This window comes from Dipodomys merriami, unplaced genomic scaffold (assembly GCF_024711535.1).
Source record: "Dipodomys merriami isolate MVZ:Mamm:240054 unplaced genomic scaffold, mDipMer1.0.p SCAF_742, whole genome shotgun sequence".
NCBI lineage: Eukaryota > Metazoa > Chordata > Mammalia > Rodentia > Heteromyidae > Dipodomys > Dipodomys merriami.
Window position 1 is genome coordinate 1 of NW_027206338.1, and position 72089 is coordinate 72089.

General features: G+C 41.3%; 1 long non-coding RNA gene across 2 annotated transcripts; it reads right to left on the minus strand.

Moving 5' to 3' along the window:
- Positions 1–1468: 1468 nt before the first annotated feature.
- Positions 1469–27401, minus strand: LOC138818362 (uncharacterized). Of its 2 annotated transcripts, none has more exons than XR_011369079.1 (4): positions 27155–27401; positions 5046–5162; positions 3502–3552; positions 1469–1557 (listed from the first exon to the last, which is right to left on the minus strand). It is a non-coding gene; the product is annotated as an uncharacterized lncRNA (long non-coding RNA). The 2 variants fall into 2 exon arrangements; XR_011369080.1 differs by lacking the exon at positions 27155–27401 and adding an exon at positions 16781–16939.
- Between the last annotated feature and the right edge of the window lie 44688 nt (positions 27402–72089).

Sequence of the window (72089 nt, forward strand, 5' to 3'; positions counted from 1 at the left end):
ATGCTTAGAAGAAACTGAAGAATACTCCACTTCTATCTTCTCCCTTAAGACTCTCTTTAGATTCCATATCGAGAACAGTGAAGTTATTCTTTGCAGAATTATTTCAATAGATTATTTTTCTCATGGTCTTGCATTTGCTCAACAAGATGTATGAAGAAGAATAGAGTTAAATCACACATTCCTTGGATTACAGTGTCTGTTACAAAGTCAATACTTTTATGTCCTACTTCTCAGTTCCCCTCTTAGCTCTTGAGTGATTTCCAATTAATCATAGCTTCTTGGGTTCAGGTCTGGTAAAGCTGAAGGACTATAAGGCCTCCCGCACTGCTATATCTTCATGATTTCTCTTTCAAAACTCTTTTATTTGGATGTGGAATTTATTTTCATGTCTTCAATTTGTTCTGCAATACACTGAACCAAATAGACTCTAAAATCACTTTAGGTAGCAACAACATTAAGACAATCTATATCAAAAAGTTTTGGCCTCCCACCACTGCAGAAGCCAATATGCTTAGCTAGGGCTTCTAAGAACGCGTTTGCTTACCTTTTCAATTTTCCCAATTCTTTTCTGATCTCAAAAGTTTTTGGCTTATGTAATTAGATAGGTCTTCACTATCTCATGTTAATAAGGATATTATATTTTTGAGCTACTTAGAAATGAGAAATAATTGGTTTGAAGTATCCAATCAGATTTTTTTCTGTGTTCCACTGCTTCACGAGGAAAGACATTGTGGAAAGTATTACAAACAGAAAAGTGTAAACCCAATACCTTCTATCATTGTGGAGGACATTCTCTCCCTAAATAATTTGAACCAAATTATCTTTTTCAGGAAATTACTGTTTGGTAATTGAAGTCAATTCACAAATTTTAATTTCTTATTTTTTAAAAAAAAATTTGAGTTTAGGGCTGGGAAGGTGGCTCAGTGGTAGAGCATTTGCCTTGCATGCTCGAGGCCCTGGGTTAGATTCCTCAGCACCACATAAGAAAAAAGCCGGAAGTGGCGCTGTGGCTCAAGTGGTAGAGTGCTAGCCTTGAGCTGAAGAGCTGAGGGACAGCGCCCAGGCCCAGAGTTCAGGCCCCACGACCGACAAAAAAAAAAAAAAAAAATTTGAGTTTAAATACCACTACAACCTTGTTTTTACACAGTAAGAGTATTTTTCCTGGTTAAGGACAATTCTCAAGGGAACCTACATGATTTACAGCAAGGTTTGTGAGGTTTGTGAAGAGCCATCTTCACTCACATTGCTCCTTCTCAGCTAAGTCTCTATGGATTTCTTTACATGAAACACTATTTTTCCAGGTAATTTAAAATTTTCTTAATAGGCTTAGTTGTGAAAAAGTTTGAACAATTAAAATTTACCTGTCATAAATTTTTAAACTTTTTTGAAATTCCTTTATCAGAATCGCGAATTCACCAATCCTAATTCCAAATTTACCATAAAAACAGTTAATATGTTTTTTCCTGATATGCTGTCCATGAATCTATCATTTTCCAGTGGCTTCGTTATGCATGTATATGATCATATGAGCGGATGTTGAGCAAAATGAACTCCAAGCTATGGAAACAGAGTTATTTATTAGCAGTTGTGGTTTCTAATGTACAATGTGATTTCTATTTTCTTTGGGATTTTCCTCTATGGTTTATCCCTTGCTGTATTTGATTTTGGTACCCTGTCAATTGTGCATACATTTACCTTAATTAGGGAAGGGAACAGGAACAACAAAATGGCGAGACAGAGGACAAAGGGCAAACCAATGCAATAGCAATACTCACAAGACAATAAGTTGGAAATGTACATTACAACTTGTGAGGCGTATTGGGGTGAAGTAAAACTGAGAGAAAAATGAGAGAGGGGGTAACAAGTTTGAAAAGTTGTGTATTCACTAGCTTACAATTGCTGTAACCCCACTGAACATCACTTTGACATTAAAATTAAATTTAAAAAATAAGCTGCATGAAATAAAATTTCACTGTATTGGTATAGTAAATATTATTATTTATGTAGTAACTTTTTAAAAATCAGTACTATTTGACATCTAATTTGAATTAATTACCCATTTTTAATCACAGGGCCATCCACTTCAATGTTGTCCAACTAGACAATATTTTCACAATATACTTGCCAATATTTTGAAAAAAAATAAATTTAGTACTTTCTCATACTAAAACAGAAAACACGTTAATTTTACAGAAACCCAGAAGTTTTAAAAGTAAATAAGTTGTTAAGAGGACAGAATATATGTGGTCTTCAACATTCCTCTGACTAATAACTACTCATTTTGAAATAATGAACATTCCATACCTGAGAGATTCAAAAGAGTATTTTTTTGCATGTTATGAAATCCTGCTATAGGTACATTTTCCAATGGGGTGTTACAGATAGAGAAATCAACAGAAAAATTGCCACATTCTGGTATAGTATAAAACTTTGAAACATCAGTTATAATTAATTCTTCAAGAGTAAGCAATTGTTTATCAGAATTAAGCTATTACTTCTATGACCATCAATCCCAAGGTTTATGCAATAAAGTCATCCTAGACCAACGGTTTCCAACTTGTAGGGTGCACCTCGAAATTCCCTTAATTCACGTCATGAATAGCTTATCTCCATTGTGAAAAAATACTACACCTCTGCTAATGTGATGCCCTACGTGTTCTGGAAAAAGCACCACAAAAAACTGGGTTGCATCATTTTTCCTCCACTGGTATTCTTGCAAATATTATTTATATTTATACTTTTATAACTATCATAGATAAACAGGATTCTAATATCAGAAGATTACATTTCAAAGCCCACCTAGGCAGGAAGGTTCCCTAGATTCTTATCTCCAATAAACTTCTCAGCAAAAGCCAGACACAAGTGGTAGTGATGTTGAAGTGGTAGGGCACAAGCCTTGAGCATAAACAGCCTCAGAGACCGTGTCCAGGCCCAGATTTCAACTCCTAGGACAAACCAATAAAACAAAAACAAAAACAAACCCCAAACCTAGCATTTTTCTCATTGTATACAGAGACATGTAATTAAGGAAATTGCTTCCTGTATTACATACAGGTAGAAGAAAGAAATCACATAATTATTCTCTTCATACAATGTGATACCAAAGCCTCAAAAAATTGCTCTTTTTCTAAATTTATAAATTAATATCATCCATTGTTGGCAACTCTGTCTACATTATTCACATCATTTTATAAATAAACTGTTTGAAATATCTATTAACAGAGTTCTAAATATAGATCCCTTGAAAGTATATTCTAGGCAAATAGAATGCAGGAAACATTTGTAAATTTGTCAATTAAACCCTCTACTTAAAAAGAATTTTGTAGTATCCTATAGGATATGAAATTACAAACAAAACCAAAATATATATTTTAAATCTAAACTTTAATTTAGCAAGATCTATAAAGTCCTACATTAGACGAAGTTTGCTATATCGCTAGGCTTAAGCTTTTGTAATCCTTCATCCTTTCCTTGGAATCTAACAGAATGAAGATTACTTACTTTTTCAAATTTTGGATGGAAATCATGAGCCATTTTGCATCTAGGAGTGTTCTGTAATGAAGAGAGCATTTAAAAGCACAACTGAGGATTATATATGAGTTGCATTTCAATAGGAAACGACTTCTCAACACATAATGACAAAATTAGCCCAAACTACCAATTGCATATTTCTTTCTTGTTTCGTTTCTTTTATTGAGACAAAATTATACTGCCTGGTCCAGCGAAGGTATCACTGTGTAATTCCAGTTTCTAATGTCCTGTCAGTCTGAGTGCTAGAATTCTAGGCTTGTATCACATTGACCCGCCATAGTTTCTTGGTTTATTTAATCTAGATACAGACTAGCAATTCTGAACTTCTCCAGTCATATCATCCACTAGACTGCTCAGACTGTTCATGTACTATTTTAAAAGGTGTTCTAACATTTCACAGAGGATATGATCATTTTCAGATACACCTGTGGGGTCTCTGACTCATTCCTCCATGGATCCGATCCCTTTCATAATGATTACTTGACTCTCTTACTGTCTCCGGTCCCTATCTATGTAATTTTCTTAAACTTTTTTGAAGAAAATTCACTTGAGAACTTTCTAACATTAAAAATTATCACTTGATTCTAGTCTTACTGAGGACATATTATCTATTGTTTCCTAACTTTTCTACATATTCTGAGAATTGCTTCATTTTTATATTTGTGTGTGCACATATAAGTGCCTCTGTGTTTATGTGTATGTTTGTACGTATGTATGCAAAAGCCTCAAGCTCTTATTCAGCCATCTTGCTCATGACTGGTATTCCATCACTTGAGCCATTCTTCTAATACAGCTTTTGGCTCATTAATTATAAATAGTATCTCAAAGACTGTTCTGCCCAGGCTGGATACTAACCTGAGCTGAATAGCAGAGGGACAGAGCCCAGGACCAGAGTTAAAGTGCCAAGACAACTACCAACAAAAAATATATAAGTAAAGGAAAGAAAACAAATGTGATCTTATCCACCAGTTCATGGCTCGTATAATCCCTGCTCTCTCAAGATGGACTTTTTTTCCAGTTAAGTCCATGCTCTTATATCTGACTTGCATTGTAAACAGAATTATTCTTCCATTCTACTTTCTACAAATTTGCGTGATTAACAAGCGTGATTTAGAAAGAGAGTGGCCTCATACTTCGTGTTCCACGTAGGAGTAATGATTTCCCTATATCACTTTCATAAATCTACATACTAGACTTGGCTTTATTGTTTCAATATTGTCTTATTTGTACAGTCTTCTATAGCGTAATGAACCCTTAAACTTAAACACAGAACTTCTCTTTTTCCTATTATTGCTATTGATTCCCCTACTGTTAACTCATGTACACTTGGGAAATAATGTGCAGCACATACACTCATTAAAAAAATGATCTGAGAACCTTCTCCCCATTTAAAATTCGCCTTAATTTACAGAGGACTTACAAAGTTTGAACTCAATATACTCATGGATAATGTATTTATAAGCAATATAAATGTTATTTTCTCTTTACTAAGTTGTCTCTGAAACACGTGTTACCTCAGGTCCAAAGGTGTCCTTGTGTTATTTCGGTGAAGCTAGAAAACATTCATTATACCTCAAGCATCACCATCGATTGTTCCTGGAAGTAACTGTTACTGGATGTGGAAACTGATCCTAGGAGGAGAATGGAATACAGAGGATTGACAAAGTTCAAGTTAACTTGTGATTTCCTTTTTACTGTATGAGAAAAGCACAAAGATGGCGACAAGGCAGTAGGGAAATACCAAAGCTCTCCCCAACCAAAAAGAGAGTTCGAGTTCCAATGCTTAATCTCCCTAAGAGACCGACAACAACAAAAAGACAAACACTCAGAGAAAAACAGGAGGTGGAAAATAATAAAAAGACAGAGAGGAAAAGAAGAATTTCAGAACAGAGAAAAGCGAAGACCCCTCCCCCAACATTCACTGGCCACAAGGCAGCTTGCCAAGCCATGGCCAGCCGGCCCGGAGGGGGCTGCTGGAGTCACAGAGACACAGGGGGCTGCCTGCAGATCACCCGTGCAGAAGCTTCCTGAGGTACCAGTTCACAGACCCTCTGATCACCACAAATAGAGAAACCTACCAGCTGGGAGTCTCCACGATGATCCCACCCCCACCCCTCACTCTCCATCCAAGCAAAGAAGCTCCATCCCACCAAAGCTGCCTGGCACCAGCAGTGCAACAAAGGGAGCTGTCTGCAGATAGCACAGAAGCCACCTGAGGTACTGGTGTCAGACCCGCTGATTGCGATGACCCAGTGGGGGCCACCGGGGTCCCAGAGACACAGAGGGTTGCCTGCAGATCACTCATGCAGAAGATGCCTGAGGTACCGATGTCAGACCCGCCGATTGGGACAACCTGGCAGGGGCTGCCAGGGTCCCAGAGACACAGGGAGCTGCATGCACATAACTCGAGCAGAAGCCGCCTGAGTGTGGACACTGTGGATCCGACAGCTTCGAAAGAAGCAGAGACAAAAGAGCCACCACCGCCCAGCCTAGCCCGCAACCACCCCAACTGAACTCAGATTGCAACAACGACTGACAACCTACACCACACTGAAACAACTAGCTCCAGGGTGAATACCCCAAAGGGGACAGTGTATCCCTCAAGGAGACCAGAGCTGAAGGGAATCCCCAGGCCCTGACCCAGACTCCCTACCCCAACACCCTGACCACAGGACCCAATAAAATTGGGAACTGTTCGACAGCTCCACTGGCCCTTGGAGCACATTCTGCTGGCCAGGCTAGAGCAAGATCACCACTGGAAGGGAGCTTAAACACCCAAGCCAGGAACAGCGCCCCTGGGTCAAGACAATCAACTGTAGAAGAAATGTAAACTGTGTACCCCAGGCTGCATAAACTAGGTGGTATACACAGCAGCACAGGCCTAACCAGCATGCACCAGGTGGGGGGCCAGAACCAGGCCTGGCAATCCGGTACCTGAACAACACAACCAATACCTCCCAACTGAGCATATGCCTCAGCAGAGGGATGAAAAACAGGGAACTGCACCCCTTGGGAAGCACACCTGTGACAACAAAAGACCTGGAGACTCAGCACAAGAGAAGCCAAAACCCCACCAAAACCCAACTCATATACTCTAGGCTGGGATTGGGCAACACAGGCCACCAGCACCTGATAGTAGGCAGGAGCTCAGGCTGGTAAGGTGGCTCAGCATTAGAGTGATAGTCTTGGGCGCATGAGACCCTGGATCCGATTCCTCAGCATCACATGAGCAGAAAAGGTCAGAAGTGGTGCTGTGGTACAAATGGTAGGGTGCCAGCCTTGAGATGAAGTGCTGAAGGACAGCAACCAAACCTATAGTTCAAGCCCACAACCGGCCCCCCACAAAACCAACCAACCAAACAAACAAAAACATCAGGAGCCCATAGCCGAATCCAGCATCTGGGAGAGTGCATCCAGAGCATCCGATCTTGCCAAGAGCACACGTAGGAACAAACAGAAGCAGTCTAGGGTGCACATCCCTTCCAAAGGTGGGAATTGCCAGCGATCTAAAGCAGAGAGCTGAGAATCCTATGTAGGTCAGACCCTATGGAGGTACCTATGGAGGTACGCCCCCAACAGATCCCAGACCAGGTACAGACTCTATCTACCAATGCAGAATCAGCAACCAAGCAAAGACAGACACACCAAAATAAAATTGCAGATTAGTCTCCAATAATCCTTGAACCCCATGAGAAAATCACGAGAAAAATTACAAGGTTTATCACTACCCAGGATAGCAAGCTATCCTCAATAGCCAGCAGCCACGCAGGGAGAGCCCCAGTGGGAGCAAAACAGGAATTTAAGAAAAAAACTACATCCAAGGTATGCTGGAGGCTATGACTCAAGAAATAAAGCGAGAAATAGACCAGTAATTGAAAGAGCACAAGGATGAGCTATCAAAAGACATACAAGATCTCAAACAGGAGTTGCATGCAAAAATAGAGGCTGCACAAACCTCAGTAAGAAGTGAGATAAATGCCAAATTATAGGTAGTACATACCTCATTAAGAGGTGAGATCAATAGTTTGAGAACCAACATCGAATCCATAAAGGAATCCATTTCCTCCATACAAACCACAATAGAAGCCACGATCAGCAGAGTGAATGAAATGGAATGTAGAGTGTCAGATACAGAAAACAGAATACACCAACTGGAACAAAAAGTGACAGATATGGAAAAATCACTCAAATTAAGCAAAAGGGAAATTCAAGAGAAAGAAAATAATGCCAAGAAATTTAACCTTCATATAATTGGAGTGGACGAAGGTGAGGAATTTCAGAGCAAGGGAATGCAACACCTATTCAACAAGATTATTGGTGAAAAATGTCCCCACCTCAAAAAAGAACATCTTACCTACATAACAGAAGCATATAGAACACCCAACAAGCAAGATCCCAGGAGAAACATTTCTAGACACATTATAGTAAAAATGATAGATCTGAATAATAAGGAAACAATCTTTCATGCAGCAAAAATGAAGAAGGAGCTATACAACAATGGGGAAAAAATTAGAATCATTGCAGATCTCTCCACACAAACACTGAATGCAAGAAAGGCCTGGGAAAGTACCATACGAGCCCTGAATGCCAATAACTGCCAACCCATACTGATATACCTGGCAAAGCTAGCATTCACATTCGCTGGAGAACTGAAAATTTTTAATAGCCAAGAAAAACTAAATGAATACATAAACATTAAGCCAGGATTACAAAGAATACTAAGAGTGGAGACACAACCTGAAGAAAGAAACCAGGAACTGGGACCTGCACCCAGACAGGCATTAATCAGTCTAACTGAGCAAGCACAGGAGGAAAGAAAAGAAGAAAAACTCAGGAAAACAGGGAATGACAGGTACAACAATGCATCTCTTTATACTTTCTCTTAATATTAATGGGCTTAATTCACCACTCAAAAGAAAAAGAACTGCAGACTGGATCAGAAAACATGACCCATCGATCTGTTGCCTTCAGGAGACCCACTTCTCAGCCAAACATACAAACAAATTCAGAGTAAAGGGTTGGAAAAGGATCTACCTATTAAATGCCCCCAGGAAGAAAGCAGGTGTAGCTATCCTGATATATGACAAAATAGACTTTTCCTTAAAATCAGTTCAGAAAGATAAGGACGGACACTCCATATTAATACCGAGAACAATCCAAGAGGAGGTATTACCATCATCAACTTATATGCCCCAAATATTGGTGCACACAGATATGTTAAACAAATACTCTCAAACTTACAGAATAAAATAGATCCCAATACGATACTAGGAGACTTTAACACACCAATCTCACCAAAGGACAGGTCTACCAACCAGAGGATTTGCAAAGAAGCTACTGAATTAATTGAGGCCGTACTTCAAGCAGAATTAACTGACATCTACCGAGTATTTCACCCTAAAACAACACAGTACACATTCTTCTCAGCAGCTCATGGAACTTTCTCCAAAATAGACCATATCATAGTTCATGCAAGGAACTTAAGCAAATACAACGGGATCAAAATAATACCCTGTATCCTATCAGACCACATTGAAATCAAGCTAGTTCTCAATAACAAAGCATACTGCAGAAATTTCTCTAATACATGGAAATTGAACAGTACACTCCTTAGCAATGCCTGGGTAATGGAAGAGATCAGAGAAGAAATAAAACATTTCCTACAACTCAATGAAAACACTTCACAAAGAAACTTGTGGGACAGAGCAAAAGCAGCCCTGAGAGGCAAATTTATTGCCCTCAGTGCCCACATCAAGAGAATGGAGACAGACCAAGTAAATAATCTCATGTTGCAATTAAAACAGCTAGAAATACAAGAAAAAATAGAACCTAAAGTTAATATACGGAGCCAGATAACCAAATTAAGAGCAGAGGTTAACCAATTACAAAATCAGAAAATTATAGCCAAAATTAACCAAACAAAAAGCTGGTTCTTTGAAAAATAAACAAAATTGATGGACCGTTGGCAAGATTAATTAAAACAAAAGAGAGCAAACCTATATTAACAGGATTAAGGATTCCACGGGAAAAATCACAATACGTAACCAAGATATCCAAACAATCCTAACAGACTACTTTCAAAAGTTATAATCCCTAAAGGAAGAAAACCTGGCAGAAATGGAAGCATTTTTAGAGAAATACAAGTTGCCCAAACTGAGCAAAGAAGAAATAAACCAGTTAAATAAGCCAATATCCTACAACAAATACAGGAAGCTATCAAAAGTCTTCCAACAAAAGAAGCCCAGGGCCAGATGGATTCACAGCAGAATTCTATAAGACCTTTAAAGAAGAACTAATACCCATACTCCTCAAGCTCTTCAGAGAAACAGAGAAGGAGGGAGCTGTCCCAAACTCATCCCCAAACCAGGCAAAGACCCAAACAAAAAGAGAATTACAGGCCAATTTCCTTGATGAACACAGATGCAAAGACCCTTAAGATTCTAGATAACAGAATCCAGAAACACATAAAAAAAACATACACTATGACCAGGTAGGCTTCATCCCAGACATGCATGGATGGTTTAACATATGTAAGTCAATAAATGTAATCCAACACATCAACAGAGCCAAGGTCAAGAATCACATGATTATCGCCACAGATGCAGAAAATGCCTTTCGTAAAATTCAACATTCATTCATGCTAAAAGCTCGGGAGAAAATAGGAATAGGAGAAACATTTCTTAAAACAATAAAAGCCATTTATGACGGACCAATACCCAATATTATACTTAATGTGGAAAAGCTACAACCAATTCTCCTAAAATCAGGAACAAGACAAGGATGCCCACTGTCTCCACTCCTATTCAATATAGTCCTGGAACCCTTAGCCAGGGCAATAAGGCAAGAAAAATACATTAAAGGGTTCAGCATAGGGAAAGAAGTTAAACTATCCCTTTTTGCAGACGACATGATACTATACCTTCAGGATCCCAAAAACTCCATCCCCAAAATCTTAGAAAACATGAATCACTTCTGCAAAGTAGCAGGATAAAAATCAAACCCACAAAAATCAGTTGCCTTCCTGTACACTGACAATGTACAAGAAGAGAGGGAAGTAAAGGGAGCAATCCCATTCACAATAACCGCCCAAAAAATAAAATATTTAGGAATTAATCTAACCAAAGATGTAAAAGAACTATTTAATGAAAACTATAAAAAGTTAAAGAACAAAATTGCAGAAGACACTAGGAAATAGAAAGACCTCCCATGCTCTTGGAAAGGCAGACAATATAGTGAAAATGGCAATACTGCTCAAATTAATATACAAATTCAATGCAATTCCTATTAAAATCCCAATGATGTACATCTCTGAAATACAGGAAACAGTCCAAAAATTCATATGGAACCACAAAATACCTAGAATAGCCAAAACAATTCTAGGGAATAAAGACAACAAGGGAGGGATGTCCATGCTTTACTTCAAACTCTACTATAGAGCCATAATAACAAAGACAGCATAGTACTGGCACAAAAACAGACCCGAAGATCAATAGAATAGAAGATCCAGAAATAAATCCACATGCCTATAGTCAGTTGACATTTGACAAAGGAACAAAAGACATACAATGGAAGAAACACAGCCTTTTGAACCATTGGAGCTGGGAAAACTGGGTGGCCACATGCAGAAAACTAAAAGTGGACCCCAGCCTATCACCATGCACCAACATCAACTCAAAATAGATTAAAGACCTTAACATTAATCCTGAATCTCTAAAACCACTGCAGGACACTGCAGAGACACTTGAACTAATAGGCACAGGAAGGACTTTCCTGAACAGAGTCCCAGGGACACAACAAATTGGAGAGAGACTCGACAAATGGGACTACCTTAAAATAAAAAGCTTCTGCACAGCTAAATCTATCGCAACCAAGCTAGAAAGACAACCAACTAATTGGGAAAAAATATTTACCAGCAACATATCAGTCAAGGGGCTAACATCCATTATATACAGGGAAACTAATCCCTCCCAAGCCTAACAAACCAATTACTAAATGGGCAAGGGAACTACAGAGAGACTTCTCAGATTAAGAAATAAAAATGGCAAAGAAGCACATGAGGAAATGTTCATCATCCCTGGTGCTGAAGGAAATGCAAATAAAGACAATGCTGAGATACCACCTTACCCCAGTCAGAATGTCTCACATCCACAAATCAGCCAACAACAAATGCTGGAGGGGATGTGGAGGAAGAGGAACCCTATACACTGCTGGTGGGAATGTACACTTATATAACCACTTTGGAAAGCAGTCTGGAAGGTCCTTAGAAAACTAAAATTGAACCTCCCTTACGACGCAGTCATACCACTTCTAGGCATCTACCCTGAACAACAGGAACCAATATACAAGGACACGTGCACCTCCATGTTCATTGCAGCACTGATCTCAATAGCTAGGATATGGAAACCAACCAGATGACCCATCACAGATGAATGGATCCAAAAATTGTGGTATCTATAAACAAAGCAATATTATGCAGCCATTAGAAAATGAAAAATAATGACATTTGGAGGGAAATGGATGGAGCTAGAAGGAATCATGTTGAGCGAGGTAAGCCAAGAGCATAGAGACAAACGGTATATGGTCTCCCTGATAAGTTGATGCGAAATTCAAAATGTTAGTTGGTACAACAAAATTAACAGGACTTAAGAAACAAAGAACTCCCACTCATCTGGTCGAACCACTACTAAAAATCCCGATGCTGCTGATCATATGTATGGTGTATAGTGTACACTGTTATATATTATAGACTGTGATAGACAATTCGCTCCAGGAAAGTTAAAATGAAATTGTGATTTTAAATGAGCATCAATAGTCCACTATATGGTGAAATTATGTAATCACTTAACCACAATTTAAAAAAAAAGAACTTCAGGGAACCTAGGGAGTGAAGGGATGGTAGGGGGAAAACAATGCAAAGGGTAACAATACTCAATATGAAGTGTACTCATTACCTTGCTCATCTAACTGTAACCTCTGTATAGTATCTTTACAATAAAAAATAAAAAAAGAAATGAATCCAAAGGCTTGAAGGAAACTCTTTCCCTGACTTTTTCTAGTGTGTTTGACTCATACATGACTTTTCTGTAAATTCTAGTTGAGAGTATTACAGAAAGTAATAATTTACCGGGAAGTTCCTGGAAGATGGTGGAGGAGAAGCGAGAAGCTGAAGGCTAAACAAGCTCTCAAATAGAAAGCAGATTTAGAGTTCCAGTGAACAGTCCTAAGCCAGAGAATCACACCAAGTTTGCCATCAGAGGACAAAGAGTTAGGCCAGAGAGGGAAAATCCAGGCAAAAAGACAGATCAGAGCACTTGCCAGGAGATGCCACTGCTGCAGAAGCTGTGGCAGCGGCAGCCGTACCCACCATACCTGAAACAGAGAGGCTGGGACGAAGGAGCCAGACGCGGTGGGCAAGCAGATTCTACTCAACACCAGCAAGAACTGACAAAGAGCAGACATCGTCATCCTGTAGTTCGCAGACCAGAGATGACCCAGGGACCAAGACACTGCATGAGTAGAGGCCTAATATCCTCACTCCTTCTCAGCAAGCAGAGGAGGGAAGGCCACCCCCCCCCCAGTACTGGAGATATCCATCTTGGATACTGACAAAGCTTGGTGGAGCTGCTAGCTTCAACTCAGGCATTGGAAGAAAACTAGAGACTTTTAGCAGGTCACAAGAACCTAAAGTGACCTGCCAGACTCAACTCCAACCAGAGAAAAGTCACCCAGCACAGGTGCCAGCCCAAGGAATGGCTTTCTTCACTGGATAATTGGAGCCAGAGGCTGCCCCTCCCTTTAGCAGCCTTGATAATCAATTGAAATATAGTAAACATAAACCCTGAGAGTGGCTACCGGCTGGGCTCTGTGAGTTTCTCACAAACTAACCCCTGGGAAAAGCTACTATTTGCTGAAAGGCCTCAACCCTACACAGAACCTAGCCTCATCACAGCATCTCCAAACTTGAGGAAAAAGCCATCTCCCTCTTTTGTGACACTCAAGCAGATCTCCCTCCCATTGAACAAGCCTGGGAAGAAGATCACAAAATCCTGGGTTAAGCAGAGCATTTTTCTGCCTGTTAAAAAAACTGACTTAAGAAACCAACCAAGCCACAGGAAATTCAAACACCACAAGCAGACCAAAGAATGCAAAAAGAGGTTGGCTACGGAAACAAGGGAGATACAGGATTTTCCCCACCCCTCCCAAAGAAAATAAAAAAAAAAATTTTCAATTTTTTTGCACCTTTTATAAAAATTTTTTTTTCCTCCTTCATAGCAGAGTTCACAACAACTCTTCTCCAACTCTTCAATGAAATTGAAAGAGAAAGTTCACTACCAAACACATTTTATGAAGACATCATAACATTCATCCCAAAACCAGACAGGGACTCAACAAAGAAAGAGTACTAAAGACCCATTTCTTTGATGAATATTGATGCAAAACTTCTCAACAAAATTTTGGCCAATCAAATTCAACAATTCATCCAAAAAATCATACACCACGATCAAACAAGATTCATTTCAGGGATGCAAAGCTGGTTCAATACACGCAAATCAATTAATATTATTCATTACAACAGGAGCAAGGATAAGAACCACATGGTTATCTCAATAGATGCAGAAAAAGCATTCGAGAAGATGCAACACCAATTATGATGAAGATTTTGGAAAAATGAGGAATCCATGGAACATTCCTCAATACAATACAGGCTGTATATGACAAACCTAGAGCCAGCATTATACTTCATGGTGAAAAACTGAAGCCATTTCCTCTTAACTCAGGAACAAGACAAGGATGTCCACTCTATCCACTTCTCTTCAATCTAGTATATTAGAATGCCTAGCTACAGCAATAAGAAAAGATGTAAACATAAAGGGGATCCAAATGGGGAAAGAAGAAGGAAAACTCTCCCTCTTTGCAGATGACATGATCATGTATTTAAAGAATCCCATAGACTCCACTCCCAAATTACTCAAGCTGATTCAAAACTTTGGCAAAGTAGCAAGGTATAAAATTCATGCCCCAAAATCAATGGCTTTTCTGTATGCCAACAATTAGAATGTGTGGCTGAAATTAGGAAAGCAACTCCATTTGTAATAGCTCCCCCCAAAAATGAAATACCTAGGAATTAACATAACCAAAGAAGTGAAGGACCACTATGATGAAAACTTTAAAATCTTGAAAAAGGAAATCAAAACAGAACTTAGAAAATGGCAAAACCTCCCATGCTCCTGGATGGAAAGATTAACATCATGAAAATGGCAATACTTCCCAAGGCTATTTACAAATTCAATGCCATACCTATCAAAATTCCAACGTCAAGGATATAGAAGAGGCAATCGAAAAATTCATATGGAAAAATAAAAGTCCCTGAATAGCAAAAACGCTCCTCAATGGTAAGAATGCTGCTGGAGGAATATCAATACCAAATTTCAAACTCTACTATAAAGCCATAGTAATCAAAACAGCTTGGTACTGGCACAAGAACAGACCTCAGGACCAATGGAATAGAACTGAAAACCCAGAAATGAACCTACAGACCTATAGCCATCTAATATTCGATAAGGGAGCTAAAACAATAGAATGGAACAAAGACAGCCTCTTCAATAAATGTTGCTGGCAAAATTAGTTAACTACTTGTAGAAAACTAAACCTAGATCCTTATAAAACACCTTGCAACAGAATCAAGTCCAAATGGATCAGAGACCTTGAAGTCAAAGCAGAATCTCTTAAAATATTACAGGATGGAATAGGAGAAACCCTAGGTCTCCTTGGCGCAGGCCGAAATTTTCTTAATAAAAACATGGAAAAACAAGAAATCAAAGAAAGGTTGGACAAATGGGATTGCATGAAGTTGCACAGCTTCTGCATGACAAAGGACATAGCTAGCAATATCAATAGAAAGCCCACGTATTCGGAGATCTTCACTACCCATAAAACGGACAAGGGTGTTATTCTAAAATATACTTGGAACCCAAAAAATTAAATCCCCCAACAACAAATCCTCAAAGAGGCAAATGCCCTATAAATAAGTGGGCCAAAGGTTTAAAGAGAAACTTCTCTGAAGAAGAAAGAAGGATGTCCAATAGACACATGAAGAAATGCTCAACCTCTCTAGCCATAAAAGAAATGCAAATCAAAACAACATTGAGATACCATCTCAACCCAGTTAGAATGGCAAAAATCAAGAACTGTAAAAACAGCAGATGCTCAGGGGATGTGGACAGAAGGGAACCTTACTTCATTTTTGGTGGGAGTGTAAACTTGTTCAACCATTTTGGAAAGCAATATGGATGTTTCTCAAAAGAATTCACATAGAGCTCCCCTATGACCCATCAATCCTACTTTTGGGCATTTACCCAAATATTTACAAACACGACCACACTAAAGCTACCACACAACTTTGTTTATTGCAGCATTATTTATCATAGCCAAGTTATGGAACCAACCCAGATGCCGCTCAGTAGATGAATGGATCAAGAAAATGTGGTATATATACAAAATGGAATTCTATGCCTCCATCAGAAAGAATGACATTGCCCCATTTGTTAGGAAATGAAAAGTCTTGGAAAAATTTATATTAGGTGAAGTAAGCCAAGCCCAAATTAACATAGATCTCATGGTTTCCCTTATTTGCAATATCAAGTATATGTATGAGTCAAGCAGAAAAGGTCAGATAATTGATGTTAGGAAAATGAACCCTTAGATATGTATTTAAATGTTTTTTTCCTTTAATGCATTCGTTTCTAAGGCATTTATAAGATTATTAACCGTTGATTTGTATGTCCTTGCCACACAGTATAACCCCAACTTTCACTATATTTGATGTCGGTATAGTTTGTGGAGGAGAAAGTGAAAAACAAGTTGTTTAAGGATACAGGTGGTCTCATTTTAACAATGAGAAGTACAAGCTGTCATATCGAAAACGAACTTTACTATTTTGTTTGCGTGGGGAGGATTGGATGAAGGGGGCGAGGGGAGGCTGGGAAGGGATGTGAAGGGTAAAGAAAAGAAGAGAGTGCAATGGTTGATAAGAAATGTACTCATTGTCTTGCCCATGTAATTGTAACCCCTCTGTACAGTATGTTCCCGGACCCCATTTTTTCTAAATCTTTTTAAAATTTTTATTATTACCTTTTTTCAAAAAAAAGTTTTCTAGTAAATTTTTTTCTGTTATAATTTTTATTTTAGCTGTATGTATGTGTGTGCGCGCGTTTTTCTTTCATTCTTTCTTTCTATTTTTTTAAATTACCTTTTGTTTTTGTTTAGCTCTACTGAACTTCTGATCTTTTTTCTTTCTTTCTTATCCTTTTCACATTTTCTTCTCCTTGGTTCTTCTTTATGTTACTTAATTGTTGTTCTGCACATCCTCAGACAAACCTGTAGTCGATTATTAGGCCTTATCACCCATTGTGTACACACTTAATCCACAAATTTATTACTCAATTCAAAACCTCTTAGACTTAAGTTCCTTAATAGCAATACTACTTCTTTATACCTATATAATATTTTAAGTAAGTTTATATTTAAATTTTTCACATCTCCTTTATTTCCCTCCCCTTCTCTCATATTCATGTTTTTCTCTTAATAGATTGTTTCTGTTTCTGCATAATATATTTAATTTTTACTGTTCTATTTTTTCTGTTCTCTTTTTTCCTTTCTCTTTCTTCTTTTTCTCTCTCTGTACTTTCATCCTATCCAGCCTATTTCCTGCTTTGAGATTAGGACTTAAGTTAACTCACCCTGTGCCTTCCCACATCACTCTATTCCTATTTTTTACCCACATCTCTCCCTAAACCTAATAATTTCTAGCTTACCAAATTGTTTTTGCGGTTTGTAGCCCATTAATATATAGTTGTTTGATGTTGAATAGATGTATCTGTTGAACTAGATTGTATCTGCAGACTATTGACTGTGCAAATAGGGACTTTGGTTGATGCTTGTCTTAAGTTAGTGTTCCAGCACAAAACTGGTGTTATTTTCATCCCAAATGGGCAGAATAGGCAGAAAACCACAAGAAAAATGGCAAGTCCGGGTATCTCCACTCCCACTCATGATAACCAGGGACAGAACAGATAATGAATAATCCAGAGGAGAGTTACCAAATAGCTCTACAAACACTGCTGGCAAACATAATTAATGAAAATATTGAAAACATACAAAGGACTCTGTATGAATGTGATAGGGAGAGACAGGAGGCAAACAAAAGGTAAATGGAGACAAACAAAAGGTCAATGCAAGAAAAGATTGAAAACACACAAAAGACTCTGTATAAGCGTGATAGGGAGAGAGAGGAGGCAATCCAAAGGTTTATACAGGAAAATCATGAGCATGAGGAAGCTACACAAAAACTGATACAAAATTTGCGTGAGCAGCTTGAGCATACTCAAAGAAAAAGGCAGGAATGGCGTGAACAGGATGAGAACACTCAAAGAAAACTACAGGAATGGCAAGAACGTGAGGAAACCAATCCAAGAGTAATACAGGAATTGAGAGGGCAGGATGAAAATACACAAAGATCATTGAAAGCGTTCATGGGATCCATTAACAAAGAGCTGAAGAAAGTCAGGAAGACCACAAAGGGAATGCTGAATGGAATACAACAGAATGAATGGGAGTCCTAGGAACCAATAACCAGTCAACTAAGTGATTTGAAAATAAACACAGAACACCAAACTAAGGAAGAAGTTCATACAAGATCTAAAAAAAAATTTCAACAAAGAATTTGAAGCCATCAAATCTGACCAATTAGAAGGAAAAGAAATACAAAACGAAGTAGAAATTCTTGACAGCAGTTTAGACCATGCAGAAGATCGAATCTCGGGATTGAAGACAGCCTAGATATTACAGAGAAAGAGCATACAACCATCCAAGACAAGTCCAAGAAATATGGTAGATCTATCCAACACTTGGAAGACACCATCAGAAGGCCTAATCTAAGGATAATGGGTGTAGAGGAGCACCTAGAAAGAGAAGTTAATGGTCTAGGAAATTTGTTTAACAGGATCCTAGCAGAGCACTTCCCAAACATGGAAAAAGATAGGGCTCTTCAGTTACAAGAAGCTTTTAGAACCCCAAATAGACAAGACCAGAATAGGACATCCCACTGTCACATTATAATCCACACAGGATCAACTCAGAACAAGGAAAAGATTCTTAAAGCTGTCAAGGAGAAATGATTAATCACCTATAAAGGGAAAGCAATTAGAATCATCTCAGATTTCTCAGCAGAGAAAATAAAAGCAAAAAGAGCCTGGAATGATGTATGCCATGCCCTAAAAACAAACAACTATCAACCAAGAATACTGTACCCAGCTAAAATCTCCTTCATAACTGAAGGCCAAATAAAAAACTTCCATAGCAAAGAAAAATTGAAAGAATAACTTTCCACCGAACCAGCCCTACAAAAAATTCTTAAAGATGTCCTACACATAGAAAACCAACAAGACCACAGTTAAGGCCAAGAAACTGCACCCAAAATGAGAATCCAAGAACCATAGAAAGAACCCAGTTTTCGCAGAACCCAAGAAGGTGGATAACATGGCAGGAACTTCCAAGTAACTCTCAGTCCTATCTCTCAACATTAACGGACTTCACTCTCCAATTAAGCGACATAGACTGTAAAATTGGATTTAAAAAATAAGATCCTTCTATCTGCTGCCTGCAGGAGTCATATCTTGCCATAAAAACAAACACATTTTTAATGTTAAAGGATGGAACAAAATCTACCAAGCAAACAGACCCCATAAACAGACAGAGTTGCAAACCTTAGAGCAGATAAAATAGACTTCAAATTAAAATTAGTGAGAAGAGATAAAGAAGGTGTCTACATACTAATTAAGGGATCTCTCCTTCAGGTGGATATTATAATTCTAAATATTTATTCGCCAAACAAAGCATCACACAAATTTATCCAAAGAAACATTACTTTCCCTAAAATCCCACAGAGATCCAAAGACATTAATTGTTGGGGATTTTAAAACACCACATTCCCCACTAGATGAATCAACTCGGTAAAAACTCAACAAAGAAACCACAGATCTAAACAGCTGCATAGATCAACTAGATTTAACAGACATCTACCGAAGCATCAGAATACACGGTTTTCTCAGCAACACATTAAACATTTTCTAAAATAGACCACATTTTAGGCCACAAAGAAAACTGGTCCAAACTCAGAAACATTGAAGTTATTCCTTGCATTCTCTCTGACCACAAGGGAATAAAATTAGAACTCAACACCAAAAGCCACCAAAGAAATTCCTGTAACAAATGGCTGCTCAACAACACTCGGCTGAATCACGAGTGGGTCATAGAAGAGATAAGGAAGGAAATTCAAATGTTCATGCTATTCAAAAAAAATGAGCACACAAATTACCAGCTCCTCTAGGACAGAGCAAAGGCAGAACTCAGAGGCAAGTTTATAGCTCTGAGTTCCTACATAAACAAATTGAAGAGATCTGAAACTAACAATTCAATGAGACATCTGTACGTCCTTGAAAAAGAGCAGCCAGATAAATGCCAATCCAACAGACAGAAAGAATTAATTAAAATTAAATCAAAATTAAATGAATTAGAATCCAAAAAAACTATAGAATAAATCAACAAAACAAAGAGTTGGTTCTTAGAAAAAATTAACAAAATTGAGAGACCCTTAGCAAATCTTATCAGAAAAAGAAGAGAACACACCCAAATAAATAAACTCAGAGATTAGAATGGAAACATCACCACAGAAACCACCAAGATTTAGAATACTATAAGGGAAAACTTCTCAAAATTTTATGCTAATAAGTTTGAGAACTTGGCAGAAATGGCTCTTTTCCTAGCAATTATTGACATGCCAAATCTAAATCAAGATGAATCAAACCATCCTAACAGGCCCATATCAAGCATTGAAATTGAAACAGCAATAAGAGACTTCCAAGCTAAGGACAGTCCAGGACCAGAGGGTTTTAGAGCAGAATTATACAAGGCCTTCAAAGCAGAGCTCACACTAATACTCCTCCAAACTTCAATGAAATTGAAAGAGAAAGTTCACTACTGAACACATTCTATGAAGCCATCATAACCCTCATCCCAAAACCAGGCAGGGACTCATCAAAGAAAGAGCACTAAAGACCCATTTCTTTGATGAACATTGATTCAAAACTTCTCAACAAAATTTTGGTCAATCGACTTCAAGAATTCATCCAAAAAATTATATAACTCCTTCAAGCAGGATTTATTTCAGGGATGCAAAAGTGGTTCAATATACGCAAATCAATTAATATTATTCATCACATCAACAGGAGGAAGGATAAGAACCACATGGTTATCTCAATAGATGCAGAAAAAGCATTCGAGAAGATCCAACACCCCTTTATAATGAAGATTTGGAAAAATTAGGAATCATGGAACATTCCTCAATACAATAAAGGCTGTATATGACAAACCTACAGCCAGCATTATACTTCATGGTGAAAAACTGAAGCCATTTCCTCTCAACTCAGGAACAAGACAAGGATGTCCACTCTCTCCACTTCTCTTCAATCTAGTATATTAGAATGCATAGCTACAGCAATAAGACAAGATAGAGACATAAAGGGAATCTAAATAGGGAAAGAAGAAATAAAACTCTCCCTCTTTGCAGATTGCATGATCTTGTATTTAAAGAATCCCATAGACTCCACTCCCAAATTACTCAAGCTGATTCAAAACTTTGGCAATGTAGCAAGGTAAAAAATTAACCCCCCAAAATCAATGGCTTTCCTGTATGCCAACAATGAGAAAAGTGTGGCCGAAATCAAGAAAGCAACTCCATTTGTAATAGCCCCACAAAAAATAAAATACCTATGAATTAACATAACCAAAGTAGTGTAGGACCGCTATGATGAAAACTTTAAAAACTTGAAAACAGAAATCAAACAGAACCTAGAAAATGGCATAAACTTTCATGCCCTTGGATTGGAAAGCTTAACATCATGAAAATGGCAAAACTTCCCAAGGCTCTCTACAAATTTAATGAGATACCTCTCAAAATTCCACCCTCATTCTTCAAGGATATAGAAGAGGCAATTCAAAAATTCATATGGAACAATAAAAGACCCCGAATAGCAAAAACGCCACTCAACGGTAAGAATGCTGCTGGAGGAATATCAATACCAAATTTCAAACTCTACTATAAAGCCATAGTAATCAAAACAGCTTGGTACTGGCATAAGAACAGACCTCAGCACTAATGGAATAGAACTGAAAACCCAGAAATGAACCTACAGACCTATAGCCATCTAATCTTTGATAAGGAGCTAAAACAATAGAATGGAAGAAAGACAGCCTCTTCAGTAAATGGTGCTGGCAATATTGGTTAACTACTTGTAGAAAACTAAAGCTAGAACCTTATATATCACCCTGCACCAGAATCAACTTCCAATGGATTAAAGACCTCGGAGTCAAAGCAGACACTCTGAAAACATTACATTATGGAATAGGAGAAAACCTAGGTCTCCTTGGTCCAGGCAGAAATTTTCTTAATAGAGACCAAGAATCACAAGAAACCAAAGAAAGGTTGGACAAATGGGATTGCATGAAGTTTCAGAGCTTCTGCATGGCAAAGGACATAGCTAGCAATATCAATAGAAAGCCCACGTATTGGGAGAAGATCTTCACTAGCCATAAAACGGCCAAGGATCTCTTATCTAAAATATACTTGCAACTCAAAAAATTAAGTCTGCCAACAACCAATCCTCAAAGAAACATCTGCCATATGATTAAGTAGGCGAAAGACTTAAAGAGAAACTTTTTTGAAGAAGAAAAAAAGATGGTCAGTAACCTCATGAAGAAATGCTCAACCTCCCTAGCCATAAAAGAAATGCAAATCAAAACAACATTGAGATACCACCTCACCCCTGTTAGAATGGCTATAATCAAGAACTCTAATAACAAGAGATGCTGGAGGGGATGTGGACAGATGGGAACCTTACTTTATTTTTTCTGGGAGTGAAAACTTGTTCAACCACTTTGGAAAGCAGTATGGAAGTTCCTTAATAAACTCCACATAAAGCTCCCCTATGACCCAACAATCCCACTTTTGGGCATTTACCCAAATATTTACAAACAAGACCACACTAAAGCCACCAGCACAACTTTGTTTATTGCAGCTTTATTTACTATAGCTAAGATATGGAACCAACCCAGTTGCCCTTAAATAGATGAAAGGATCAAGAACATGTTGAATATATACAAAATGGAATTCTATGCCTCTATCAGAAAGAATGACATTGCCCCATTTGGTAGGAAATGGAAAGTCTTGAAAACAATTATGTTAAGTGAAGTAAGCCAACCCCAAAGAAACCTAAGTCCCATGGTTTCCATTATTTGCAATATCTAGTATATGTATGAGTCAAGCAGAAAAGGTTAGATAATGTGAAGTTAGGAAAATGAAACATCAGATATGTATTTAAATGTTTTTTTTCTTTCATGCATTTGTTTCTAACGCATTTATAAGATTATTTCTTTGTTGCTTTGTATGTCCCTCCCCCACAGTATAAATCCTGCTTTCACTGTATTTGATGTCGGTATAATTTGTGGAGGTGAAAGGGAAAAAAGTCGTTTAAATAAGGATACAGGTGGACCCAATTCAACAATGAGAAATACAATTTGTCATGTCGAAAACGAACTTTACAACTTTGATTCGGGAGCGGGGAGGATTAGGTGGGGGTTGGGGGGAGACTGTGAAGTGATGGGAAGGGGAACAAAGGAGGAGGCTACAATGCTTGATAAGAAATGTAGTCATTATCTTGCCCAAGTAATTTTAACCCCTCTGTACAATATTTTCACCACAAAAAATAAATTAAAAAAAGAAATAATGTGCCATTTGAAGGCCAGCATAGAACAAAAGGAAATAACGTTGTTTTAAACATGTTCTACTCCAGGGACTGGCAAGGCGGCTCAGTGGTCGAGAGCTTGCCTTGCATGCACGAGGCCCGGGTTCGATTCCTCAGCACCACGTAAGCAAAAATAAGCCAGAAGTGGTGCTGTGGCTCAATTGTTAGAGGGCTAGCCTTGAGTTGAAGAGCTGAGGGACAGTGCCCAGGCCCAGAATTCAGGCCCATGACTGAAACCCCCCCCCCAAAAAAAAGTTCTACTGCAAAGAAACAAAGACATGGAGGTTTCAAAGTCTTATCGATGTATATTTCACCCCTGAGATGTTTATCTTCTTGCAGGAGTCATTTATCAATTCCTTTAATTAAGTTCTGAGTTCTCCAGAGCAAGAAGGATTTCAAAGAAGCATCCAGTGAGTATAATCGGGAAAAAGAGCCTCTTCTCAGATCAGTACTTCTTTAAGAGGGTTCCAAAGAAATATGGGGTTTTTTTATTTGCTTGTTTGCTAAGTGTGTGTTGGTTCTCTGGCTTGAACCCAGAGGCTGGACCCTGTCCGTGAACAGTTTTCTTTCCTGCCCACCAGCCCCCAAATCTAGTATTCTACTGCTTGAACCAAAACTCCACTTCTGGCTTTTTGCTGTGTAATTACAGATTAGAGTTTGACAGACTCTCTTGCCTGGGTTGGCTTTGAAGTAAGATAATAAGAAAGCCAAGTGACATCAACTGTATAGACTTCTCTTTCCAACGTGAAATATTAGATGAAGTTTATTTTAAAGCTAATATTTGACAATTTTTTTTCTTTTTTTATTGTGAGCATACCGTTCAGAGGAGTTACAATTACATTGGCAAGATAACAAGTACATCTCTAATCAAGCATTGTTTCCTCCTCTTTTTTTCCCCATCCCATCCCTTCCCATACTACCCCCTCCCCCCTCCTGGTCCTCCCTCCCCACCACCAAAGTTGTAAAGTTCTTTTTTCGACGTTAGAACTTGTACATCTCATTGTTTCAATGGGTCCACCTGTATCCCTAGTTAAACGATTTGTTTTTAGAGAATATGTCCAGCAAATAATCCATAACATTACTCAGCAAAATTAGGTGCACTGAATAATTTTGGAATTATTTGTATTGCTTGGGAAGATTATTGATCTTTTCGTTCCTTTTGCGGAAAGTTAAAAGTCATATTTCACCTTTTTTATTGGTTGTGGCGCTTGAACTCTGATCCTGGGCGCTGTCTCTCAGCTCTTTAGTTCAACTTGAGTGCACTACCACTTTAGTTACAGCACCACTTCTGGGTTTCTGGTGGTAAACTGAAGATTAGTATCTCATGGACTTTACTGATCAGGCTTATTTGAACCACAATCCTCTGGTTTCAACGTCCTGAGTGTCTAGGATTACAGGTGTAAACAAGAAGCACCTGGCAGATATTTGCATTTATGTGCACTGAATAAAACTATGTTGACAATGAATGGAAATTTTAACCAAATGATGACATTGCAGCTTTTCAGAAAAATTGACATAGCAATAAATATGTCCTCTATTTCCATTTTGTTACATTAATGACTCATGAGCTATGGGACCCTTACATTAGCATCCTCTGACATCTGTATAGGTCAATTTAGTATCAGATAATGTTCATAGAGAAATATAGAAAGTCTGTGATTTTTAGAAAGCAAAGGAGATCACCTATGAAACAACAGCATAGAAGGAGATACATTTTATCACACAGAGATTAAGAACTAGCCTAAGAGATTTAGAATGCTATAGACAATGAGGAAAAGCCTAGTTGACAACAAGTTCTTCAATAACCAAAAATGGTTCTCTAGAACAGTTTCTGGTATACCTTAGTTACTATCATTTATTCCTTACATCTGCAGTTATTCTTTATCTTCTGTCACAACACTTAATTACCCTCTGCCTTTTTGGTGCCATAACTGACCAAAAGGTTTCAAAATCACACTTAGACTACCCTTCTCTTTGTGATTAGCAGTGACGATACCAAATGCTGGAATCGTTGAATTTCCAGAATTAATCTTCACCTGACATCTAAGCACATTCGTGGCTTTAATAGCTATGACTTAATGAACAAAACTTTTTTTCAACACAGTTTCCTAATATAAGTACATGAATTAGGGACTATTGCCAAGTGTCAATATGGAAGGAGCAATTATATATTACAAGTATGGGTTCTTTATTTTGCATTTACTAACTAAATGTTTTTGTTTTTGTTTTTGTTTTTGTTTTGCCAGTCCAGGGGCTTAAACTCAGGGATAGGGAATTATTCCTGAGGTTTTTTCTTTTTTTTTTTTGCTCAAAGCTAGCACTCTACCACTTGAGGCACAGCACCACTTCCAGAATTTTTCTTTTTATGTGTTACTGAGGAATTGAACCCAGGGTTTCATGCATGATAGGCAATCACTGTACCATGAAGCCCCATTTCCAGAGCCCTAAATGACTTTCTTAAGATGGCATTACATTTTTATTCAGTAACTATGTATCATAATTTTGGCCAGGTGCTAGAAATGATGTGGAAAGCAACACAATACAATAAATCCAGTAAGGCTGGATGGATAATGAAGAACTGTCATGGTCTAGCCAGGGCACAGAGGGGCTTATCTCATGGAGCTGTTTCAACAGGCTGAGCAAGACAGCACCTGAACTACAGCCCACCTCCAGAATGAGAGGGCAACCTTGGGTTCTAGCCACATGTGGATGCCGAACCCCCTCCTCCAGCACCCATTCAACCATTTCTTGTGAAAGAGGGAGAGAAAAAAAGTCACAATTACAATTAAGAAGGTTGCTGGTGGCTTAGAACTCTAATCCTAACTACACAGGAAGCTGAGATACAAGAATCATGATTCATAGCCAGCCCCGGCAGGAACGTCTGTGAGACTCTTATATCCAAAAAAACACCAGAAAACCAGAAATGGTGCTGTGGGATTAAGTGGGAGAGTGCTAGCCTTTTGCTGAGGAGCTCAGGAACAGTGCCCAGACCCAGAGTTCAAGCCCCACGACTGACAAGAAGTGGACTTCCTACCACCAGAAGTCTACTGAATAACAACCATTGTCTTAGGGAGCATCGTAGCAAAGTTAGGCTGAGCTTCCTGTGAAGTTGAAGTCCTAAGTAGGTCACCAGGCTTCTGTGTGCCTCGGTTTCCCCAGCTGCAAAACTCCACAGAATGAAGGATCCCCTTCCATATGGGGATAGGTTAATGATGAAAGAGAGCCATGTTTTGTTTCATAATCCCACATCTGTTGCATGATTAATAAAAGACCTCATCTGAGCCCTTTCCAGGTATCTTCTTGTCATTTGCTCACAGAACTGCAGAGAACCTTATCTGTAGGCTGCTCCCTCTGTGCCTAGCCATGTTCCACAGATCCCTCTGTATAAATCCCTTGTTTCCTAACAACTGTCCTGTGAGGAAAATGAGGTCTGATGGTTGCGGCCCTACCCAGAGCTTTACCTATGGTCAAGAATCGGCTGCTGTGGAATAAAAGTTGGGGATAAGCCATCTAAATTGATGACTGCGCATGTTGCGACCTGTCTACCAACCCAACTACAGAGGACCAGGCCTGGAAGAGCATACCTGTCACAGATAGGAGAACCTCGATCCAGCCCAGCCAGACCATATATTGAGTCTCTGTTTTAGAAATGCCCAAGACAGAAAGTTGGTTCCTCAGAGCCAGGGAGAGGAAACAAGCAGGGGTCATGGTGCCTCCAAGGGTGTTCTGACCTCAGCAGGGGTGGTTTGGGGGCGGCCACTCACCTGTGCTGCTGGGAGAAGCTGCTGGAGGCTGCTCCAGGTGGGGCCAGCAGTGATGGCAGTGGTTTTGTGGACAAATGGGCCCAAAGTAGAGAACCAGGTCCAGGGATCAGGTTGGGGCTTTAATCGGGCTGGCAGTGAGACATTGCCTGATATTTGAAATCTCAAAACTTGGGAAAGGGGGAAAGCAGCTGGGGCACCGGCAGGCTTCTCAATTTCCTACTATACTCCGAAGTCGCCTTGAGTCTCTTCCTCACCACTCAAACACCTCACCTTTCTCAACTGCTCGTAGTGGTGTAAACTAACATTGGGAATCCCGGTGCTACCAGGCAGCATGGAATGTGGGCGTGGCCACCATTCTTGTATCCCATTGGTCAGAAAGAACCATGAAAGAATGGGGGTGTGGCCGGAATCCAGTGATGCAAGCACATTGGCAGAGTCAAGAAGTTAGCATCTCCCCAGCCCGTTTTCAGGGAAGAATGTCAGTTCAGTTGGAGACAAGAGGGTGACCAGCTTTAACTGGATGGTTGCACAAATTATTGTGTATTTCTGTTTGTTGCCAGTCCTGGACCTTGAACTCAGGATCTGGGCACAGTCTGTGAGCTACTTTTGCTCAAGGCTGGCCCTCCAAACTGGAGCCACAGTGCTTCTGGCTTTGTTGTCACTGAAGTTGGAAAGGAGTCTCAAGGACTTTCCTGCATAGGATGACTTCAACCATGATCCTCCAATCACAGCCTTGTAAGTATCAAGGAGAACTGCTGAGAGCCAATGGTGCCTACTTAATCATTGGTCTTGCTGATGTTCTTGGACAAACAGGTGAGTTCCCTATCCTTGGGTTTAAGTGGTGGGAGCTGTAGCCCACAGTTTGTATCCTGGTCCTGCCACCTCCAAATGGCAGGAGATCCAAAAAACTTACTCCTATCCATAAGATTACACGGAATGTGATGTGTGTCATGATTGAATGAGCAGTTCTTGAATGATTCCAGTATAAAATTATACACAATTATATTATAGGACACTGATCGATGTTAGTTAATATTTTATTGAGAATTTAAACAATCACATTAATAAAATGGAGGCATAATGAAATAACTAAGAATTGGGTCACACATACTATAAAGGTGCCATTTTTATGCCAGGACTGGTTTTGGAACTCATGGTCTTGTTAACTCTGATGCACTATTTGGGAAGGAAAAGCTGGTTTCCTTGAACTCAAGAAATTCAAGTCTGTTCCTTAGGCCTGAAATAAATCCCCACCACTAGAAAACATCCTGTTCATGTACAGTTTACATATATGATTTATATTTATAAATATATTTGACTATATTTCATTCAGTGCAGTTATTTAATTTTTTGTTTTATTCATGCATTGAACATTTATTTTATTGAATATTATGTCACATAAAACATTGATTACATGGGCCTGGGAAGGTAGCTCAGTGGTAGAATGCTTAGCTTGCAGGCATGAGGCCCTGAGTTCGATTCCTCATAAGCAAAAGAAAAAAGTCAGAAGTGGCCCTCTGGCTCAAGTGGTAGAGTGCTGGCCTTGAGTTGAAGAGCTGAGGGACAGCGCCCATGCCCAGAATTCCGGTCCCATGACCAAAGCCCCCCCAAAAAAGCATTTATTACATTAATTACATAGGATATATGTCTGCATATGTATTCCACTTCATACCTGACACCCAGGACTTTCACAGAAAAGGAAAACATGTGGCACCATCAGCTTCTTACTCCACAATTCATTTTTTGGCAGTGTTGGCATCTGAACTCATGGCCTACAAGCCTACAAGGCCCAATTCATGAATGGGTGAGTGTCAACACTCCATCCTGGGGCAAATTGAGCTGACAGGCTGTTCCCAGGACGTGATATCAAGCCACAGATGTTAACAAAATAATAACATTGATATGCAGATGGCAGTACGTTAATAGATATGTATCTTTTCGAGTGTAAGAGATATCTGTACATTATTCAGTTATATAGATTACATTCCTACCAATTCCTGGGTTTTAATTATGCATCCATGTAATTAATATTATTGTTTTCATCCTTAATGAAATCAGTTTCCTGAAATTATTGTGTTTCTGTAAGTAATAATATTCTTTTCATGCTTCATAAATATTAAATAAAGTCTATCAGCCTCCTGAAATGATGCGGTCTAATTTTATAGGAACATCATTCACAATCAACTCATTCAACCATGACATTGAAAACATTCCATTGTTAGTCCTATGGATGGGGGACCATTTTCTTAGTATCTCCTGCCATTGGTTGGAGTCAGGACGGGGACTCGAAATCAGGGAGTATGTTGCCACGTGGGCCTAAGGCCTCCCCAATAGTCTGGCAGCCTTCAGCAATGCAAGATGAAGTACCCTTTGCAACAGTGTCATTCAGACCCATGAGGGTCACCGTGCAAACGAAGAAAACATAAAAAGGCCACAATTTTTCTGTGCATTGCTTTCCCTGCAAGGCCTGGGGGTCTAGGATCCCAGGAGCAGGTATAGGTCTAGTGGCTGCACCCCAGCTTAGGGTGATCGAAGCTGAGGCAGACTTGTTACAACCTGAGTTCAAGCCCCATATTAAGAAAAGTAATTTTTTTAAAAAAGCTTCCTGGCTTGCAATTCATGCCATTTACTCTTCTAGGCTTTGGATTTGATCTCAGGATGTGGGTAAATCGGCAGCAATGTGGATGAAGGGGAAGATCACCGTACTTGAAGATAAGAAAGTCAGGCCTGTTCACTAGTCCTGAATTCAAGCCCAAGCCCTGGAAAACATACTAATTATATGCATTGTAAAGATAGGATTTATACTTACCTGTTGATATTCAGTCCATACATGTTTGGTGTGGTATTTTTTGTTTTATTCATTTATTTACCATTGATTGTACTATGATGAAACCCATTCTGTTTATTTCATTGATGAAATCCTATCACAGAGCATCTAGATTTGTAGAAATGTTCTCCACCCTGCCAGGATTCTCAGGATCACTCAGGATATTCAGAGAAAAGAAAAACAAGTTTCAAACTTGGCTTCTTACTCCACGATCCACTTGTTGGTAGTGCTGGGATCTGAACTCAGGGCCTAGTAGGACCAACTGGCCAATAAGTCAAGGTGAACACACCAACCTGTGAGCAACTGAGGATCTAAGCCAGTCCCAGGATCTGACATTGATCCCCAAGGTGTTCCACTATATCATAAATTCATAATTTAAACATACAATCTATATTGACATACATGTGTCAACAGCATATTGTGTTTAGTGAACTTCTCCTTATTTTGTATCTAAATCATGGAGGTATTGTGTATTTTACTAAGTATGGTGACAGGTATAACTGTGCTGACATGGATGACAAAAGGTTCCCATGGTTATAGGGTTGTCTATGAATTCCCCTTCCTAGTTGATACCCAGGACTTTCACAGGAGAAGAAAACGCATGCAACAACTGGCTTCTGACATCAGGATGAATATTTTGTCAGTGCTAGGATTTGAACTCAGGTGTGGGTAGCTCTGTTGCACTGTGGGGGAAGGGGAAGCTCATCATCCTTGAAGACTAGAATGTCAGACCTGGTCCAGGGCCTGATTTGAAGCCCAGCACTGGACAAAAGAGCAAGACCACCTTTTCTAAACATAGGACCTCTCTTTACCTACAGGTGTGGTATGCATCTTGCATTCAGTGTAGTTATTCTTTTTATTTTGTGTCTTATTCATTGATGTATTGGGCATTTTATTGAGTATGGTGATAGATATAACTGTGCTGACATGGATGACAACCTATTCTCATGGCTCTAGAGTTGCCTATATAGCATTCTCCATCCTCAATGACACCCAGGACATGCACAGAACACGAAAACATTTGCAACCCTAGGTTTTTCACATCAGAATGAATCTTTTGGCAGTGATGGAATTTGAACTCAAGGCCTAGCAGGCCCAATTGGTGAATGGGTCATGGTAAGCACGCCAGCCTGTGAGCCTCTAAGGAGCTAGGCCATTCCAGGGTCCTGAGATTGATCTCTGGTGGGGGCCAATATAGTCATGAATTCATAATTAAACAGAGGATCTATATTTCCAAACATGGGTGGGCGGCATCTTGCATTCGGTGTAGTCATTCTCTTTATTTTGTGTCTTATTCATTGATGTGTATGTTTTTAAATATAGGTTGACAGATATAACTGTTGTGAACTGGATGACAACCTATTCCCATGAGTATAGAGTTGCCTATACCTTCTCCATCTAGCAGAGACCCAGAATTTGTTCAGCACAGGAAAGCAGGTGCAACAACTATCTTCTCACATCAGGGTGAATTTTTGGCAGTGCTGGGACTCGAACTCGGGGCTTAAGAGGCCCAACTGCACAGTGGGTCCACGTGATCACAACAGACTGTGAACCAGTAAGGTGCTGGGTTGTTCCTAGGAACTGAGATCGAGCCCTAGGGAGGCCAATATAGTCCTCAATGCATCATTGAAACATGGGATGTATATTCACAACCGTGTGTGGACTGCATCATGCATTGAGTGTACTTATTGTCTTCATTTTGTATGCTATTCATGAATGTATTGTGTATTTTCTTGAGTATATGATGACAGGTATAACTGGGCTGACATGGATAACAACTTATTCCCATGACCACAGGGTGGCCCATGCATTCGCCATCCTAGCTGGGACCCAGTACTTGCACAGGAAATGAAAAAGGTGCAACGATTGGCTTCTGGCATCAAGAAGAATCTTTTGGCAGGGCTGGGATCTGAAGTCAGGCCTAGCAGGCACCATTGGTGAATGATTCCATATGAGCACACCAGCCTGTTAGCAACGAAGGAGCTAGGCCTCCCCAGTACATAAGTTTGAGCCCCCCTGGGGGAGAGTGGCAAGCACAATAGTCACCCATCCATAAGCTGAAGGTAGTATGCAAATAAGTATATATTTGTATAGAGTAGGATTGATGGTGACCTCTGATGGAATCCCATCTGTGTGAATACTGATTCTTGGATCTTTCCTGATGCCTCCATTTCATGACTGTTATTATTATTGTCACGCTTCATCAACTCACCTTTACAAATAATCTATACCCCATGAGTCTTGCCTATCATTTCCTACTTGCATCATGCACGAAGTACTCATTCAAGGATGAGATCGATTGCATTCCATGACTCTTCCTAGGTCCAGAAATAAGTATCTCAGGATCTCCCGCCATTCCCTCTTCATAGGGGGGCTGAATTCAAGCCTCATGCCTGGAAAAGATACTCCTTATATACATTTCAACGATGGGATTTATACTTCCATACAGATGTTCAGTCCATATTGTATTTGGTGTGGTTATTCATTTTATTTCTTGTTTTATTCATTTATTTACCATTTATTTTATTGACTCTGATGACACCTATACCATTTATTACATTGTTTACATCCTATCGCATAAAATCTAGATTTTAGATGTGTTCTCCATCATGTCTGGCAGTGTGAGGATCTGAACTCGGTGTCTAACAGGCCCAATTCATGAATGGGTGAGTTTCAGCATGGCAGCCACTAGACAATGAAGCTGTCAGGTGTTTGCCCAGCACTGAGATCAACTCCCAGGTTTGGCCAAAACAGCAATACATGGATAGGCAGACGGTGGTATACAAATAAATATATATTGTTAAAGAGTGCCAGAGCCGTCTATCTATGATTGAATGACAACTACTACACTCCTACCAATTCTTAGGTATTTATTATCCCACCATTGAAGGAATATTACCCTTTTCATGCTTAATAATATCAAGACCAATCAGCATTCTAGGATTATTGACTCCAATTTTAGACAAGACTGATGCATGAACTACTCTTTTAATCAGTATTCCTATGCATAGGAATGAGTCTCTTGTGATCTCCTGCCATTGGTATTCGGACTGGGATTTGAACCCAGGGCATATGTTGACAGGTTGGCCTATGACTTCACCGATAGCCCAACAGCCATCAGCAAAGGTAGGTCAGTTCCACCTTGCAGCCATGTCATTCAGACTCAGGATGGTTACTGTCCAAAGAAAAAATCATAAAACCCCAGCCCTCTACAGCTTGCCACTTTTTGTGCTTTCCAGGTTTTTTTTCCTACCTGCAAGAACTCTGAGCCTAGGATCTCAGGGTCGGCAATGAGAGATCAAAGCTGAGGCAGAGTTTAAACCAACTGAGTTCAAGCCCCATGGTTGTAAAAAAAAAAAAGAAGAAGAAGAAAAACATTATTTAAGTAAATTAAGAAAAAATAAAGCTCCCTGGTTTGGAATTTCTGCCAGTTTTCTTTCCTAGCCTGGGATTTGAACTCAGGGTCTTGGTAAACTTGTAACAATGTGAGGGAAGAGTTGCCACAGCTTGAGTTCAAACCCAGTGCCAACCAAAAATGAAAAACTAAGTCACTGACCTCGGCAGGGTGAGGTAGTGGAGATGTAAGGCAAGGGATGGTAGGGGGAAAACAAAGGAGGAGTCAACAATGCTCAATTGGAAACGTACCCATTACCTTGCTCCTGTAACTGTAACCCCTCTGTAAAACATTTTTGCAATAAAAAAGTACAAAAAAGAGAAACAATATAGTTCTCAGAGAAGCACTTTAGAGGTAAGGAAAGTATGTCTGAATACCTGTACAAAATTCTACATTGCTTTTTTTTTTTGGTCGGCTGTGGGGCTTGAAATCTGGGCGCTCTACCACGTGAGCTACAGCACCACTTCCGGTTTTCTGGTGGTTTATTGGAGATAGGAGTCTCAAGGTCTCTCCTGCCCAGGCTGGCTTTGAACCACGATCCTCAGATCTCAGCCTCCTGAGTAGCTAGGATTACAGGCATGAGCCACCAGCGCCCAGCTACACTGCTTTTTTTAAAAATGTTCAGTATGGAACTGAGTAAACATGATTGCTTTCATTTTAAAAAAAAGTATGTAAATAAAGGCTCCTGAGAGCGTCAGTGTATCATATAAGGACACAGGCCTGGAACCCTGGAAGAGAAAAGCCATGGGCCTGAAATGAAGAGAATGATGCAGTATATGGAAAGGAGCATATCTGAAATGTAAATCAGTAAATAAAAGGAGAAGCACTGCATAAGGTCTGTTTGCATTCAGGGAGGTAATATACAGACATAAGTAGGTAGGGTACTGATACATAAAATTGGCCTTCTCTCTTTGAAAATTTTTTGTGGACATCCCAGGGCTTAACCTTAGGGCCCAATGCATTCCTCAGATGTTTTTCCCAAAGCTGAGGCTTTACCACCGCCAAGCTCCACTTTCAGCCATCTGGTCATTAATTGGATATAAGCACCTCCCAGGCTTTCCTGCCTAGTCTGGCCTGTGTCTCCTTCTCGGCTTTCTCTCTCAAAGCTGGAACTCTGCCCTCTGGACCACTGTTCCACTTCTGGTTTTCTGGTGGTTTATTGGAGATAAGAGTTTCACAGAATTCTTGCTCAGGCTGAATTTGAACCGTGATCTCCCAAACAGGATTCAAGCGGCTTTCCTCAGGGATGCACCAAGGAGTCCCTCCACACAAACCCTTAGTCTAAATCTCGAGAAGCACTAGAGAAAAAGAGATACATGAAGATGCTTCTAGTGGGTTCTAGATTCTTAAGCTTGTAGACACACAACTCTCATAATTACTAGATCATTTTATAGACAAAAGGAGTAATGAAGACAGTATGAGGATCGCTCCAGCTTTTGATACTCTCATCTTGAGACAGGAAATTTACTGCAGCTCAATGCTAAGTGACAGAATTGACATGTCCTGTGGACATTTGCTCCCAAATCCTGTGACACTCATTTCTCACTTTTGGCTTCAAACACATGACCCAGAGGAGAAGATGAGGAGAGAAAATCCTTCTCAGGTAAAGCAGTTCTAAAGAACATTGGGTAGTTAATTTATAAATTCAAACCATTGGAATGACCCTGCTAAGAAGTCAGATTGTCCAGATTAAAAATGAAGAAGAAAAGAAAAAAGGTGCCAGTGGCTTCTCACTGTAATCCCAGCTCCTCAGAGCATGAGATGTAGAGAATCTGAATTTGATTCTAGCCAGATTAGGAAAGTCCATGACACTTATTTCTAAGAGATCACAGAAAAACCAAGAAGTGGGGATGTGACTCCAGCTTAATTCACTACCCTTGAGCAAAATGAGCTCAGGGACAAGTTCTAGGCTCATAGTTCCACCCCAAGACCTGCCCCCTCAAAAAGAGCCTGTACTTCCATGTCTTTGGGTATGTATGGATGTATTCCTATAGGTGAAGCTCCAGAGTAGCTATGATGAATGGCACCAAACTAGGTAATGTGTATTCAATAAAATGATTTCACAACAGAGACTTTTCATGATAGTGCATGTTCCGGGGCTCCTCTCACTGTTCCCAGTGTAACCTGAGGGTTTCTCTGCATCCCAGGCCTGCTAGAAGAAGTCTCTCTCATTGTCTGGACAGGCAGACAAAAGGCCTCAGTCCTGTACAACTGTGTAGCAAACAACTCCGTCCGGGTCAGATAGTGAGGACGAGTGTGGGTGGGCTCTGAAGTTAAGGAGAAAAAGGTCTCTTTGTACCCCAAATTATCTATTTCCACAGTGCTCTGGTTTGACACGAAGCCTTCATATGTGCCACCTTCTGTGACAGGCCACGTCCTGTGCACTTATCCTGGTTTTGTGAGACTATAGTCCAGTGTTCAGATACAGTGCTCAATATAATTCAAGAGTCCTTCTGGCGGACAAGTAGGGCATTGAACCTAATGAAATGTTTCATTTCCTGTGATGATGGGCCTATGATGCCTCTCCTAGGTTTCAGGAAGCTTGGGAAATCCAAGCACATATCTGGTATCACAAAGCTTCCTGTCATCTAGGGCTGATGAATCTCTTTAGGTTTTGAAACATTTGACCTCTCCTAGTTGGGCCCTGTGTGGCTAGGTTTTGGGGTTGAACACAGGGCCTGGGTGCTGACCATGAGCTCAGTGCAAAAGCCTGGTGTTTTACCATTTTGTGTAACAGCATCACTTCTTGTCTGTGTATGTGTGAGTGTGTGTGTGTGCACGCACACGTGGGAGAGGGTGCATAGGCACATACACGATTCTTGGAGGTTGAACTCAGGACCTGAGCACTGTACCTAGTTTCTCTTGTATAAGTATAGCCCTCTCCTACTTGAGCCACAGAGCCACTTCAGGCTTTTTTTTAGGGTTATGGTCCTGAGAAATCAAACCCAGGGTTTCATATTTGCAAAGCACTCTACCCCTAAGGCACATTCCCAGCCCTCTACTTCAGGTTTGTTTGTTTGTTTCTGTCTTTTTTTATTGTTGTAGAAGATGATGTCTGGGCCTGTGTGCTGTCCTTGAGCTCCTCAGCTCAAGTCTTGTGCTCTACCACTTGAGCCAAACGCCACTTCAGCTTTTTTGGTGGTCCATTGGAGCTAAGTGTCTCAAGGACTTTCCTGCCCATGCTGGCTTTGACCCATGATCCTCAGATCTCATCCTCCTGAATTGCTTGGATGACAGACATGAGTGACAAGCACCTAGCTTCCACTTCAGGTTTCTTAGTGGTGAATTGGAGATAATAGGCTCATGAGACCTTTTGTGTCTGGGATAGTTTGGAACCCAGTTCCTCAGATCTCAACTTCCTGAGAAAGCAGGATGAGAGACCTCAGCTATAGACCCCTAGGGCTGTTGCCTCTCCATGTAATTAATATTATTTTTTCATCCTTAATGAATTATTAATTAAATCAACCACTGTTCCAAAACTATTGTGTCCATGTAATTAATACTATTCTTTGAATATGTCAAAATATTAATTAAAATCCATTAGCCTCCTAAAATCACTCTATTTATATAGTTGTATTCAGAAACAACTTATTCAACCTTGCCATTCATAATCTTCTGTCGGTATTCCTATGAATAGGAAGGAGATTCTTAGGATCTCCCGCTTTGGTAGGGGTCCCAACCGGGCTTCAAACACAGGACCTATGTTGCCATGTTGGCCTATGGCTTCCTTGGTAGCCCGCCAGCCTTCAGCAATGGCAGGTTACCAACATTTTTCAACAGTGTCTTCAGACAGGATGGTCACCTTGCAAAGAAAACAAATGTAAAACCGGCAGCCATCTGCAAGTTGCCAGTTTTTTTTTTTTTTTCCTGTGTTGCATTAATTATTTTTTTTTCTTGTCAGACTTTGGGGCCCAGGAACCCAGGTTTGGCTGTGGGTCCAGTGGCTACACCCCAGCCTAGAGTGATCAAAGCTGAGGCAGAATTGCCACAACATGAGTTCAAGTCCTTTGCTTGACAAAATAAAAATACATAAATACATAAATACATACATACATACATACATACATACATACATACATACATACATACATACATACATACATACATACATTTAAAATATTTTAAAAATTATGAGGCTCCTTGGCTTGGAATTCACACCATTTTTTCTGCCAGGTCTGGGAATTGAACTCAGGGTCTGGGTAAATCTGCAGCACTGTGGGGGATGGGGAAGATCCCCCTTCTGGAAGACAAGAAATTCAGGCCTGTTCCTAGGGCCTGAATTCAAGTCCTAGCTCTCGAAAAATTAATATTCGTATATATTTTAAATACATGATTTATATTTACCTCCTGAGTAGCTAGGATTAGAAGCGTGAGCCACCAGCGCCAAGCCCAGTGCTCTGTTTTGACAGGAAGCCTTCATTTGTGCAACCACAATGGCAGGCCAAGTTCATGCACTCATCCTGTCATTGTAACATTGTGTTTCAGTGTTGAACCAAACTGCTAACATTAATTCAAGAGTACTCCTGCCTCCGTGTGTGTGTGTGTGTGTATGTGTGTGTGTGTGGGGGGGGGCTTGTGTGTTTGCTTGAACTCAGGACCTAAACACTGTACCTGAGTTTCTCCTGTCCAAGGACAACACTCTACCACTTGAGTAACACAGCCTCTTCAGCTTTTTTTTTTTTTAAGGATGCGGATCAAACCCAGGGCTTCACACATGTAAAGCAGTCTACCCCTAAGAAACAATCCCAGCTCTCCACTTCAGGTTTCTTTCTTTTCTTGTAAGTTGGAGGAGTTCAAGTCTGGACCTCGGTGTTGTCTCTGAGCTCTTCAGCTCAAGTCTAGTGCACTGCAACTTGAGCTTCAGCACCCCTTTAGGCTTTCTGATGGTTTATTGGATATAATCATCTCAAGGAATTTCCTGCCCAGGCTGGCTTTTGTCCATGATCTGGGATAATTTTTTTTTAACTCCATAATTTAGTGACTTTAATTTCGAGAGCAAAATTAACAAACTTTTTGAAAATTTCATTAGAATATTTTAAAATCACTTTCAAAAGTATTTTTAAAAGTTACTTTAAAAGTACTTGGATAGAGATGTGCTATTTCCAGATACAAACATCTCTCTGGCATCATTACATCAAGACTAAAGGAGCATCAGAGCCACTCAACCACCAAGGGTAAAAGGTACCAAGATCCTCAGCTTCCTGAGCAGGCAGGATGATAGATCTCAGCTAAAGAGACCTAAGCCATGACACTTTGCTGCAAGGGGGTGCTTAGCTCCACAAAGTAGAACATTAGCCATGAACCCAAGAAGAAAGTCAATACGTAGGCTCTGAGTTCAAGGTTCATGATATAGAAAACTAAACCAAACCAATTGTCTACAGGAGACAAGTCACTAGAGCTCAGTATATACATAAATTTGGCCCTGCTTTGGGGACATATCTGAGCCTCAACTTTCTCATCTGCACAATCATCTTACTTGTGTAGATCTTATAATGACCAGATGAAAGAATAAAACTCGTGAAGGACTCACCACATAGTACCCTGTGAATGACTCAGCACACAATATCCCATGAACAACCCAGTACCCCGTTAAGGACTCAACACCCACCACCCCAGGAAGGACTCATAACATAGCCGTATCCCACAAACTGTCATTAGAATTAGGGTGCTTAATACCATTCTTTCAGATACAGTTCACAAACTGCACAAGTTCACATCTAACAGTTTAGAGGGGTGTTTTGTTTTGTGGGGAGGCCCATCAGCCTAGGAGATTTCCCTCACAGGTTGCAGGTACTGTCCTAAGACCTTTTCCTCAAGGCTAGAGCTCTACGACTTTGAGGCCCAGCTCACAGCCCAGCCCAGCAGATTACTTGGCAGGGTGAGCTTTCAACCTACCAGTGTCTGATCTCACCCTCTGAGCAGCTAAGGGTGAGCCAGCAGTGTCTGGTTCCATGATGCTGGGTTGCAGCTGTTGACCTCTGGCGAAGTCAATTTAGATGGCAGCCATCAGCATCAGGCTTAATCTGTGAGGAGGTATTTGAAATCCTGGCCTTCTATTCTTGCAGTTAGAACATTCTAACTTGTTTCTAGTGCCAGTCTTAGGACTTGAGTAAGGGCCTAGACACAGTCCCTAAGCTTTCATGCTCAAAGCCCGTGCCCAACTGGTTGAGTAACAGCACTACTTCTGGCTTTTTCTGTGCATGTGATAGTGTGGAATCGAACCCAGGGCTTCATACATACTAGGCAAGCACTCTACTACTGAGCCCCAGGAATGACAAGTGTAGAAATATATATGTAGATTGTTACATATATATATATATGTATATATGTAGTGTATGTATATATGTATGTATGTATGTATGTATGTATAAAACAAGACAGAGATGTCTGTATATTATTTAATTATATATACGATATTACTACCAATTATTGATAAATTATCCCTTACTTTAATTATTATGGTTGAATACATAACAAAATATTAATTGTAAATTAGTCAATGTACTATAATTATTGTGTATAATTTTATAATGTAATCATATACTACTAATGTAATTGTTACTTTACAACATTCCATTCATATGGATGTATGTCGGAATGAGTTTCTTAGGATCTCCCGCCGTTGATAGGTGGCAGTCCTGGGATTCGCACGCGGGGCCTAGGTTGCTGGTTTTGGCTATGGCTTCCCTGATAGCCCAACAAAGTTCAACAGTGCAAGGTCATGTACACTTTATGGCCCCTGATATTTAGACCCAGGATGGTTGTAAAGGTAAAAACAATGTAAAACCACCTTCTGGAACTTCCCAGTTTTATCCTTCTCCTTTTTTCCCGGCACTATTTTTTTCTTTCTTTTTTCTTGGTTTGGGGCCAGAACTCTGGGTCTGGGTGCTGTCCCCCAACTGTTCAGCTCAAGGCTATCTCTCTATCACTTGAGCCATAACACTTCTTCCTGCTTTTTTCTGCTTATGTGGTGCTGAGGAATCGAACCCAGGGTCTTATGCATGCAAGGCAAGCACTCTTTACCTGAGCTACCTTCCCAGCACTTCTCCGTTTTTTTTTTTTATTGGCAGTCCCAAGATTTGAACTCGGGTCTTAGAATCTCAGGATGGGCTGTGGGTCCAGATGCTGCACCCCAGTCTAAGATGATTGAAGCTGAGGCAGAGTTGCCATGAGCTGAGTTCAAGCCCTAATCCTGGCCAAAAGAAATTAAGGCCCTTGCTTGGAATTTTCATCATTTTTCTGGCAGGCCTGGGATTTGAATTCAGGGTCTAGGTAACTCTGTGGCACTGTGGGGCAGAGGAAGCTGACTCTCATTGAAGACAAGAATTTCAGCCCAGTTTCCTGGGCCCACATTCAAGCTCCAGCACTGATAAAAATAATATTCATATATGAGATCTATTTACATACATGGGATTACTCCATATGACATTTATTACCCTTATGTTTTTTTTAGTTTATTACATATATACCATTTATTATATTTATTACATATTATCACATGGATATATTTTCATGTGAATTATACATCATACTAAGACCCACGACTTTCACAGAGAAGGAAAAAGTATGTGTCAAAATTGGCTTCTGACTTGACATATAAAATTTTGGCCATGCTGGGATTTGAACTCACAGCCCACAATGCCGAACTTATGATCGGGACAGTTGTAGAACAAAAGCCTTTGGCAAACTGAGCTACCAGCCAGTTCTGACAACCTGGGAACAAGCCATAATTGTGACTGATATATATAGATATAGATGTAGATGTAGGTATAGATATAGATGGTTAGATAAATAGATAGGTAGATATGTAGTTTGCAAAATATATAAGAGAGAGACAATGTGAGGATATTAAATTATATTTATATATAGTGAATTATTATTAAATTATGCCTCCATTTAATGAAGTATCATGTTTGAATATTTATTAAAGCATTAATGTAAAAGTAGTCAGTATTCTTTAATTGGGATAATCATACCATGGTGCTAGAATGGAAGACATAATCCACTACATTTTCATATATCCATATGAATGGAATGTTGTAAAGTAACAATTCCATTAGTAGTGTATGATTACATTATAAAATTAAACTCAATAATTATAGTACATTGACTAGTTTGCAATTAATACTTTGCTATGTATTCAACCATAATACTTAAATAAAGTAAGGGATAATTTATCAATAATTGGTAGTAATAGCGTATATATAATTAAATAATATACATGAACTAACTGCAAATTTAATTGTTATTTTTATAACATTCCGTGAAGCATTCACATGAATAAGAAAGCTTTTCTCAAGATCTCCTTCCATGTGTAGGTGGGAGTCCTAGCATTTGAACTCCAGGCCTGGGTAGTTTACTTCGAAATGCAAACCATTAGAATGACACTGTGAAGATTTCATTTTGTCACAATGAAAAAAAAAGAACAAGAAGAAAAGAAAGGTGTCAGAGGTTCCTGCCTGTAATCCTAGTTCTTCAGGATTCTGAGAGGTAGAGAATTCCAGTTTGAATTCAGCCCGTACAGGAAAGTCTACAGCACTCTTCTGCGGTTTCACAGGAATAAAAGATCGCCATGAATGGGGTTGTGGCTAAAGGGCAGAGGGCTACCCTTGAGCAAAATGAGCTCAGAGACAGTGCTTAGGCTCATAATACAATCCCCGGAACTGCCAAAATAAACAACAAAAGTAACTCCATGTCTCCCCTTGTATGTATGCATGAATTTCTATCTGTGAATGTCCAGAGTCCCTAGGATGAAAGGCACCCAGCTAGGAAATTTTCTTTAAATAGAATGATTTCATAGCACAGAGAGTGTTTACAAGACAGTGTATGTTCCTGGGCTCTCCTCACTGTTCCCAGAGTAGCCTGAGGTTTTCTCCACACCCCAGGCTGCTGGAGACAATCTGCTTCATTGTTGGAACAGGCAGACAAAAGGCTTCACTCCTTTACAGCTGTGTAACCAAGAACTCCATCCAGGACAATTAGTGAGGAGGAGTGTGGGCAGGCTCTGAAGGCTAGGAGAAAAATTCCTCTTTGTACCCCAAGCTATCACTGTCCCCAGTGCTTTGTTTTGACAGGAAGCCTTCATTTGTGCCACCTCCCATGGCAGGCCAACTTCCTTGTACTTATCTTGTCTTTGTTATACTATGTTCCAGTGTGGAAATAACCTACTACAATTAATTCAAGGGTCCTTCTGGCAGACAATAAGGGAGCTGAACCTAACACAATGATTGATTATTGGCAACAGTGCCTTCCTAGAATTCTGGAAGCTTGCTAAATCCAAGCATATGTCTAATATCACAATGCTTCTTGTTATTTAGGGCTGTTGAAGCTCATCAGGGTTTGAAACCTTTGATCTCTCCTAAATATGCCCTGGGTGACTAGGTTTTGGAGTTGAACATGGGGCCTGGGTGCTGACCATGAGAATTTTACCATTTGGTATCACAGCTTCAATTCTGGTATCTGTGTGTGTGTGTGTGTGTGTGTGTGTGTGTGTGTGTGTGTGTGTGTGTGTGTGTGTGTGTGTGTGTGTATGTGTGTGTGTGCATACACTTGTCTTGGAGCTTGACCTCAGGACCTGAACACTGTACCTGAGTTTCTCCTGTGCAAGGATAGCACTCTACCGCTTGAGCCACACAGCTACTTCAGGCTTTTTTCTAGTGATGTTTTACTAAGGAATCAAACCCAGGGATTTATACCTGCAAAGCACTCTACCCCTAAGACACAGCCCCAGCACTGCACTTCAAGTTTCTTTCTTTCTTTTCTTGAAAGTTGGAGGAATTGAAGTCTAGGCCTGGGAGTTGTCCTTGAGCTCTTCAGTTAAAGCCAAGCACCCAACACTTGAGCTACAGCACCCCTGCAGGATTTTGGTAGTTCACTGGAGAGAAGCCTCTCAAGGAATTTCCTCCCAGCCTGGCTTTGGACTGTAATCCTCAGTTCTCAGGCTCTTGAGTGGCTAGGATGAGAGGTGCAAGTCACCAGCGCCCAGCTTCCACTTCAAATTTCTAAGTGGTGAATAGGAGACAATAGACTTATGGGATCTTTTGTGTCTGGGATAGTTTGGAACGGAGATCATCATATCTAAGCTTCCTGAGTAGGAAGGATGACAGAACTCAGCCACAGATACTTAGACTGTAACACTCTGTTGCAAGGCAGTTCTTGGCTCCACGTGGTAAGGTGCTAGCCATGAGCCCAAAAGGGAATGGTCAGTGGCTAGGCCCTGAGTTTTAGGTTAATGACTGAGAAAAATAAAACAAAACAATTATCTGCAGGAGACAACTCACTAGAATTAGGTACATACATAATTTTGGCCCTGACATGGGGACATATCTGAGCCTCAAGTTTCTCATCTACACAATCATCTTACTTGTGGAGCTCTTATGAGAAAGAGATGAAAAAATGCACCTTGTGAAGGACTCAGCACACAACACCTCCTGAAGGACTCATCACATATCTGTATCCCACACACTGTCATTAGAATTAGGGTGTTTTCATCAGTATTGTCATTCTTTCAGAAACACATCCCAAGCCACACAAAGTTCACATCTAATGATTTAGAGGGGTGGCTTTTTGGTGGGGAGGTGGAGTCAGACACGGGGATTGCACTGAAAGTTTGGGGGTACTGTGCTATGATAGTTTGCTCAAGGTTAGAGCTCTACCACTTTGAGCCACAGCTCAGAGTTTCGCAGACTTCCTGCCAGGGCGGGTTTTAAACCCACCAGTGTCAGATCTTAGCCTCCAAGTATATTGGATGACAGGGGTGAGCAAGCCAGCAGCATCTGGTTCTGTGGAGCTAGGTTGCAGCAGTTTACTTCTGGCTAAATCAGGTTAGATGGCAGCTGTCAGCACCAGACTCAAGGCTTGCTCTGTGATGAGGTATTTGCACTGCTATCCTTATATAGTTGCAGTCAGAACATTCCATCTTTTTTTGGTACCATTCCTGGGTCTTGAGTAAGAGACTAGACACAGTCCCTAAGCTTTCATGCTCAAAGCTAGTGCTCGGCTGCTTGAGCGACAGCACAACTTCTGGATTTCTGTGTGCACATGGTAGTGAGGAATCCAGGGCTTTGTACATACTAGGCGAGCACTCTACATCTGAGCCTCAGGAGGGACAAGTGTATAAACAGATAAATGTGTAGATTCGTAGATAAACAGACAGAAAGACAGACACAGACAGACAGACAGACAGACAGACAGACAGATAGATAGACAGACAGACAGACAGACAGATAGATAGATAGATAGATAGATAGATAGATAGATACATAGATACATAGATACATAGATACATAGATACATAGATACATAGATACATAGATACATAGATACATAGATACATAGATAGATAGATGTAGATGCATAAAACAAGAGAGATATGTCTGTATACTATGAAATTGCAGATACCATATTACTCACCATTATTGGCAATTAAATTATTCCTTCCTTTTCAAAGTATCATGATTGAATACATAATAAAGTACTAATTGAAAATTAGTCAATGTAGTAAATTGTTGTGTATAATTTTATAATATAATCTTGCACTACTAATTTAATTGTTACATTTATAACATTCCATTTGTATGGATTTATTTGGGAATGCGTTTCTAGAATCTCACCATTCATTAGAAGCAATCCTGGGATTCGACCTCCATACCTAAGTTGCCAGTTTTGGCTATGGCTTCCTTAATAGCCTGCCAAACATCAGCAATGCTAGGTTATATTCACTTTCTTGGCCTTGTCATTTGCACTCAGGAAGGTCAAAATACAAAGGAAAATAAAAGTAAAACCACCTTCTTGAACTTCTCAATTTCATGCTTCTACTTTTTATTTTTTTCCCAGGCCCAAGATTTAAACTCGGGTCCTGGGATATAAGGATCGGCTGTGGCAAAGATGCCAAGAACTGAGTGCAAGCCCTGTGCTTGGCTAATCATCATCATCATCATCATCATCATCATCATCATCATCATCATCATCATCATCATCATCATCATCATCATCATAATTAGGCCCTGGTTTGGAATTTGCACCATTTTTCAGGAAGCCTTGTATTTGAACTCAGGGTCTGGATAACTCTGTGGAACTGTGGGTGAAGGGGAAAGGATCACCGTCCTTGAATACAAGAAATTCAGATCGGTTCCCAGGGCTTGAATTGAAGCCCCAGCTCTGGAAATAGTAATATTGATATAAGATCTATTTACATACATAGGTATACTGCATATGTTGTTTATTACCCTTATATATTTAGTATTATTACATGTATATGTTTCTTTTATTACATCATATCACATAGGATATATTTGCATATGGATTATACATCATATTGAGACCCAGGACTTTAACAGAGAAGGAAAAAAAATGTGTCAAGATTGGCTTCTGACTCCAGGAATAAATTTTTGGGATTTCAACTCATGTCCTACAATTGCCAATCTAAAAATGGGGTCACAAGCTTAGCACACCAGCCTCCGGCAAACTGAGCTTCCAGGAAGTTCTGAGTACCTGTGATCAATCCACAGGTGTTCCTAATAGTATATACATGCATAGAGAAACAGGGAATGTGAGGATATTAAACTGAATATATATATATAAAATATCAATTATTAGTTATTAAATTATGCCTCCATGTAATACTTAGAAACGCATTAATTAAAAATTAGTCGATATCCTTCCATTAGGGGAATCATACCATGAAGCTAGAATGGAAGATATAAATCCAATAATTTTTGTGTGGCATTCTAAAATAGAATCATGAATTAACTGAAAATTTATTTATTACTTGTATAACATTCCATTAGCATTCACATGAATAGGAATGAGTTTGTCAAAATCTCCTTCCATTTGTGGGTGGCAGTCCTGGCATTTGAACTCCAGACCTGGGTAGTTTACTTCAGATGCAAACCATTGGAATGACACCGAGAAGATTTCAGATTGTTACAATTACAAAAAAGAACAAGAAGAAACGAAACCCAGGAGCCAGGGGCTCTTGCCTGTAATCCTAGCTCCTCAGGAGGCTGAGATGTAGAGAATGCCAATTTGAATTCAGCCAGGGCAGGAAAGTCCACGACACTCTTATTTCTAAGATATCACAGGAAAGTAAAACATAAATGGGGCTGTGGCTCAAGGGCAGAGCACTACATTTGAGCAAAAGGAGCTCAGGTACAGGGCCTAAGCTCATAGTAAAAACCCAGAACTGCCCCCTTCCCCCCAAAAGGAGGCAATAACTCCATGTTTCTTTGTATGGATGATGATGGATGGATGATGGATATTCAGCAGTTTGCCCATGCCCAGCCCCCCAACCTGGGCAAGCAGGGAAAAGCCCTCAGAAAGTACTAAGTCTGAGCCAGCAGCTTGAACAAAGCATCCTTCTTTGCCATTTAATAACTGAAGTCTTATGTCTGGCTGAGGTATCCCATCGGGACACATAGCAGACAGTCACTGCCTCCAAGGAGACCACAGTTCCTAAATTGTAGGAGTTGTCGTAGGTTCTGGCTCCATATTCTCTATTTCTCTGTAGGATGTGAGCCTAGACCTCTGGAGCCTGGTGGCTATCACTAATTAATCATTCCGCATTGCTAAGTCATAGGCTGGTCCCAAAACTTGGCAAAGATAAGAAATAGTAAGCTATTTCTATGCCAAAAGAGGTATGCCAATAAATCCCACTCTCATAGAAGTGGGATTTGGGCTGCGAATGTGGCTTAGTGGTGGAGTGCTTACCTAGTATGCACTAAGTCCTGGGTTTGATTCCTCAGTACCACAGAAATAGAAAGCCAAAAGTGGCACTGTGGCTTAATTGATAGAGTGCTAGCCTTGAGCAAATAAGCTCAGGAACATGCACAGAACCTGAGTTCAAGCCCCAAGACTGTTAAAAAAATGAGCCTGGTGAGACATATTTTTCTGGGACTCAGAGGAGGGCTGAGGATATAGGTAAGCAGTAGGGTAGAGGGCAGGTGCTGGTGGCTCAGCCCTGTAAGCTACTCAGGAGACTGAGATCTGAGGATCCCCATTGCAAGCAGGAAAGTGTATATGAGACACTATTCTCCAAGTAAAAACCCAAGAAGCCAGAAAGTAGAGCTGTGGTTCAAGTAGTAGAAGGCTAGAATTGAGCATAAAAGCTCAGAGATAGGATAGCATCCAGGCCATGAATTCAAACCCCAGGACTGGCACTCACACACACACACACACAAACACACACACACACATACACTCAAACACACACACACACACACACACACACACACACACACACACACACACACACACACACACACCATGATACACCATGATACACACCATTTCTAGCAACTCAGTATTTTAAAAGAGGGAGAAGGGAAGGAAAGACTTGCTCCAGGAGGTGATATAACCAAGGACAAAATTCCACACGACTTCTAAGATGTGGATACAGGACAGAGAGCCTCAGGCAGAAGTTACAGCATGGGCAAAGGTCCTGAGGTATGCTGTAGAGCAGGTGGTATGGGTGGAATGAAGATTTTGTGGCTACAGAAAAGTCTGGCAGGACGTTCAATGCGGGATCAACGTTTCTACTTGAGTATGAAAGCAGAGGGTGTATGTTTTCGTTTCTTTCATGCATGTGTTTCTAACACATTTATAAGATTATTTCTTTGTTGCTTTGTATGTCCCTCCCCCACAGTGTAACCCCCGCTTTCAATATATTTGATGTCAGTATAACATGTGGAGGAGATGGGGACAAACAAGTCGTTTAAGGATTCAGGTGGACCTGTTGCAACAATGAGAAGTACAAAATGTCATGTCAAAACCAGCTTTACAATGTCGGTGTGTATGGGGGAAGGGGGGTATGATTGGTTGGGGGGGAGGGGGGAGTCTGGGAAGGGAGGTGAAGGGTAAACAAAAGAGGAGGCTGCAATGCTTGGTAAGAAATGTATGCATTATCCTGCCCATGTAATTGTAACCCCTCTGTACAGTATGTTCTCAAATAAAATAATATAAAATTAAAAAAAAAAAGCAGAGGGTGTTGTCCCAGAATTAGGCCCAGCGGGAAGATCAACTTGACTTTTCACCATGGACCCCAGCCATTTCCTGTGGCTGGAAGCCTATTTTTTACAGCTCCTGACCCTTAGACCTCCTTTGCATGGAGGAGTAAGGGCAAACGCAGGGAAGGACCCTTGCTTAAGAAAAGGTTCTAGCCCAATGCCAGCAGTGGCTCAACCCCTGTAAATCCTAGCTACTCAGGAAACTGAAATCTGAGATCATGGGTCAAGCCAGATCAGGGGAGGAAAGTTAGTGAAACTCTTCTTGCTGATTAACTACCAAAAGCCAGAAGTGGAACTGTGGGTCAAGTGGTAGAGTGCAAACTTTGAGGGACAAGTTAAGGGACGAGAGCCCAGACTCTGAGTTCAAACCCCAGTACTAGCACGAAAAAATAAAGAAAAGCTTTCAGGAGCAGCTAGTACACTGTGTTGAAAGGCCAGATCTGCCGGGCACTGGTGACTTATGCTTGTCTTCCTAGCTCCTCAGGAGGCTGAGATGTGAGTATTGCGGTTCCAAGCCAGCCTGGGGAGGAAAGACTTGGTGAGTCTGACCTCCAAGGAACATCCAGAAAACCAGAAGGGCCCTGTAGCTCAAGTGGTAAGCTGAAGAGCTGGAGGACAGCATCCAGGTCCAGAGTTCAAGCCCCATGACCAACCCTTGGCCTGCTTGGACCTCACTCTGTGGCTCTAGGCAGAGTACTTTCCAGTGGGCCCCTGAGGGTCTCCCAATGTCTAGGTGTTGTACAAGTCTTGAGAGCAGTCTGTTTGGAGGCCATTGCCTACAGAGCGGGCCACAGTACCAGAGAAGGGTCGAGTCTTGGGGCATGGAGAACATCAAAATGGCATGTCATGGGTGCAATGTGGATCTGAGCAATAGTAAATTGACGTCTCAGACCATGGTTCTGGGCCAGGAGGGGCAAGAGCTGCAACATGTCACACCAGGTAATGCCTGCTCTTGGCCTAGGGTGGAAAAGATCTGCTCTGGCATCAGCACTCAGGGTGAGCAAGAGTCAGCTTAGCCATGGTCACTTCCCACAATTGAACTCTAGAGGATTATGGTAAGGGCCCGCATGTCCCCAATCTGACCACAAGGGAGCAGGAGTCTCCCTCCATGGGGATTGTCCCCGCGAGTTGTGTTTACTCTTGCTTTCCTGGGGCCACCATCATGCATCAAAGCCACCCTGGACAGGAAAGACCTTGAGACTCTTACTTACAATTAACCATCAAAAAGCAAGTGGGGCTGTGGCTCAATTGGCAGAGCACTAGCTTGAGCAAGAAAACTCAGGGATAGGGCCTAGGCCCTGAGTTCACACACGCACACACACACACACACACACACACACACACACACACACACACACACACACACACACGCACGCACCACATGCATGCAAAATCAGAGATTTTGACACTGCTATCTTTGGATATTCTCTACCTTTTCCCCACTAAGCCTGATGGCTGTTGGCCTAGGTGTTTGATGCATCCAACACCATCTGGCATCTTTAATTTTGGGGAACAGGATGGCTAGAATGTCAGTCTTTCCCCATCCCAGCTCCTTGATTGGGTCATGGTCTATCCAAGCCCTTTTTGGCTCCTTTTACAGACTTGCCAAGATGCCTTCAAAAGGCATCACATGCTGGGCACTGGTGGCTCATAACTGTCATCTGAGATACTCAGGAAGCTGAGATCTTCAGGATTATGGTGCCAAGACATCTTGGACAGGAAAGTGTGTGAGACTTTTATCCTCGATGAATCATCAGAAAACAAGAAGAGTCCCTGTGGCTCAAGTGATAGGGTGCCAGCGTTGAGAAAAAAGCTCAGGGACAGCGCTCAGGGACAACAACAACAAGGAGAGTCACTGCATGTTGGCTTTGGGATTGGCATGGGCCAAATATAATTGGAATTTTCAAGTGCTCTAATACAAAGCAGTACCTCCTTTAGTACCATGCTCCTCCATCTTGTCTCACACTCTGGCCTTGGCCCTGCTTTGTGTCAGCATGGCTTTGGCTTGATAGGAGGTCTCCAAGGAGGAAGATCCCAGAGCAATTGCCCCAGCTCCTTCCCCCTGCTCACGCTGCTGCTTTTGCCCTTTGCCATAGACCTTCTTCCTAGAATCTATGCATGAGGTCATCACCGCCACCATTGTGGTGAGTGGTGGGTCCAGCCTAACTCGGGGCAGTCAGAGGTGGAAGTCGGTCTGGGACTAGGAGCTTCTACCCTGTGTGTGGGCTAAGGACAAAGCTGACCTTTATTTCATCCTGAGCATTGAAGTAATAGGGAGACAGGGTAGATTCCACTTTGAATCAGGTAATATTGGAGTCTAGAGGACCACTTGTGTGGGGTAGACTGTGGGGCTCAGGGGACTATTCTTCTTGTTACTCCTCTCTCGGGACTCCCTCTCCCTCTCTCATCCCTAAATCGTAGAAGAGAATCTTCAACTAAGGGGGTCAAAGAGGGGGCAGGGGAGTATTTCTCTGTGAACCATACTTGTGCTTCATATTCATCCTAGGCTCTACTTGCTATTTATCTGAGGAATGGCCATATGGTTTTGGGATGGCGGAGAATCGTCCTAGCAGAGAATGTGGCTCAGTGGTAGAGTGGTCACCTAGCATGCCTGACACCCTGGGTTCAATTTCATACAGAATAAGCTGGAAGGGGAGGCTGGGCTCAATGTGTAGAGTGCCAGCTTTGATCAAAAAGAGCTCAGGCTGAGTAGCCAGGCCCTCAGTTCAAGCTCCAGGACTGGAAGAACGAATCTTTGTTGTAGGCTTTTCTTCCCCTTGAAAACAATTTATTGTTTGGGATAAGCATAACATGGGTCTCTTCCCTGGCCACCAATGGGCCATTAGATGTCCCTTGAATTTGGGCTGCATCCCAGCAGCCTCTGCCCTACCAGACCCGAAGTTTACCCTTCCTATCTCACAGCAGATGGAGGCCTGAGAGAAGGCCACCTGGCCACCCACTTCTGGTGGCTGCCCTGGCTTTTGAGAGTAAGTACTTCATATACAGCATCATCATCCACATCAGTCTACAGAAGAATGGGTGGGAGTGCTCCTTGCCCGAGTCCACGAGCTCTATGCTGATCTGGGTGTGGGTCATCTGCTGTAGAACGTGCTCCATGGGGGAGTCATCTACGAGGTCGTGAACCCCGACCACTACTCTGGCAGTGTCCAAGTTGTCTTAAAGTTGCAATTCTTCAAAACCTTTGTGCTCCTCACTTATTTCACCCACCCTGGAGCTTGAGGCATCTGGAGCAGTGTGTGTGTGGGGGGGGGCTCAGCCTGTGCTGGCATCTGGAGCCTCCTGTCCACTCATTCCCCTGAGAGAAGTAACAGCAGCTCCTGCAGCTCTCTCTTCTTCTACATCTTCTTCTGGGTGAGCCAGCACACACGCTTCGCTTTCTCTTGACACAGCTCATCCAGGATGAACATTTGCTCCTTATATACCACAAGGGACTCCTTGACATTTGTGGATGTGTGCCAACAGCTGGCTGCATCGATTGTGGAGCTCATCCGCTGGACTATGGATGTCCACTTCATCATACAAGTCATGGACGAAGCAGATTTTCTTCTTGGACACCCAAGTGTCCCAATTCCCATCCCCAAGCCTGCTGTGGTGGTAGCTCTCAGGGCGGGGGTGCCTGTGCCTCCAGCTCTGTCTGACACTGAGCTGCAAGGTTGGCCATGCAACTGCACTGGGGTCACTGCTACTGCAGCAGGAGATTCCCCCTGTGGATCTCAGCCTCTGAGAGTGCTTGCAGAGCCACATCCTTCTAGGTCTGGGGCATGTCTCCATCCTCTGCGGTGCTCACTTTGTGGAGGAGTCACCTCCTCAACTTTTGCTTCCCCAGGGCTCACAACTTCCCCTGCCCAGTGAAAGCCAGGCTCAGCTGGGCCTGCAGGCGCTCCTCCTGTGGTCTGGTCACTTCTGGGCACTTGGGAGTATCCTGCCACTTTGGGGGCACCACCTGCTCCCCCAAATTGGTAGGCGCTGCACTTGCTTCAGCTGCTCTAGCAGCTGGGTCTGCCTCTGCAAGGTGCTGCTGCAGGGCCTCCTTGGAGTTCAGCTGCTCATTGGAGGCAATGTGTTGCTCACAGGTGGCTCTGAGCTTCAGAATGCTGGTGAGCTCCTCCTTCTCATAGCTCACCTTGTGGAGAGCATCCCACAGCAGGGCCAGCTCTATCTATGGGTCACACACACATGCGCATCGTGGGGTCTCGGGGATCTACTGCCAATACTTGGCCTTCTCATCCAGTCTCCATAGTTGCTCCTGCTGCTCCACATTCTGGTGTCTGAGCCTCTGTTTTTCCTGGACCTGGATGTGAAGTTGTTCCTCCAGGTTTTTCAACTCCATCTGCATGCAGTAGGCCTTGGCCTGCAACTGCCACTCGGCCTGAGATGGCTCTGCGGAGGGCCGAGGCTCTGCCAGCATCCTTCTCAGTTCCTCCAGCTCATTCTGTAGGGCCAGCACCTGCCTCGCCCTTTGCTCCTTCTCCTCTGTCAGTTGGTTCACCTGCTTGGTCAGCCACTGAACCTCCTCCTTCCACGTGGACCTCTCAATGCTCAGGCTCCCCATCAAGGTGTTTCTTTCCAGAATTGCTGAGGTCATCATCCAGCTCAGGTTTTCCAGTAGTCTCTTTACCTCATGCCCTACCACCACTTGTTGAAACTTGCAGATTCTGTTTTTCCTGTTGCTCTTCTTTGTCCAGATCGCTTGCAACTTCTCCTGCAACTCTGTGTTCACTTAATCCAGGTCATTGAAGCTTCTAGTCTTTTCCTCGAGCTGAAGTGTCACATCATTCAGCTGTTCGAAGAAGATTTCGGTCTCCTTCTGTGCAGCAGCGACTGCCATCTCCAGCTCCAACACGTTACACCCTGTGGCCTGCAGGTAGCTGGTGAGAGCTTTTTGCTCCATTTTTCTGTCATTGGCCTCCTGCTTCACTAGCCCAGTGCAAATTGTAAATTGCTTTCTGCTGAAACCAAGCTCTGTATGGGTGGCTTGTGGATGTCTAGCTCTGTTTTTGGTGCTTCGTGCATCTGGGCTACCTTCTCCCTCTCTTTGTCCTGTCCATCCTGCAGGTCTGTCTTTTCCAGCTTCAGTGGTAGGATCTTAGCACAGCGTACCTGGTTTCTTCTTTTGCTGTGGTCGAGGGCAGGCACCATGTTTAGGTGGTATAGGGACCCTTGACACTCTGGACCCTGGTGACTGTGACTGTGTCCAAAGGCAAGGGAGGCCCACGGTCAGCACCACCTTTGTCTGTACCCTCTGGTGAATCACCTTCCCCACTGGTGTTTCTTGAAGACCCCCCCCTTTTTTTGTGTTCTTTGTTTTCTTGAATGTTGCAGGTCTAATGGGAAAATTCTTCTGCCGGTGTTCTAGCAGTAGTTTCTTGCCCACAGCTCTCACAGATACTTGTTGTTTCAGACATCTGAGCTTTGCGATAGGAAAGATGGGCTGGCCATGTTCCCAGGCTCTGGGAAATCCTCTATTCTCCCACTCACCGACTAGGACGTCAATTTCGACTCTACTCCAACGTGGACTTGAGCTCTTGCTCACCACTCAGTCACTTCTACCTTCCTCAACTGCTGGTGGAATCCTGGTGCTGGACATTATGGAATGTGGGCGTGGCCACAATTGTTGTATCCCCTTGCTCAGAAAGAACCATGAAAGCATGGGGGTGTGGTCGGAATCTTGTGATGCAGGCAAAATGGATGGAGTCAAGATGACAGCAGCTCCCCCAGCCCTTTTCCTAGGGAACTCTCTCCAATTCAGTTGAGGACAAGAGGGTGATCTGGGGACAAGAGGATGGCTGCACAGATAGTTGTGTATGTCTGTTTGTTGCCAGTCCCAGATCTTGAACTCAGGATCTGCGCAGTCTGTGAACTGCTTTTGATCAAGACTAGCCCTCTACTACTGGAGCCACATGGCTCTACTTCTGGCTTTGTTGGCACTGAAGTTAGACAGGGGTCTCAAGGACTTTCCTGCCTAAAGTGACTTTGACCATGATCTTCCTATCACAGCCTTGTAAGTATCAATGAGGACTGTTGAGATCCACTGGTGCCTGCCTAATCATTGGTCTTTCTGTTCTTGGACAGACCAATGAGTTCCCTATCCTTGGGATTAAGTGGGAGCTGGAGCCCACAGTTGGATTCTTGGTCCTGCCACCTGCAAATGGAAGGACATCCTTAGAAACTATTTCCTATCTATATGAATACCAGTGGAATGTGATGCATGTTATGATTGAATGGACAGTTCTTAAATAATTCTAGGATAAATTTATATACAATTATATTAGAGAACACTGATCGATTTTAATCAATACTTTATGAAGCATTTAAACAATCACATTCATTAACTGGAGGCATAATGAAATACCTAAGAATTGGGTGTCACATTGTATAAAGGTGCCATTTTTTCTGCCAGGACAGGGATCGCAACTCATGGTCTGGGTAACTCTGTTGCACTGTGTAGAAAGGGGAAGCTAGCCTTCTTGAAGTCAAGAAGTTCATGTCTGTTCCTTAGGTCTGAAATCGATCCCCAGCACTAGAATACATCCTATTTGTGAACATTTTAAATATATAATTTATATTTACATTCATAGGTTGACTCCATATTGCATTCAGTGTAGTTATTCATTTTATTTTTTGTTTGATTCATGTATTTGTGGTGCACATAGGCAGAAAAGATGGTGGTGAGAGGAAGTTGAGTGGTCAGAGCCCGAGTTGTTTACCTTAAAATCTGATTGCATAAAGCTTAGGCCCATGATAGGGTGTGACCTTTACAGTGATTGGTTGGTTCCTTTCCCTACCCTTCCATGCCACGCAGTTTTTCCCTTTAAAAGATGCTTTCTTTGTGGTAATAAACGAGTTCTTGCGTGACTTGACTCCCTGCTTTGTCTGAATGTCTCCCGGGCTAAGGGTGGGGGGAACCGGCGAGCAAGTGCACTTATATTTGCTTGGACCTCATCCATCTTTCTTAGGGCGGACGAAGATCCAACATGTATTGACTATTTAATTGACTAATATGTCACATAGAACATTGATTACATTGATTAAATAGGATATAGGTCTGCATATGTATTCCACTTATACCTGACACTCCAGACTTTCTCAGAAAAGGAAAACGTGTCACCATCAGTTTCTTACTCCATGATTCATTGTTTGGGCATGCTGGCATCTGAACTCACGGCCTACAGGGACAAATTCATGAAAGGGTGTGTGTCAGCATGCCATCCTGGGGCAAATTGAGCTGATAGGCAGTTCCCAAGGTCTGAGATAGAGAACAAGGGTTTGACAAAACAAGTACAGATTGACATGCAGATTGTAGTATGCTAATAAATATATATCTTTATGGATAGAGATGTCTATCCATTGTTCATTTATATAGACTACATTCCTACAAATACTTGGATATTTATTATGCCTCCAGATAATTTATGTTATTATTTTCATCTTTAATTAACTATTAAGTAAATCAGTGTCCTGAAATTATTGTGTCTTTGTGAGAAATAATATTCTTTTAATGCTTCATAAGATATTAAATAAAATCAATCAACCGACTGAAATCATGACGTCTAATTGTATACAAGTATCATTCATGAGCATCTCATTCAACTGTGACATTGAGAACATTCCATCTTTATTCCTGTGGATAGGAACGAGCCTCTTAGGATCTCCCACCATCCAGAAGTGGCATGACTGGCATTCGAAATGTAGGCCTATGTTGCTGGGCAGGATTATGGCTTCTCCAATGGCCTGCAATTAAAAAAACATATTTAGCTCCCTAATTTGCAATTCATGCCATTTTTTCTGCCTCGCCTGGGATTTGAACTCAAGGTCTGGGTAAATATGCAACACCGGGAGGGAAGGGAATCTCATGATGTTTGAAGACAAGAAAGGCATTCGTGTTCCCTAGGCCTGAATTCAAGCCTCAGGCCTGGAAAACATACTCCTTATATCCATTTTAAAGATAGGATTTATACTTCCATACAGATATTCCATATTTTGTTGGGTGTGGTTATTCATTTTATTTATTGTTTTATTCATTTATTTACCATTTATTTTATTGACTCTGATGACCCCTCTAACATTTATTACAGTGTTTACATCATATATCACAGCATCCAGATTTGTCTATACGTTCTGCATCATGCTTGACACCGAGGACTCTCCCAGAAAAGGAAAACATGTGTCATACTTGGCTTCTTACTCCAAGATTAAATTTTTGGCAGTGCGTGGATATGATCTCAGGGATTAGCAAGCCCAATTCATGAATGGATGAGTGTGAGCACGGCAGCCTCTAATCAATGAAGCTGTCAGGTGGTTCCCAGGTGCTGAGAACCAGTCCCAGGTTTGGCCAAAACAGTGATACATGGATAGGCAGAGGGTGGTATACAAATAAATATGTATTGGTAAAGAGCACCAAAGCCATATATCTATGATTGAAGGAAACTTACTATGTTCCTACCAACTCTTAGGCATTTATTATACCACCATTGAAGGAATATTATTCTTTTCATGAATAATAATCTATTAATTAAGATGAATCAGCATCCTAGGTTTATTGCTTCCAATTTTAGACTAGACCAAAGCATGAACTACTCTCAATTGGTATTCCTATGAATAGGAATGAGTTTTTTGTGGTCTCCTGCCATTGGTAGGTGTCAGGACCGGGATTTGAACCCAGGGCCTATGTTGACAGGTTGGCCTATGGGTTCCCTGATAGCACGCCAGCATTCAGATATGGCAGGTCAGGTTCACTTTGCAGCCATGTCATTCAGACCCAGGATGGTCACCTTGCAAATAAAAAAACTTAAATCACCCAGCCCTCTGCAGCTCACCACTTTTTATGCTATGTTATTGATTTTTCTTCCTGTAAGCCCTCTGGACCTAGGATCCCTGGATTGTCTATGGGTCCGAGGGTGCACCCCACCCTAGGGCAATTGAAGCTGAGGCAGAGTTGCCTCTATCTGAGCTCAAGCCGCATGTCGACAAAATAAAGAATAAATTAAAAAATATTTAAATTAAAAAAGAAACATAGCTCCCTGGTTTGGAATTTCTACCAGTTTTGTTTCCTAGCCTGGGATTTGAACTCAGGGTCTTGGTAAATATGTAGCAGTGTGAGGGAAAGTGCAGAGTTGCCACTACTTGAGTTCAAACCCCATACAAATCCAAAAATAAAAATTAAGTCACTGATCTCGGCAGGGAGAGTAGTTGTCGAGCAGGCAGGGAAGTGATAGTAGGGGGAAAACAAAGAAGGAGGCAACAATGCTCAATAGGAAATGTACTCATTACCATGCTCATTTAACTGTAACCTGTCTGTACAACATTTTTACAACAAAAAATGAAGAAAAGTAGTGCTCAAAAGAAGCATTTTGGGGGTAAGAGAAAGATGTCTGAATAGATGTACAAAATTCTCCACTGCTTTTTTAAAAATGTTCAGTATGTCACTGAATAAACATAACTGCTTCCATTAAAAAATTGTCACTATCTTGGAACTTGGGCCAGTATTTCCATCATTGCTGGGATTTGATCTCACCATCGAGGTAACTCTTTTGCACCATGGGTGAAGACAAAGCTTACTGTCCTTGAGGAAAAGAAATTCAGGCTAGAGTTACAAGGGTCTGAATGAAAGCCCTGCAATGGAAAAAAAGTATTCCTATATATGGGTAATATACAATATATATTTACATGTGGATGTGTATTACATATTATGATTTTTATTATTGATTTTTGTATTTATTTTATTTTTTACTTGATTCATTTATTTATTGTATATATTGTATTTACTATTATTATACACATAATATTTAGTACATGTTGTACATCTATTATAAATGTATACACAATAATTTAGGACATTGACTCGTTTTTCATTAATATTTTATTAAGTGTTGAAACATGATACATAATTAAATGGAAGCATGTGTCACAGTATTCACATGTTTAGAGTCTCTCCCAAGTATGAGCTTTGTGTGCTTTATCTTTGGAACCTTCCTATAGGAATTTCTTTAGATGATTTTTACTCAGAAGCCTTTTCTTGGGGATAGGCAAGTTGAGGGATAAAATTGTAAGGGTGGGGCTAGAAATGTGGCTTAGTAGTAGAGAGCTGGCTCAGGATGCATGAATGCTAGGGTTTGAATCCTCAGTGCCACATAATCACAGTGGCTCAAGTAGCACAGCCTTAGACTTGAGAAAAAGGAGCTCAGAAACAGTACCCAGGGCCTAAGATCAAGCACCTGGACTGTGAAAAACAATAGGCCAGATGCCTGTGGCTCACAACTGGAACCATAACTTCTCAGGAGGCTGAGATCTGAAGACCACAGTTCAAAGACAGCCGAGGCAAGGAAAACCTGTTAGGCTATTAACTCCAATGAACCACAAAAAGACCACATTTGGTGCTGTGGGGCAAGTGGTAAAGAGTTCGCCTTGAGCTGAAGGGCTCAGGGACAGTGCCCAGGCTTGTGTTTGAGACACAAAAGTGGAAAAAAGTGAGGGTTCAGCGAAGTATTTTGCTATTTGCTAATTAGGATAACATTCTCAGGAAAATGAATGCTCATGTACACCAGAATTGGAGTCAGAGCTCAAGGTTCAAGTGTAGCCCATCCATACACACAACCTCTCAGACGCTAGGATTATAACCTTGTGTCCTACAGGCTTCTGAAAGGTCCATTGTTGAAAGGCTTAATATGTTGCCCAAGCCCTTTGTGATAAGCAGTTGACTTGTAATATCAATGTAATTACAGTTCTGAACCTAGCAGAGCACCAGTAGCAAACGCCTGTCACCCTAGCTCCGGAGGCTGAGGTCTGAGGATCATAGGGTGAAGCCAGCCAGGGTAGGAAAGTCTGAAACTCTGAATTCCACTTCTGAAAGGTCAGATATTCAAGAACTTCCTGTGTTTCCCTTGGTGATGAGACGTTACTTGTACGCTAATGGTTGTTAGAGTTCTTGAGCGATAGAAGCAGGAAAGAAACATTATTCACCCATCCTGGGTTCAAATGAAGTTCTCAGCATCCAAGCAATAGCCCTGTTTGCAGGAAGAACTCCAATGTAACAATATTTGAATGCAAAAAACAGTTACAAATGCCAGGCTAGGTGAAGAGAAAAAGACATGCAGGGTTAGGAGGCAGAATGTACACACTCAACATTCCAGGCATGGCCAGTAATGAGGGGAAACATGACACATTTGTCAGAGTTACACAAGGGTCAGGCTTTTCTCAGCCTCTTCAAACAATGGCTAACCTTCCTCCCTCAGGTGAAGGGAGCCTCAGGCTATCTTTAAGTTAACAATAGAGAGCCATTTTATTGGGAGAGAGGGCAGGAACAGAGTAGAAAACCTTGCTCTTTGGTCTTAGGGAGTAGGTCTTTGACGCTCCATCTGTCAGATTTGAAGGCCCTTCTACCTCTGCCAGTCCATTCTCCTTCCTTCATTCTCCACATAATTAATGCAAATCCCCCGCCTAAGGAGAGGCAAGGCCTTTTCTCTACTGTCTCCAAGCACCTCACTTAGAACCTGGCTCTGACCTCTTGACTCTGGGGCCCTTGGCTACCTGAGAAGTGGAAAGAGACAGTCTTCCTGTTCTCTGGTTGTGTGAAGGCCATGTTGGTGTCCTGGCACACTGCAGAAGGCCTAATGACTGGGAAGTCTTCCTTACTATCCTCCTGACATCCAAGTCCAGATTCATCTATCATATTTCTATCTATCTATCTATCTATCTATCTATCTATCTATCTATCTATCTATCTATCTATCTATCTATCTATCTATCTATCTATCTATCTATCTATCTATCTATCTATCTATCTATCTATCTATCTATCTATCTATCTATCTATCTATCTATCATCTACCTACCTACCTACCTAATTAGCTATTTCTTTGCCAGATCTTGGGTTGAAAACAAAGCCTGGCACTGTCTCTAGCATGCTACCGCTTGAGCCACAACACCAATTCTATTTTTTTCTTGAATGTGCTACTGAGGAATTGAACCCAGGGCTTCTTGCATGCTAGGCAAGCATTCTACCACTAATCCACATTCCCAGGCCCTTCATCCTTTTCTTAATGTTAGTTTTTATATAAGTAGGCTACCATTTTATGTCCCTAAGTTTAATTTTCTGAATACCGGTTACTTCTAAGAAACCTGATCTTCTCTTCCCCTGCCTTGTTTGTGATTCTTCCTGTGTTGGCCTCAAAATAAAATGTAAATAAAGGCTGTTGAGGGTGACCTGCTTTAAGTGGATGGCTGCACAGATTGTTGTGTATGTCTGTTTGTTGCCAATCCTGGACCTTGAACTCAGAATCTGGGCACAGTCCATGAGCTGCTTTTACTTAAGGATAGCCCTCTAACACTGGAACCATACGGCTATACTTCTGGTTTCGTTGGCCCTGAAGTTGGACATGGTTCTCAAGGACTTTCTTCCCTAGGGTGACTTCAACCATGATCCTCCTATCACAGCCTTTTCAGTATCAAGGAGGACTGCTGAGTGCCACTGCTGCCTGCCTAATCATTGGTCTTTCTGATGTTCTTGGACAGACAGTTGAGTTCCTAATCCTCGGTTTAAAGTGGTGGGAGCTGAAGCCCACAGTTCGAATCCTGGTCCTGGCACCTCCAAATGGCAGGAGTTCCTAAGAAACTCATTCATATCCGTATGAATACCAAATGAATTTGATGTATGTCTTGATTGAATGGGCAGTTCATGAATGATTCTAGGATAAAATTATCCACAATTATATTATAGTACACTGATGGATTTTTTTAATATTTTATTTTATTTTATTTGAGAACATACTGTACAGAGGGGTTACACTGATGGATTTTAATTAAAACTTTATGAAGCATTTAAACAATCACATTCATTAACTGGAGACATAATACCTAAGAATTGGGCATTCCATAATAACGAGATGCCATTTTTTTCTGCCAGGACTTTTTTTTAGTTAATTGATGTATTGCATTTTCTGAATGTAGTTTGGTACATGAAAGTAGGATATATTAAATCTGACCAGAAAATCAATTATTAAGTTTTTATCAGAAATGTTTATAGTGAAATTTAGAGATAAATCCAAATTATATATATTTGAAGACAATGCTTGGTTAGTCCTCTTCTCAAATTCCCCATTCCCTTCATGAGAATAATACACATCGTAAGGAAATGCTTAGAATGTTTTGGTGAAATACGTTGACTTTAAACCAGTGAGTTACCCTATGCTGCATTTTGTTTACTTTATATCCAGAAAAGTTAAACTCTTACTTTATCATTTTCCTTAGGCTTTATACTCAGATTTAATCTCAGATGGGTGACAATGAAAGATATAAACATTTTTTAACAGTGGCTAAATTTAGGCTGAGGAGTCACGGTACAATGATACTCATGCAGATAGGCCTTATAAGTCATGGCACCCTGATATCAAAATGATAACCAATGCTTACTGGTGTCATGCTTATGAGATTTTGTGTATTATATACAGTGGTTATTAGAATGTTTTGGAATCAACATAATTTCATGGGTTAGAAACTGAAGTGAGACATTTTACTCAGAACAAAATTTAAGGAGGCACCCAAAATTAGTTACCAAGATATACATCATGTAACACAATGTTTTGAAAATGCAAACTAAAGGAAATACTTTACAAAAAACATCAACATATACAATAAATACAGAATCACTATGAAGGATTTTTCTTTTACCCCAGTTGCAATACAGCTTACATGATGACTTTTCTGATGATATGTTTAGTTAGGTCTTGATATTTAGTTAGAGAAATTATGTTCTTTCATATATTCATTTGTCAGATCAAAGAGGAAATGAATTCCATGCCAGAGTCAACATCCATAATAATGTTACAGATGTATCCTGCTACTTTGCCAAAGTTTCAAATCAGCTCGAAAAACTTGGTTCCTTTTTTGGATCTAAACAAATAGGCATGCAATTTTGTCAGTACTAGAAATATTTTGACCACCATTTGTTAAACTATTATTTTCCAGAAACTCCTTCTCTCTTTTCATGAGATTTTTAATTTCATTTATGTCATGTGTTGATGTTTTCCCTTAGATAAGCCACATTCAGTCTTTTACAAAGTGTAATTGGGAGTAGTTTAAAATTATGGACACTCATGTACACTGCTCAGATTCTATTCTTTGCATATTTTTTTCTTCTTATACCAGTAGGCATTAGTTCTTGTAGGGAGCCAGGGTAAACGCCATTACAAGATGGCGCCCACTCCCTTGCAGCTTTGAGGTAACCACTCCCTTTCAGGTGGTGCTTGGCGGGACGGTGGGTCCTGGGCTTTGCGCATGCACGAGCCACGTAGAGTCCCCAGCCAATCCCGTGGCACCTGGTGACGGTGCAAGGCAGACGATCAATGACAGAAAGACCCGTGTTTCTATTCCCTATATAAGTGGCCATGTTTCGGGTGCACGCTCTCTCGTGCTCAAGCTCTCCCATCAACTAAAAGGCTCTCCAATAAAGCGTGATCTGAGAAGACTCCTGGTGTGGTGGTCGTTCTTCCTCGCTGGTCGAGAAGGCGCGCGCCACAAAGTGGTGCCGAAACCCGGGACCCGCGCGAGAGGCCGAACCGGAGCCAGAACTCAACACACGGAGAGGGGACGTCGGTAAGTATCCCCTGGTATGCTGTTCACTGTAGATTTAGATATTTATTGGTTGCTTGCATTGCTTCTTCCTTTGTGGCTTGTCTTTTTGATGGTGCGCACTTGCCTCTAGGAGGGAGGGTTTGATTTAATCCAGGAAGGATGCAAAGTACTAACACGGCATCAGGATAGTCTATCAGAGTCAGCATCCAGTAATGGGGAGGAAAATAGGCCTAAAAGAAAAAGGGAAAAAAGACAAAAGGATACTAAAGAATTAAAGCAGGAGGGACTGCAGCCCTCACAAAAGGAGAAGGGTCTTAGGGAGGAAGGGGTCTCATGGAGACCCCTATGCCCTTCTTTAAAAGCAAACCGGTTCTCAGCCCTACATGTGGAAGGGCGGGACCAAGAATGCAGTGATCTTGTGAGTGACTCAGAAGAAGAAATGTTAGAGGAGGAGGGAGAACAGCTCGATCCAGCTGATAGTGAAGAGTTAGAAGAGGCTGCGGCGGAGTATGAGGCAGACAGATATGGGGGGTGGCGCCCCCTAGGGGTGGGAGTACCGCAGCAGCCAGGAAGAGGAAACGGAGCTGGCCCTCACCCGTTGGCCCCCGGGGCGTGCCCGCCGGCGGGGCGGAGTCACTTTATAAAAGGAAGTACCTGGTCGTGGCTGGCAGCCGCTTTTCCAGTTTTTGAAAATCCAGTTACTAATGAAAGAAATTTTGAGCCGGTTTCCTACTTCCAGCTTAAGGATTTAGTTGAGGCAGTCCGGACTTATGGAGTGACGGCTAATTATACCACTGCCCTGCTCTGAAGACTGACTGTCAATGTTATGACGCCCACGGACTGGTTTGAGGTAGCCCGTACCTGTCTCAATCCTGGGCAGTTCCTCGATTTCCGGTCTATTGTTCAAGACAAGGCTCAAGCCCAATACAGACAAAATGTCCGTGACGGGCACCCGGACTGGACCGTAGATATGCTTCTCTGGCAGGGGCCCTACACGGTAGACCAGACAGGATATCCCTTTGAAGTATACCGCCAGGTAAACAAGATCTTTTACAAGTCCTGGCGGGCCCTCCCAAACAAGGGAGAGATGGCTGGCAATCTAACAAAAATCATGCAGGCCCCTAATGAGCCATTTTCTGATTTTGTTGCCCGTATGCTAGAGACAGCCAAGCGGGTGTTAGGAAATCTGGAAACAGCCATGCCATTTGTACAGCAAATCATTTTTCAACAAAGCACCAAGGAATGTCAGAGGGCAATTACCCCAGTAAGAACTCAAAGCCTAGAAGCTTGGTTAAAAGCCTGCAGAGAAGTAGGTGGCCCCCTGACCAATGCGGGGCTGGCAGCTGCTGTCTTGTCGGCTGCCGGGGCCGCAAAAGATAGTAAAGGAAAAGGGTGTTTCCGGTGTGGTCAGTCGGGACATTTTAGACAACAGTGCCCCAAAAATGGTGGTCCTGCGCAAAACATACCCAGGCCGCCAAGGACTCCAGGAGTGTGTCCTCGTTGTAAAAAGGGAAAGGATTGGGTCAACGAGTGCAGGTCAGTTAGAGACATCAATGGACATTTTATCCCCCAAATTACTCCAAAGGCTGATTCGGAACCAGAGCCAAAAAACAGGAAGGAGGGCCCTCATCCCCAGGGCCCGAAAATTTACGGGGCATATCAGACTCTGGCTCCCGGACAGCACCCGCAACAACCCCCAGCCAAAGAGAGCAACCTCAGGCTCCGCAGGGTTGGACCTCTGTGCCACCTCTGGACGGGTATTAACACAGCAGATGGGTGTCCAGATTGTGGAGACAGACATGACAGGACCCTTAGATGAAGGCACTGTAGGAATAGTTTTAGGACGCTCCTCCTCCACAATGAGAGGATTAATAATTTTCCCGGGAGTGATTGACCCTGACTATACGGGGACTTTGCCATGTCCCCCATGGAGTGGTGTCCATTTCTCCCGGGGATAGAATTGCACAGCTCCTGCTTTTGCCTTCTCTTCATGGCAACTTCCCCGCTAAGGAGATAGAGAGAGGAGATAAAGGGCTAGGCTCCACTGGAGTCGACCTTACATGCCTGTCCATAACTTTAGACCAAAGACCCATGCTAATTCTCCAAGTGGAAGGGAAAAGATTTGAGGGACTGGTGGATACAGGGGCAGATCGAAGCATCATCCAAAGAGGGGAGTGGCCAAAGCAATGGCCAACTCAGAAATCCTCCCAGACCTTACAAGGGCTGGGCTATGCCGATGCCCCACAGTTAAGTGCAAAAGAATTGACTTGGAAAACAGACGAAGGCCAAGTTGGAAAAATGCAGCCATTTGTGGTAGACGTCCCTGTCAATCTTTGGGGAAGAGATGTGCAGCAACAGCTAAAGCTAACTTTAACTAATGATTATTCTGAGGCCAGTCAGAATATGATGAAACAGCAAGGATTTGTGCCAGCCTTGGGGCTTGGTCGGTGTCTCCAAGGACGCAAGGAGCCGATAGAGCCACTTCCTAAACAGGACAGGAAGGGTTTGGGTTTTTCTTAGGGGCCTCTGAAAACAAAGCTTCCACTGAAGGTGCGGTACCCATACCTTGGTTAACACAAAAGGCGGTGTGGGTTCCTCAGTGGCCCCTCTCTCGAGAAAAATTGGAAGAGGCTCAAACTCTTGTCCAGGAACAGCTGCAGCTGGGGCATGTTGAGCTTTCAGTGTCACCTTGGAAGACCCCAATTTTTGTGATTAAAAAGGCCTCCGGAAAATGGAGATTATTACATGACCTTAGAGCAGTAAATGCCCAGATGCAAATTATGGGACCCATCCAAAGGGGACTTCCATGTCTCTCTGCGCTACCTCAAGAGTGGCCTATTTTAGCTTTAGATATTAAGGATTGCTTTTTTTCCATACCTCTTTATGAAAAGGATAGGGAGCGCTTTGCCTTTACTTTGCCCTCTGTTAATCATGAAACCCCGGATGCTCGCTATCAGTGGAAAGTTCTCCCCCAAGGGATGGCTAATAGCCCAACCATTTGTCAATTGTTCGTAGGGGCTGCATTAACCCCTGTCAGGAAAAAAATTTCCAAAAGTACGGATTGTCCATTATATGGATGATATCTTGTTGGCTGCTCCCTCGGTACAGATTCTTCATTAAGTGTTTGGGCAGGTAACGGAGACCTTAGCTGATAAAGGACTGATTATTGCCCCTGAGAAGGTGCAACAGACTAGTGTTGTTCAATTTCTGGGAACCATAGTTTCTCCTACTGAGATTAAACCACAAAAACTGGTCATCTCAAAACACTTAATGATTTTCAGCAATTGGCAGGAGATATTAATTGGATAAGGGGGTTTCTTAATCTCCCTCAGTCAGAGTTGTTACCTTTATTTGCCATTTTGGAGGGCAACCCTGAAGTCACCTCCTCAAGATCCCTGACACCTTTAGCACTAAATTCCCTACAAAAGGTTGAGGCAGCTTTGTCTAGGGCTCAACTTTCACGGGTTGATTTAAAATTACCTATCGATTTATGTATATTAAAAACAAAAAATTATCCCACGGGGGTTCTTTGGCAAAATGGCCCCTTATGGTGGCTCCACGGCAATTCTGTGGGAGCAAAAACTGTTCAATATTTTCCTGAATTAGTGGCTAAGCAGGCAATTTTGGGTATAAAGTATTGTTTGATGCACTTTGCAAAAATTCCAAATAAATTTATTATTCCATACACCCGTGAGCAAGTTGAAATTTTAGCAGCCATAGTGGATATGTGGGCAATTCTTGTTTGCTCATTTCCAAATGTAATTGATAACCATTATCCTAAGCATCCTCTGCTTGCCATAGTTAACAAAAATTTAATGTATTTTATTGTTGTCACTTCAAAGGAGCCCTTGGTTGATGCTCTGACCATCTTTACGGATGGATCAAAATCTGGACAAGGTGCCTTTTTTGTTCAAGGACACAAACAGCCGGTAGTCTTTAATTTTCGGCCGAATGCCCCACAGGCTGTTGAATGTTTAATTGTGTTTGAAGTTTTTAAAAGATTTGATCAACCTTTTAATTTATTTTCTGATTCATTATATGTTGTAAATGCCGTCGCTTCTCTTGAAGTTGCTGCTTCAATTAAGCAGTCCAGTACAATTTCTAATGTTTTGTTACAGATTCAGTCCCTTATCTTAAACAGAAAACACTCTTTCTATATTGGACATATTCGTGCCCACTCTATGTTGCCTGGCCCGATGGCAAGGTGTAATGATTTGGTGGACCAGGCGACTCGGGCTGTGGCTCTGGTCGCTGCTGATCCAGTAGAATTGGCAAAAGACTCTCATAGATTGTATCATGTACCTGCTAATACCCTTAGGAAAAGATATAATTTGTCCAGGCATGTGGCAAGAGATATTGTTAAAGCCTGTAAATTTTGTGTTACCTTTCTTCATCCTCCCCATGTGGGGTAAACCCCAGGGGGTTGAGACCAAACGCCCTATGGGAAATGGATGTTACTCATCTGACAGAATTTGGTAAGTTGAAATATTTACATGTGTCTGTGGACACCTATTCTGGTGTCATTCATGCCACACCTTTGGCAGGAGAAAAGGTGTCTCACGTCAAAATACACTGCTTAGAAGCTTGGGCAGCTTGGGGAAAGCCCCTTAGACTCAAGACGGATAATGGCCCAGCTTATACTTCCCATGGTTTTCGCACCTTTTGCGCACAAATGCAGGTTGCCCACACCACCGGACTGCCCTACAATCCTCAAGGACAAGGTATAGTGGAAAGAGCTAATAGAAGCATAAAAGAAATGCTTCAAAAACAAAAAGGGGGAATTGCTGAGTCAGCGTCCCCCAGGGAAAGACTTTCTCTTGTGCTCTTTACCCTTAATTTTTAAATTTTAAATGACAACGATCAGTCTGCCGCAGATCAGCATATGACAAGAGACCCCATGGATACTAAAGACATGGTTATGTGGAAGGATGTTATTAATAATAAATGGTATGGACCGGATCGGTAATAATGAGATCCAGGGGAGCTGTTGGTGTTTTTCCACAGAGTCAAGAAGTACCTCACTGGATGCCAACGAGACTGACCAGGCTGGTGGAGACTGCAGCAGAACCCCCTCTTGAAGATGCCATCCACTCGTCTCCTGATGCAGCTGATCTTCCTGCTGTTAGCAACAGTGCTAATAGCAACCCCTGTGATAGCTAAACCAATGGCTGTGGGCTGTCACCAGGGCCTGGCCAGTTCCTATGCCCCTGCATGCAGACTCCCTTTTTCTCCCCACCTTATTTTCCGCAGATTGTAGGATGGAAGACTGGATTGCCTCTGCGGTGTCCTTTTTCAAAGAGTGGGTGGGAGTCGGAATGTTTTTAGCCTGCTGCCTGGGAGGATGCGTGGTCTGCCTATGGTTGGTCTGTCACCTTCAAGCCCAAACCAGAAGGGACAAGGTTGTTATCTCGCAAGCATTAGCCGCTTTGGAGAGTGGATCCTCACCCCAGATCTGGCTGTCGGCCCTGAGAGGCAATTAAGCCTTACCATCCTGCATAGACTTAGCACCACGAGGGATTAGGGGATCCCACTGCACCGGGACAGGTATGCAATTTGCAATTTGGGACAGGGTGCTAGGCAAGTGCACTGCACTTGAGGAGGACCATCTCCTCAAGAAGAGCATGCTGGGTTGCAAGTGGGTTGATGCCCAAGATCCCACCTCTGCAAAAAAGGCATCAGACGGGCCTGGTCATCACTGTGGAAGGCGCCCCTCAGGCGAAGGCCAGTGCAAGGTCCTAAAGTTTTAGACAGAGGCCCAACCTCTACTCTTACCTGTTGCCAAAAAACAAAAAAGGGGGAACTGTAGGGAGCCAGGGTAAACGCCATTACAAGATGGCGCCCACTCCCTTGCAGCTTTGAGGTAACCACTCCCTTTCAGGCGGTGCTTGGCGGGACGGTGGGTCCTGGGCTTTGCGCATGCGCGAGCCACGTAGAGTCCCCAGCCAATCCCGTGGCACCTGGTGACGGTGCAAGGCAGACGACCAATGATAGAAAGACCCGTGTTCCTATTCCCTATATAAGTGGCCATGTTTCGGGTGCACACTCTCTCGAGCTCAAGCTCTCCCATCAACTAAAAGGCTCTCCAATAAAGCATGATCTGAGAAGACTCCTGGTCTGGTGTTCGTTCTTCCTCGCTGGTCGAGAAGGCGCGCGCCACAAGTTGTCAGTATGGATGCTATTGGACTTATTCATTACATTTCTGAATTTTTTTACGTACGTTATGATTCTGTTATTTTATTCTTTTAAATATGTGCAGATCTCACTCCGCATACAGTCACATTTGTTTTAAATAATTTGATCCATTCAAGGGATTTTCTGTATTAGGTTCATCTAGAAGAATTTAATTACAAATTAACACAACTGTATTTATGAGACACAGTTATCTTTATGGCTCTACTCCAAGTTAATATGTATTTGAGGTTTTTGTGCTTAAAAAAATGGGCAAAACATGTTTTTCTTCCTGGGGGAGTTCTACTTTGTTGGTTGTTTTTCCAGTTGTAGTGCCTTCAACATATGTGCGCATTTTATTTCAATTGTTTTGTGTCAATGATTTGTTTCATATAACAGAAATTCCAAAAAGAATCAGTGATTTAGAACTTTTCCAAATAGAATTCTAAGAGACACATCTGAAACTTTGTGACATCGGGGAATGGACAGGTCTTCATAATGGAGGTGGTAGCAGAATAACAGACATTGTTTGACGTCATTTTAATTCTTCCTCCTCATGCCTCACTAATTCCAATGGTATTACATCAAAGTCTATAGTGGAAAGAAAGTATTTTTGCCAGTATAAACTCAGAATTTTTGGTTTAATTGGGACACATTACATATTCATATTTCATTTGAACTCGAAAATCTTCTTTCCTTCATTTAAAATCACAGATGTGAATTTATAATGCTAAAGTAGCAACTACTAATTTATATGAAATGGTCCAAATTATTTTCACTTCACATTATATGTAATATAGACTCTAATAATAATAATGATTAATAGAGTATGTAACAATTGACTTTGGGGAAAGTAAATTACAGTGTATTTTTGTGAGATACTGAGTAATAATAAAACTTATATTTGATTCTATTAAAAAATTCCAAGTTACATCTAAAAATAACATAGTTATAAACAAATGCTGAAAATATAATATTGTTTATTAGAAAAAGCCAGAAGTTTCCATAATTTTGCTTTTTAAAATTTGTCTTGAATCTGGGCTTTGGTGGCTCATGCCTGTAATCCTAGCTACCCAAAAGTCTAAGATCTGAGGATAGTGTTTCAAAGCCAGACTGGGCAGAAAATCTGTGAGACTTTTATCTCCAATATATCTCTTGAAAACTAGAAACGGCACTGTGGCTCAAGTGGTACAGTGCTATCTCTGAGCTGAAGAGCTGAGCAACAGTGCCCAGGCACAGCATTCAAGCCCCACGACAGACAAAAAAAAATTGGCATGGATTTTTATTTTGTTATTTCATGATTTTTTAATGTGAACATACAGAGCGTTTTAAAATTACATGAAGAAAGTAATGAGTACATTTCTGATCAAGCATTATTGCCTCCTCCCTTGTTTTTCCTTTCCATCCCATCCCATCTCCCTTTCTACTCCCCACAAACCGCCCCCCCGCCAAAGTTATAAATTTCGATTTTCTACATATAGTATTGCACATGTCACTGTTGCAATGGGTCCACCTGTGTCCCAATTTGTTTTTCTGTTCCCCTCCCCAAATTATACCAACATCAAATACAGTGAAAAAAAAAAGGTTAAACCATGGGGGATGGACAGACAAAGCAACAAAGAAATCATCTTGTAAATATGCTAGAAACAATAGCAAGAAAGAAAAACCATTTGAGTCCTTATCTTGGTGTTCATTTCACCTCACATCAACTTGTCTGACAGTTTGTGTTTATCTATGACATATACTAGTTATTGCAAATAAAGGAAAGCATGGAACCTATGTTTCTTTGGGCATGGATTACTTCACTTAATATAATTTTTTCCATGGCTTTCCATTTCCTAACAAACGGTGCAATGCTATTTTTTCTGATGAAGGTATAGAATTCCTTTGTGTATATATACCATATTTTCTTGATCCATTCATCTACTGAGGGGCATCTGGGTTGATTCCATATCTGAGCTATGGTAAATAATGCTACAATAAACATAGTTTTACTGGTAGATTTAGTGTGGTCCTTTTTGTGATCATTTGGATAAAAGCTCAAAAGTGAGATTGCTGTGTCATAGGGGAACTCTATGTGGAGTCTTTTTGAGGAAGCTCCACACTACTTTCCAACGTGGTTATACAAGATTACAGTCCTACCAACATCCCGTCCAGCTACTGTTATATTACTGTTCTACATTATAGCCATTCTAACTGTGGTAAGGTGGTATTTCAGTGTAGTTTAGATTTGCATTTCTTTTATTGCAAGGGAGGTTGAGCATTTCTTCATGTGTATATTGGCCATCATTCTTTGCTCTTCAGAGAGGTTTCTTTTTAGTCTTTAGCCCACTTATTTATTGGGCAGTTGTTTCTTTGAGGATTTGTTGTTGGGGAATTTAATTTTTTTGAATTCCAGGTATACTTTAGATATAAGACCCATGTCTGTTGTATGGCTAGTGAAAATATTCTCCCAATCCATGGCCTTTCTATTGATCTGCTACTTTTGTCCTTTGCCATGCAGAAGCTCTGCAATTTCATACAATTACATTTGTCCAACCTTTCTTTGATTTGTTGTGTTTCTGGTATCTATTAAGAAAATTTTGGCCTGTGCCAAGGAGACATAGGTTATTTCCTAGTTTGTCCTGCAATGTTTTTAGGGTGTCCGCTTTGACTCCGAGGCCTTTCATCCATTTGGAGTTGATTCTTGTGCAGTGTGATATATATGGATCTAGCTTTAGTTTTCTAAAAGTGATAAACCAATTTTGTCAGCACCATATACTGGAGAGGCTGTCTTTCTTCCATTCTATTTTTTCAGCTCCCGTATCGAAGATTAGGTGGCTATAGGTCTGTTGGTTCATTTCTGGCTTTTCAATTCTATTCCATTAGTCCTGCGGTCTGTTCTTGTGCTAATACCTAGCTGTTTTGATTACTATGGTTTGTAGTAGAATTTGAATTTTGGTATTGATATTCCTG